This window comes from Amblyomma maculatum, chromosome 3, assembly GCF_055883805.1.
Source record: "Amblyomma maculatum isolate TAMU_Amacu chromosome 3, ASM5588380v1, whole genome shotgun sequence".
Classification (NCBI taxonomy): Eukaryota; Metazoa; Arthropoda; class Arachnida; order Ixodida; family Ixodidae; genus Amblyomma; species Amblyomma maculatum.
In genome coordinates this window covers 88862834-88934922 of record NC_139346.1, presented here as the reverse complement: position 1 = coordinate 88934922, position 72089 = coordinate 88862834, and the positions used below count along the sequence as shown (strand labels likewise).

The window sequence follows — 72089 nt, the reverse complement described above, 5'->3', positions numbered from 1 at the left end:
TAAATTAGAAGCCGGCACCACGGAGCGGTTCAGAAGTCCACCGACGACTGTGACAGATAATATGTTCTTGCCTTCCGATAAACAAATCTACAGAAACATTACATTTCACGGAAGAGACAGCGTTAGGAGAAAGTCAAAGCTTTAGCGCTGTGAGGCGTTTTTGCAATTTTTAGTATTTTTACTTTGTATTGTTCGTTTTATAATATGTATAGACTTAATTAATTACATTTATTTTTTACTTGTTTTGTTTTAGTCATGTTATTTTACGGAATTACTTATTCTATATATTTTACCTATTTATTAATTACGTTACTCATTTACTCCAATCAATATTACCATCACCTTTATTATTATTTTGTAATTAATATTAATTGAAATCACCACCACTAGTGTTCGTGTTTGTGGTTTCTTTCCTCTCTCCTCGCCCTTATTGGGCTATTTGTTATTCCACAAATGTCTCAGCAGCTAGCCCAGCAACTAGTTTTATTGAATTACTGCTAATTACTAATTTCATTAGTAACTGGTTAACAAGGAAGTTATGGCGCTGTATCTGGCACACGTTTTCTGTGTAAAGGAAGGTTGTACTAGGCCACCTTATGGCTTTACATCGCAGTTCAGGTATTCACATACATATAAAAGTGTGACCGATGCCATGTCTTATCTTTCCTGTAAAAACCAATTTACATCCCTAATCGACCTCGCATTCTTCGTCGACGTTTTGCGTCCGCGTTTCACCGACAAAGCCTATGAAGCGTTGGTTTGTTGGTAGGTGTTATCATGCCAAAGCTACTCAAGCTATGGGAGATACCACCGTTGAAGCCTCCGTAAATTTCGACTAACTTAGGTTCCTTAACGTGCACGGAGATCGCAAAGCACAGGAAAGGCATAAGTAGTGTAGGAGTCCAACGAAAAGCGCGACATATATCCATTCATGCCCTCAAAAATCTATGGAAATGAAATGGTGAAATGAATATCTGGCCGCTTGACTTTAAAAAGGATGCTGTTATCTTGAGCTGATTAGTGTAGGTCTGCGCATAACGTGGTGTCCATCCAAAAGTAGAATGCGCCTTTCTTTGTCAAAACGTAACCTAAAGATAAAACAAGAAAATGTCTGCAGATTAACTATGTTTATCGTGGTTATGCAAGCGAATGCTTTCATAGCAATGAACTGCTGGAACGCTCCACAGGGAACGCTCACTACTTTCGTTTCGTCTCTTTCTAATGTCGAACCCCAAAGCGGGCAAAAGCAGCAGAAGCTGCTTCTATACCGCTTAGCTGTCGCAGTTTGACAGTATTCAACTGTCGGTGAGCCAGTAGACGCCTGTGTTGTTTAACTTCCTCGGCCGCTAGCTTGGCCACTTGGTAATTGGCTACATTATGTCGATACCTGGAATCATCCGGCCACCTACGAAACCGTCCCGACCACGTAAACGGCTCTGGCCAACTAGCTTCGCCCATAGCGGAAGCTACCAGAGAGTGCATAGCGCCTCCTCCCCTTTATCAAACTAACGGCGAACCATGAGGTTAGCCGCGTGGCTACAGCTGGTGAGGCAGCGCCCGCACAGAAGTCGCTCGTCCTGCTGCTGTGGCAGTGGCTGCAGCTGGGGCGATTCTCGTGGTGTCACGCGATGACACACGCGCACCACTTCTGAAGGTACAAAATTTGGTGCGAAGATCTTGGCTCCTGCTAGTCTAGTAAAGCTTTCGGTTTAAAATCGCATTGAAAAGGTGGTGTTATAGATGCTGTAGCGGTTACTATACAGGCGAGCCTTGAGCCGCTTCCTGATTCAAACCATGCATTAGGGTGTTACCGCAGCTTTCGCTCGCATCTCTATATTCAAGCCTTGTTTAACCTCCCCCCCGCCCCGTCTCAATTCTTTATATTAGCATCTATTTATCTATACACAAGTTGGCAGTCAAGATCTCACCTGAACTTTCTGTGAGCGCTTGTGAGACGCTAGTCGGCCATGATGCCTTCTCACGGTTCCAGTTGAACTCCCGCATGAATGCCACATAGAAGAAACCATACGTAGAGTGCACAGCACTTAAGATGAATGTAGCGGCGCATGCAATCAAAGCTTGGCCCCAGCTTGCGTCGACTTCGGCCATGGTTTCGTGCAAGTCTCGCACCACACGCACGTTTTCGGCACAGCGTCGTTGTGTGGCTTGACTCAGTCCACGGTAGCCAAATGGAGTCTGCTGCGGCAACACGTGCAAGCGACGCACGATGCAAGAATAAATTCGGAGGCTTACCTCTTCTAAAGTAGGTACAGAGATAGAGCTTGGAGCGGCATACTTGGATCAAGGGCAAAGCTCAAATGTTGTAGGGGTACTTAGTGAATGCAATGTTAAACAGCGTATGTTAAATAGAACTGAACGTTGCAGGCTTCAAGGTCAAGTTATCCTTCCCGTTGACTCAGCTAAACCGTACCTAATACTCTTTGTGTAATATGTGCCTTTTAATTTAATGCCACTTCATCCAAAGACCACAAACGTTTCTGAAGCACAATATTTTGTGTATCTGTGTCTCATCCTCCCAAATTACCATTCAGCGGAGTATTTAACATATCGCGATATAACGCTTCAGCCGACGCTCAGATCGAAGCCTCCAGAGTCATACCTGCATCCAGCTCGACACGCGCCTTATATTTGTAAACTTTCGCCGTTGCCATCTTGCTCTCCAGCCACATCATCCTCTTCTGCCACCTATTATGCTCCGTTATTAGTGTGTATATCGGTGCTATTGCCGCTGCCTTCTACTTTGGTAGTAGCCACCCTTCTGCTTGTTTCCGTTGCAACCACAGTAGTTGCAACAACCTAAGGTGGCGGATTCTTCACTTATCGTCATAACTTTATGCTTCAACTGTAGTCGTCTGCGGGTTCTTCCCCGGAAGCCCTTTCCTTGGGCGCATTCGTCGCTTCCAGGCATCAGGCAGAGCAATCACGTTTACTCAACTCTGATTCTGCTAATCGCGACCGGTGGTGAGTCGCATTACTACTACCTGCATCTGTTAACAGACGGAGTGTTACGCCGACTGGGCCAGCCCCAACAAAGAAAACGCGCTGTTCAGGAACAGGCATTTAAGATATGTGCTCAGCAAGCAGTGTTAAAATCAAATCTTAAAAGTAATTGTATTTTTTATGTTCACATCTACCCACTCGCGTTCATTATATCGTCTATTTGAAACCTACGAAGCAGGAGAACGAATGAGCGATGTTTACGTAAAGTTTAAAGGAACATATGACTTAAGCTGCGGTTTGTATAAGGGTAGGATTTTATAACAGCCGGTAGCCCTCTGGGTTGCTTCGACGTTGAGAAAAGACGTAGACGCGCCGTATACACTGCAGAACGCAGAGCAGCCATCTGTGTTGGCAACTACGTTTCAAGTCTTGAACAAGGTTATTGGCAGCCGAAGGACAGTGCCACAGAATGTCTCCGTCATGTTATTCTCATTTATGGACCACTGCGGTCGCGAGGCTTTTTTTGTACCTACCTACATAGCTGCCTACGCTAGATGTGAAATAATTTATTCAATGGAAGTCGATAGTTATAAAGGGGAAAAAGCAAGACAAATATTAGCTAATGTCACCACTTTCGCCCATATTCATCTATCTGGTTTTATTAAGAGCTTAGCACCTCGATATTATTGACATTAGCTTTAGGAATTATTACAATTTCTTTCCAGGACTCCCGCTAAACACTCGTTCCCCTGTCTGCATTCCTTTCAATAAGCGCTTACTTTGCGCACATTGCAGCCCACACCAGAGAGCCTAATTCCATAGCCAGGGGTGATCGTCTCTATTCTGATAGCACTGCATTGTTCAAAGCTGTTCAATACTTCAGACTAGATGGAAGAGAAGAGGCCACGTGGCCGAAGCACCAGGGTGTCACGTTTAGTGCTAAGCGTTACAACGCTCTTTACAATAACGTGCTAATATCGGAAGGAAGGCTCTATTGGTAATCAAGTGTTTATGCGGAGAAGCACAAACCTTTGCAGCCGCATTCATCTCCACAAATACCGGCCCTTAATCCTCTTCATCACAAATAAGGTTATACTCAAGACTGCCCCGAATGCCTTTCACTATTTTTCTGTTCCTTTCTAGATTAGATTTCTGAGACAAAATTAGCCGCTTGGATAACTAGTGTTAAAAAAAAATGTCTGCCTGTGCAGTACCAATTATGAACTGTAATTTAGAGTTTAAAAAACGCATTCCTAGCAACACTCATTCTTTTCTTGGGCTGGTTTGATTTGTTTTGGTAAACCGTATTTTACGCCTGAAAAACACTTCGGCTATGAAGGATACTCTTGTAGAGGGGTCTTGATACTCTCTATTGCCAACTCTTCGACATACTGACATTGCACAGCGTAGACGGCTGCATTCCGTTTCGCATCCATCGTAACGAGGACAAGTGGTAAGATATCTCTTCAGCGAAGGCTTCGCAAGGAAAACTCAGCGGAGAACTACTGGCTAAAAGCAAGCACGTGCATTTTCTTCTTACAAAAGCAAACTCAGTAACTTTTAGAAAAAAACTAATTGTTTTCGTTTTGCAGCAAAAACAAAGGAAGATTCTGAAGTTATTTTCACTAAGCAAAGAAGATCATAACTTATGTAATACGCTTCTGCGTCATAAATACGCTCTATTCTTAATGATCGATGGCTAGCGACGGCTTCGGATCGCATTTGCCAAACATGACCGGTGCGCTCGTGTCTCCTCATACGTGAGGTAAATGGCCTCCTCATAAACCATATCTGGGCAAATGCTTTTATTCTTGCACAGTTTAGGCAAATACAATATGAGAGCAGTGATTTGGAGACATGCGCGTTTATTGAAAATACAGGCGGTGTTATGGCCATGCCACTCCTCCAATTAGAGTTCTCGGCCAAGAATCTTGTTTCTTTCGCTTTATACAAAGTTTTTCCGGACAGCATCAGCAGGATTTGTGTGGGCGCTAGCTAGGGATATGCTCTGCAATATCGTAACACGTGCATTTAGAAGACCGAGCCCATGTCGTTGACGAAACACTCTTTGGTGACGCGTAAACAGCTGCGCTCAATTGCGGTTTGCCATCTTTTGCGGAGAAACGATGACGGAGCCCGCTCGCTGCACACTTGCTTCGGAGAGCAGAGAACAAGCTTGCACTTGAAGGTACGTGCGACCATCCTCTGGGAAGCGTATGTTATTTCACATTTCCGAGCAGGGGCACCGCATATGCTTCGCTGCCAAGGTTGCGGTGCAACTAGGGATGCGCTGATGCAATACAACGCCCCTGTCACCGCCAGACGTTTTTGGTTCACTCCGCAGCTTCCAGGTAAGAACGGCCGGAGGGAGCGCAGCTAGAGAAATAAGAAAATTCGTAATAAACTGCAGCAAATGCATGTAGCAGGCTTTCCATTGCGATAGTTGTGGTTACAGTAGGCATAAAAGCATAATCACACCATTAGGAAAACCATTAGTTGTGGTTTAAGTCTGACTAACCCGAGTTGAATTGCAATACCAAAGGCAGATGCTTGGTTTGCCTGCTACATTAGTCCCTTATCACGCCCTATCTGTGTAAGGTGCTACGTTATTGGAGACACTTAAGCTCATCCTTTACGAGTATGACGCGAGAGTGTAAGCTACCAGCCCACATATAAATGAGGAGGGTTCAATGCTGCTGAATTTGGCCAAATGTGAAGCGAAAGCATTAGGGGCAGGTGACCTAGCGTTCTTCGTCGTCTTCTACGTCTTCTTTTTCTTCTTCTCAATCTTCTTAGTCTTCTCCCTATTCGTCCTAGTCTTCTTCGCGGCTGTTCAAACTCGAACGTGGCCCTTCCCGGGACTACGCGACTGCCTGAACCTGGCGTATAGCTATTGCAATAAAACAATTCATTGTCGTGCGTCTGCGTCCCCTCACTAAGCTGCAAGCTAGCAATCTGTCACATAAGATGTTGAAATGAATTCCGGGGATGCGCTTCTGCAGTATTCTGAGAATCACATGTCTCATGTAGCTTCTTAGCCCCTGAACTCCTGTCTTGTCCGTCAGGCCGCATGCATTGTTTGTCTAAAAAAAAAGGCATGTTTTTATTTTAGGCAAAAGAGCACAGCTCTGTACCATCGTCTCCAAATGAGCAGTTTCGTATTATGTGCGGGGTTTATTTAGTGACGGGCTGCAAAGAGTTTTGATTTGAGCATTCTTCCTCACTTTTCAGGGATCAAAGCTGGTTACATTGATGCATCTTGCATTACTTTCACGGGAAGGCATATCACGGTAATTGATAGTATTTGGTCTGGCGTCACCTCTGATACATTTTTATATCATTGAACAATCAATACATACTTTCATTTTAAGTCGCATTTGCTTGTAGCATGGCGTTCTCAGCGTCACTGCTGTAATTCAAAGATCGCGGGCATGGCTATGCCAGGTGATGGTATGTTGGTGACATGACTGGATAGTAACCGAGAAGTATACTTTATGACGTCACGAGGGTACATCCCGTGGTGTAAGACAAGTTGGGCTTCCTATATGAGATAGGGGGGTTAAATTGGAATTAATACTTCTGATGGTCTTAGGCCTTGGATTATAACGCGCTTTCTAACCTCAAAAACAGTTTTTTTCGTTTCTTTAGAGCGTAGATTTATAAGTTTATATGTCGGGCGGTCTTTCACAAAACTCAATAGCTTGCAACGGCATACTAATGATTTGATAACACATAATAGTGGTATGTGTAAAGTAGTCGTTAGTGTTACGTCCACGGTTGGCTTGAAGAAACAAGGAAGAAACTCGACTCGAGCGGTGCGCGCTGGCGGCCGCTGATTGGCGCGGTCCGAAGTCATCTCCCCCTCCAGACACGGCTGGCCGGTGCAGACAGAAGAGGGCTGGAGGAAAGGAGGAATGGAACGTCGAGAGAGTCGTTGGTCCTTCAGTTTCACGCGCAATCATTGGGAACACAACATCGCGGCGGGAATCGCGCACTGGTTGAGCGGTTCATTGTTCCCCCATCTACGCGTCTACGCACAATACACAACACTTCCTTCCCCTTTTAAAAAGGGGCCTGGTAGCGGTTCCTTCTGGTGGATGTGCGCTGTAGTACGGCCGTGGCATCAGAGCAGGCGCTTGCCGTCTCTGTATGAGGCGTACACCTTGCGTACTGGAGCGATGCGTCATCCGCCTCGATATTGCAAGCCACTGTACCAGGGATCGAAGGAGTGCTTGTTTGGATCGGTGTCGTTAACGGCGGTGCCTTCAGAAGACGAAGCTGGTTGAGGTGTCGGTGGGCCACGCCCCCCTCCATATGTACTAGCCAGGATCTCATCCCATTGCGTCTGTCTATTACAGCTGCGCCCACGCCTGCTGTCCGTGGAATTTCCGAGCGAGAATGCTCTAGCCTTTTTTTATTCTCTTAGCGCGGGAGAAATCGTCTTCCTTGGGCCCGGTTTCAGAAGCTGCCTCCGGAAGGATGGCGCTCAGGTGGGGTCGCAGCTTGCGGGCGAACATGAGCTGCGCTGGGGCGCGGCCGGTTGTGTTTTGCGCCGTGCTGTGCTGTTTGAAGAGAAAGTGGGTGATGCGTAGGTGCAATGACCCAGATTGTTCCTTCAATAGAGCTCGCTTGAGTCTGCCACGTATTGTTCAACCTGGCCGGTTGTAGCCGGGTGTCAGGGAGCCGATTTAACGCCTGCGTTACCGTTTTGCTTGAAAAACTGTCTGGTCTCCGCTGACACAAAGGCGCTGCCGTTATCAGAGACAATTTTTCTTTGCAATCCAAACGTGGCAAACAAGGTTCTCAACGCATCAATGACCGCAGCTGACGTTGTTTTGGTCGTCTGTTTGACCTCGACCCATTTAGTGTAGGCGTCGACAATAGTAAGAGACGTGCTTTCCTCGCCCGGTCCGGCAAAATCTATATGAATAGTGTGCCAGGGCTCACTTGCCTTCTCCCACTGTGGGGCAGAGGCCTTTGGTGGTGCCTTTTGGCTGTTTTGGAATATCCGGCTATTCTCAGCACTTGCTTCGATGTCGCTGTCGATTCGAGGCCACCACATGAAGCTTCGGGTGCACTTCTTCATAGCAACTATGCCTCGATGGCCTGCACGATGCAGTGACATAGTTTGTGCGCATAATGCCGACGGGATAACAACCCGCGACCCACAGGTGATGGTGATGCAACCGCAGTGCGTACTTAATTCTGTAGCTCTCTTGCGGTATCCGTTGAAGTTTTCTCCCTTTAGTTGGCTCACGTTTTCTTCTTGAATGGCGTTGAAAAGTTCCCATAGGGATGGGTCCTCTTGCGTCGATGTAGCAACTGTATCTGATGTTAGCGGCGGCTCTGGCAGGGCCTCGAGCATTAACAGGTCTCCCGGGTTAGCCGGTTCTTTGTGGGTCTTGTTCAGCGGTAGGCGGCTCATTGCGTCTGCATTCTGGTGCTTCTTCTCCGATCGGTGTACAAGGTCGTAGTCATATGCTGACATTTTGATGTACCAGCGTGTTATGCGTGGCGACAACATCTGCGGTATTAACTTCTGGGGCCCCAAAATGCCTAGCAATGGCGTGTCATCTGTTATGAACGTTACTTTTAGCCCAGCAATGTACTGGCGAAAGTGTTCGGCTGCGTAGACCACAGCAAGTCCCTCGCGATCGAGCTGAGAGTAGTTTCACTCTGCAGCTGGTAGAGTGCGTGACGCAAAAGCAATTGGTGCCTCTCTTCCTTGACTGTCAGCTTGTGAAAGAACCGCACCTACGCTGTAGGGTGATGCGTCGCAGGCTATGATAAAGGATTTGCTCTCATCGTAATGTTTGAGGGTTGTGCATTGCAAAAGAAGCCGTTTCAGGGCTACGAATGACTCCTGATAGCCTGGCGACCAAGTCCATGGGACCTCTTTTTGTAATAGTTTGTACAGTTTGTTGGCGACAGTTGCTCGCTGTTCTAGAAACCGGTCATAGAACGTAAGGAGTCCAAGAAAGGATTATAGTTCCTGCTTGTTAGTTGTTGTTAGTACGTCTGTTATTGCTCGCACCTTGTGACCAGTTGGATAGATGCCTTCGGCGCCAATTACGTCACCAAGGAATTTCACCTTGGCTACGGCAAAACAGCATTGTGTGTTGCTTATACGCAAGTTGGCGGTGGCTAGACTTTCGAACACTTGTTAAAACCTTGCAGCATGTTCCTTGTCTGATGCTCCTCTGAAGATTACATCATCGCGATAAACGCATGTTCCAGGAATTCCACGAAGTATTGTCTTCATATACATCTGGAAGATTGCTGGGGCTGCCACTATGCCAAATGGCAATCATTTGACTTTGTAGAGGCTCTTCAGCGTATTGATGGTAAGCAACTGAGATGTTGATTCGCTCACCTTCAGCTGCTGGTATGCTTGCGTAAGGTCCACGATGGTGAACCTTTTCCCTCCACGCAGTGTACCGATGGCCTCATCTGGTGTTGGCAGTGGGTAGGACAGCGGCTTGGGAAACCTGTTCACTGTGCTCCGGTAGTTTCCGCATAGTCGTAGGGTGCCAATATTCTTCCGAACTACGACGACTGGTGTTTTCCATTCGGAGGGCTGTGTTGGTTCAATGATGCCTTGTTCATGCAATTTATCTAGTTCCACTTCTAATGCAGATCTTAAGGCAAAAGGTACTGACCTTGCTTTGACGAATTTAGCGCTGGCATCTTTGACCCACTCCAGGTGACAGGAGTTCCCTCGTGTCCTGGGATGTCATCGGAGAAGACTGCCTTGTACTTCTCTTGAAAGCATTTCACTACTGACTTTATTCCAGTCTTGTGGACGCCGCCGATGGTGATACCAGGTGCGTCAAACCAGTTCCTTCTCAGGAGGCTGGATCCACTGCTTTTAACAATCAAGAGTGGCAGCATGCATTTCTTCCCGTTGTACACAACGTCAAAGTCGGCACTACTCAGTAGTGGCATGCTCTGGCCTGACCACGTCCTGAGGTGCATGTCGTCCTCTTTTAGTCTGGGTGTGGGCTCGGGCCATGTTATTCGAAAGGTGTCCTCGCTGATAAGTGTGTATGTAGCTCTGGAGACAACTTCGCACTAGATCAGGTTATTGTGGATGGTCGAGCAGACCATTGTTTTTTGACGCGTGCCAATGTTGGCAACGGTGTTTAGGTCGTACAGTGCTGACGGAGGTGGTTCAAACCCTTGCTTCTCAACTTGGGGTGCGACTTCATAAGCCTCTACGTAATGATTGCGTGACTTCTTTTTCGTTATAGAAGCTTTCTCAATCTGCCCACGATGTGGCAAAAGTTGTATGTAGTTGCCTGGAAGTGGCACGTCTGCAGGTTATGCTGTTTGTCACAGCGCCAACAGCGTTGGACCTTTGGAAGCTTTTCGAACTTGCCTTTTGTTGTGGCTCTGGTGGTTCGAATGGCTTGCCTGGTGCACTGACTCGATATATCGCCGAAATTCGTCACTCTGCTGTCCCGCACTTTTCGTTCGCAAAAATAGGCTTTCGTGAACGTCAGGTCCTTCTCCGCAAACAGGCGCGGTTGCAAGGACTCGTTACGCAGTCCACACACAAATCGATCATGCAGCATTATGTCCAAGGGGAGCATTGAGGGGTTAGCTGGCGACAAGGATGACGTTGCTCCGGCTGACTGTTCTGTTGCTGCTGTGCTCGCAGTCAGCGTTCCAAAGTTGCAGTCGGCAGCCAGTCTCTTTATTGCCGCAACGTACGCACTAGCAGTTTCTCCCTCCAACTGGTCACATCGTTGGAACCGAGCCCGGTCGCAAAGTTCGGATGGCCGCGGGTCGAAGTGCTTCTGCAGGGCAGCTACGATATCGTTGTAGGCCACGGCAGCTGGATTACTTGGCTGTACTACAGCGCAAACGGTGTCGAACGTCTCTTCGCCGCACAGCGTAAGCAGGTGGGTCCACTTCTGGGTGTTCTCCGTGATGTTGTTTGCCTCAAAATAGTATTGAAGGCGTCCAAACCACAATGTTCATGAGGAATCGTTGGACTCTTGTATCCGTCCAGGAAGCGTGAGCCTAGCCATGATTGTTGTACGGCGTAGCCTAACGCTGGGCTCGGATCTGCTACCTCGTCGCCACTGTTACGTCCACGGTTGGCTTGATGAAACAAGGCGTTCGCGAACACAATAACTATTTATTAGAACTCGACTCGAGCAGTGCGCGCTGGCGGCCGCTCATCGGCGCAGTCCGAACTCATCTCCCAGTCCAGACACATCTGGCTGGTGCAGACAGGAGAAGGCTAGGGAAAAGGAATAATGTAACGTCGAGAGGGTCATTGGTCCTTCATTCCCACGCGCAATCATTGCGAACACAACACTGCGCCGGGAATCGCGCACTGGTTGAGCGGTTCATTCTTCCCCCGTCTACGCGTCTGCGCGCGATACACAACAATTCGTTAAGACAGGAGCAGTGTGCATGTGTGCGAAGGAGGAGCTACAAAATGAGCCCCAGAGCAGCCTTATTAATGTTATCGCGTCAAACCACTGGCAGGGAGCTGAAGAGCCCTTAAAGTTCTGAAGCAAAATTTTTACTTGGGTCATGCGTGCTGTGGATTGGAAACGTCCACGCTAAGCGACTGAGAAATCCCGCCATGTCTCGCCGGTTGCCATAGCGGCAAGACACCGAAGTTGAGTGAGGGATGATAAACTACACAAACGATACCCCTACGGCAGTGCGATGTCTGACGAGGAGTGGTGAGGACGCCATTAGAGGGGCAGGCGTACAGCGGGTGTCATTTTACAGGTCGCCTACTAGCGCGTGACACATAAGGCCGCTTTGGAATCGGGCATCGTACGCTGAGCACTGGGCTAGTGAGCCATCGCATCCATACATGTAGGCTGTACTTCTGTTTCTGCTGGCTGTCTCAGCTGGTTTCGTTAGTAACTTTTGACCTGAAGGGAAAATGTTGCCATGCCAAGGTGATAGTATTAAATATAAAATCAGAGCTCCGCCTTGAAATACTTTTAATCGGTATGCTGCCAAAGGTACTGAATGTCAAATATATGCATTTTTTAGGCCTGGTTCAGCTGGTTTATGATGCTGTGTATCTGAAATTTCGTCTATTTCGACTGGTAGACCACATTTTTGTTAATATTGTAAACTTAGAAACTTTGTCGATATTACCACTTATGCATCATATGCAATTACACCATGCGGGAAAGCCCGCCAAGCGAGATATATTATGCGCATTTGTGACATTCGCTATTACTGAGCGCACTGCCCAACCACAAATTTTAAACACGCGGTTGATCTTTCACGCATATGGCCTTTAATTTATTTTATTTATTTCAGAAATACTGCCAGCTTTCACAGAAGGCCTTAGGAGGAGTGCGGTTACATGCATTATTAAAGAATAAAAAACACAGCAGAAAACAAAACCAGGTTAACAAGAGGAAAACCTAAGAAATAAAAAACCATCCCGGTGTCGACCTGCCACCACAAAATGGATTAAAACACTCACACATCAGCACGCTGTTCGTACAGTGAAATCGGAAAAAAAGATAACAAAAAAAAGATACTATAAACGCCGACATATGAAACCACATGCGCAAGGAAATGGTAAGAGCAACACAGAAGCAAAATACCCGAACAGATAAATAACGGCAAACCACATGTACGAGAAAAGCCAACAGTAATAAAGAAGCACTACACGTGAATATATCCAGAACAATTTTTCAATTTTGACAGCGGAGACTCGGCGGTCGGGCATTCTGCAATATCAGCAGGAAGTGCGTTCCACTCGCTGACTGTTCTAGGGAAGAAAGAATTTTTAAACACGTTGGTTGTGCAGGTGTATTCTTTCAATTTTTTTTTAGAATGATTTGCACGCGTATTGCGCCGAATAACAGGTTCGATATATAGCTTCTGGTTTATTCCTAGCTTAGAGTGGTAGAGAGAATGCATGTACTTCAGTCGTTCATGAAAGTGACGTAACTGCAGAGGATCTAAATTAGCTTTTTGCACTAGAGCAGTTGCTGAAGTGTGCCAACTGTACGAACTATAAACAAACCTTGCTGATTTTTTTTTATGTTTTCAAGTTTGTTAATATTCATCTTAGTATAAGGATCTCATACTGCTGAAGCGTATTCAAGAAGGGGCCTGAGAAATGTTTTGTAAGCTAGAAGTTTTATTTCTTGATTAGACTGGTGTAGGGTTCTTCGCATAACACTGTCCCTAAATACACATACAAATAGATATTGATTGTAACTTTTGGGAAAGTAGTCGCTTAATCTTCAAGCATTATCTCGTTAAAAAAAACGCCTTTTAAAAAAAATTGACTTCCACAGAGCGCACAGAGTTAGCCACAGCAGGTTCGAAATACATCCTTGTACAGTTCACAATTTCGCCGATTATTCCGATAATTTTAATGGGTAATTCACGCGGAGTTCACGAGGTGCAAGTGTTCGGAAATGAAGGAAATATTTGATTAATTAATTAATGATTGAATGAAGGGATGGCCCTCGGCCGCTGTTCGGGTAATTATGGAGTTAGAAGGAATGGCATTGTAGCTTCTTCACGGTTATTCAAGCTGTTTCTCGTTGCTTGCCATGCTGCCGATCTGCGCGCTGTAAGTCTCCCTCTACCCCGCCGGAGTGGCGCAGTGGTTACGGCGCTCGACTACTGTTCCCAAGGACGCAGGGATCGAATCCCGGCCTCGGCGGCCGCTTTTCGAGGGAAGCGAAAAGCAAGGCGCCCGTGTGCTGTGTGATGTCAGTGCACGTTAAAGAACCCCAGGTGGTCGAAATTTCCGGAGTCCTCCACTACAGTGTATCTCATAGCCTGAGTTTCTTTGGGACGTTAAACCCCACAAACCACCACAACCACATAAATCTACCTCTTTCACACTACTCCAAGCAGGCCGCTCTCACTGCCATAGGTGGCGATGGAATGTTGTATTGCGGTGCTTGATAGAATCTGATCTGCTAAATGAGCTAAATAGCTTGAGAGGCCTATTTCGTACGTTGTAATTGAACCGTGCTTTATTGCTCCGCACAACTACTCGCAAAAGGACTTCATTCTTTCGCACGTATTGATTGCTTTAAAGGATGCACTTTTGGAATTGAAGCCAGTCTGCGTCGCTTTGTATATCGACGATTTCATCTCTATAGCGGCACGCAGGTATATGCGCATGCGCTTCTATTGTGCGGAAACTGTTTCATCGCAGATAATATGTCCATTTGTTACGCGCTGTATTTAGGGCTCTATTCGACAGTGTTAATGGTTTGTTTGGTTTGGTTTATCAGGTATAACGTTCCAAAGCGAGTCCGGATATACTATATGCTGTAGTGGAGGCCTCTGGAAAGTTCGTCCACCTGTGGTTCTTTAACATGCATTGACATCGCACAGCACACAGGTACCTCGCCTTTCGCCATCATTGAAAACCGTCTGCCACTGCCAGGTTCGACTTGGCATCACTGGGCACAGTAGTCAGCACTCTAGCCACTTCACTACTATGGCTTTACTCAGACCGCATTAACAGCTACGAACCAAGGCTCCCTTCCAAATTTCGTTCCCGTTCACGCAATACACTACTCGATACATTCTACCTCTAATAATTCGTGCTTAGAAAATTGGACGCATCAAACACAATCTCTCTACGAACTCTACAATTAGAAATTATAGAGGTTTTCGAGAATAAAGTTTAACGGGTGTGAATTATCGGCGGCAACCTACGTTGCTGCTAAAGTAACAATCTTCGTTCGCTTCCGCACTTGGTAAGCTTCTTGGCAATGAGCTTGTCTTACTTCTGGCTGTTGGATTGTCTCACAAGCCTGTCTAGCAGGGCTGTTCTCTCTATCTTGAGTGGAATTACACATGGGTAGGATATATATACCTATATTTGAATGGCGCGGCGTAGATTGAACTTCGTGACGATAACGAAGTTCGTGCAACACACAACTCGAGAGCGTGTTGCAGCCGGTACTTGATGTAGGCGATGAAGTATGCTGTCCAGCGCTAGAGCGTGCTTGTTTTAATAAAGGCGTGGTTGGCTGCGGCGATAACTTATAATGCTCAACTGCATGCACGCCATTGAAGGTGACAATTCGTGCTGTACAACATGCGTCAAAGATGAGGATACTCGCAGTGCGATATGAAACACGAGGAACCAAATGAATCCTGTAGAGCTAGCGCTCTAAAACCAAACGTCTTATCAACATGCTTCGAAAGTTGATTCCCTTTAACATTGTCTCATTTTATGAGTGTAGCCGGTAGCAGTAGGAATCAAAGTCAATATCCCTAGTAATTGTCATCGACGAAGTTGAAACGTTAACTCAAAGGTCAAATGCACCTTGCGGAAAGCTTACGGCTTAAAACCCTCCGTTTATAAGAGATGCTCATTTGAAAGTTAGACGCTCATTCACTCCAATAATTAAAATATGTATACTATACATAGCAATTCCTATATGAAAGCTCAATACCTTGCACGCCTTCAGGCGGCTGAAATGACGGCCAAATTCTTGTGACAGCTTGACGAACACACAATACATATTGGCTCTCTATCCCAGCGAGAAAACTAGACCCTATGCGGGAAATAACGTTTCTACACTACAAACATTTATGGTATGTAAATTTGAGCGTCTCTTCAAATGTCGCATTTCAACCACTTGAAATGAATAAAGTACCCTAAGCTAACGGGATACCTATAGAAAACTTTTTCTTTCTCTGGGCACAACAATACGCCCCATTATTTATGAGATATAGGCTCAGTTTCAGATGGCAGTAGTAGGAAGGACTCAAAATTCTCCTGAGCGAACACCAGTGAGACTACCCAGATGCCTGGTAATTGGAGTTACTGCACAAAGCGTCTGTTGTAAGCCAGAACATGAAATCCTAATCTTTATGCAAATCAGGAAGAAAGGGAGGGGATACACATGAATAAACTTGCACACATTGTATATAAAAACGCTACCATAGCAAACCTAATGACAAGGAGCAGCTTATAGCTGAGACTTCCTGCGCATGCTCCACAGCTGAACACGAGGGAAAAGAAACAATAATAAAATAACGTAGCAGAATCCCTTTAGCGCCAAGAATGGCACGCCAGCTACGTTGACTTCCTCCATTAGCATGTCGTATAGCTAACCTCTCATTTCGCCACTTTTGCTTGATCAATAGCATAAGATATGTCTCTACCTTTAATAGGGGACTTCTTTGAAAATGTATCAATGCATTTAAGAATTCTCTTCAATACGTGCACCTTTTTCGTCCGTCTGCCAAAACCGTAGTTCAACGGGTGAAATTCTAGGCATTGCTAGTGCTGACAAACTTCAATGTGTTGATGTACATGATAATGAGCGAAAGGCTTAATGCAGAACAATACGTAAGCACGGAAGCCCTTCCAAACGACATCTTCAGGGAAATGAACCCTATGTATTGAGACCTCTGTTCCGATGAAGGTTTATACTGGTGTATGCAGGAAAATCCAAACTACTTGTGCGTTATAATGTAGTTATAAAGTGAGCATCTCAAGATGCCCACATAAGAATACCCATTCCGTCTTCGGGCTCTATTAAACTATATTTTGCTTCTATTGTGGTATCAGGGACGATGCTAAATGCATCTTTAAACATGTCGCAAATTACCCTGGCTTCCATAGCTAACACCTCCCAGTCCCCAAATGACATCCAAGTACCTTGCGTGCACTGCTACCGCCAAAGTGTACTAATATTTCTGTGCATTCCATTGAGCCCACTTCATTCAATTTAAAACCTAAAAATCGCAGCATACAGATGAATCGACAACATAGGGCGGTATGTCCTCTGTGTGGTATGACAAGGGCGGTACATCCATGTCCTGTGTCGGCCTATGTTTTTCATTTTGAAACCTGAAATCAACAGGCCTACCTATCTACCTTCCTAAGTTATCAATTCGTAAGTTGAAGTTCATCCTGTTTCTTTAGGGCGCAAAAGCAAACTAATAAACAATTTTCTCTCTAAAACCTGCAAAGCCCTTGTCATATATATTTGGACTCTTATGATTATGTAGAAGTTTTGTAATTATTGACCTCAATATAAATTCTGAGCCCGTTCGTTTCATACATTGCTTCCTTTCATACGCGTTGAATCTGCCAAGCTAGAACAGAATTCTTATGTTATGATTTGGGGACACAAAGACAGAATCAGGCGAGCAAGTGTAGCTATGTTGTCTGTAGAGCGTAACAGGCTGTGCATAGCAGCTTAGGTGGAGCACTCTAAGATAAAGGGGAACCGACGACCGCAACAGAAGAGGATGTAAAGACCCGTCGTGTAATTGATCATACCATTCGACTGTATGAAAGTACAAATCATTTGTGATGACCAATATCTCTTTATTTCTAATCAATATAAACTCAACATGCCGAAAACAGAGGAAAGTAGCTCTCGCTACGTGTATCCTGGCGTAGCTTAGCTAAGCCACTGTTAATTTTTTGGCCATCTGCTCTTTGGCGCGCGCTTCGGATGTCTCGTCAGCTGTAGTCAATCGACACCCTGCATCACCGTTAGGGCTTTTGGCAGTTGCACGTCGGCGTTACATTTTTGTAAGTATTGTGTGCTGCATTCCGCAGAAAGAAGCAGATAATATCAGTGAAGTTGACAAATTATCCACTCACACAACCTATGCATCCGCTCGTGCTTCTTTAACGCAAGGTATTACTTCGACACAGGGCGCACTGCACGAAGCCAACAATGATCAGCTTTAATTAGCATGCACAACCTTTTGCAACCGATGTTAACATAACATAATCGCAAGGACCGCAAGTGCGATAATTTTCAGACCACTATTGCTTTTTCCCAGTGCCATTCGCGGCCTGAAGAACATAATGCGTGAAAGGTCATACGTCATATGTTAAAAAAACCCTCACTGCACTAAAAACATTATGCATGCCGTGAAACATTGACACCTGTTATCGCTGCCTAAACACGAGGAAAAAAATTCCAGTTCTATGATATATTGGGCGCGAGCGCCACCACTGGAGCGAGCGGCGCTAGTGTCGACCTAGGGGAGAAAGTGGGATCACGTGACTCCTCTTACTGCTGCTGAAGCAGACGCTCGATTGAATTTGTGCGTTTTAAAAGCTAATGGTCGCGTTTATTCTTGTCGTGTGGATTGATATAGAATGCCAGCTTTGCACTTTTTGATCTTGCATCGTTATTGAGGCTGCTGACGTTTATTTAAGCTCTTGCTACGGTCCTTTACTGCTCTTCACCCGGACGTAAGCGAGGAACCCTGCACAAGCTCCCATACCCAAAGTAAGCTCACAGAATTCTCCTTCATTGATTAAAATTGCAATGGACAAATCAGCGAGGTAGTATTCTCATGATGTGCGCTGCAGAAATTTCAGCGAGCGAGATTTTGTTGATCGAGTTGGCGCTAAATGTTTGGTGAGCGGCAGAAAAAACGGTGCGCGCGTTTTAATTGGCGCTTATCACTTGTGAAGCTAACGATGCTATTGCTGGAAGAATGGAAAAGATGCTGACTTCTTCATGAAGCAGTATCCCTCCTCAGAAAGGAGGGATCGTGCGAAGGCCAGAAGGTCTTAAATTATTATAAATGAACGCGTTGACACAGAAGTTTCACTGAAGTGAACTAGAAGATTCTGCCGCCTCGGGCAGTTGTATGCATGGTGAGTTGTCTTAGGCAGCGTCTCCAGTACTACAGTAATTTCAAATGACAGAGTCCGTGAATAAACGAAAGAGCATTGCATACATGTTGTGGTGTGCTGCTCGAGATATGCATGCATAAAAAAAGACTACTGTGCGCGGGAAAAACAAACATCCACTCTAACCAACAGTGCCAATGTCGGTAGTAAGAGCACAATAATTTGCTGGGTGGAACACACGTCTTAACCCTCGCTAAAAAATTAATCCAGGTCATCGCCGCAGTCAAATGTGTTTGCTCTACTACGTTCAAGGGAGCAGCTGGCGAACGGTGCCGCTTCCGGCGGCACTAAGCGAAGGCGCTCAACATCTGTCAGGCTCCTGACAGTCCTCTGATTTTGAACAGGAATCCCATTACCTGTGCACCCTACATCTGGCTGGTTATGTGATAGCCTCAGATTTCGTTTTTTTTTTCATAAGAGGAGAAATGCTGCAGCCGGTGCGCGTCGTCGTAGCAGTAAAGCTCGCCAACGTCGATAACTCTTATTCGATGAAGTGCTCTTTTGTCGAATGACTGGGTCTTTTACCTCAAGATAAGCTTATACAGGCCGAGACCAAGGTGTATATTAAATAAATAAATGAAAGTAATGCTAATGTGCAACTGAACTGCCTAGGAAAGTATCCTACAGCAGCCGTTCAACGTGCGTTATCCCACTTCGTCATGCGGGCACTTCCGAGAGGTGGCGCCACGGTATGTTCTCGCACCCAATACCTACGACGCATAAGGCACGAATCGCTACTGGGTGCACATACGGTGGGGTGACCAGAAATGAAGAGAGCGAAACGTTTTTAAGGAAAAACACAAAAGGACGCTTAGATTGATCGGTCAGTAAAGAAAATCGCCGTTGGAAAATACACGCATTTTATAATGGCTAGACCGCACGATAAATTAGCACGAAACGCTGCCGTGCAGCACCAACGCAAACAGTGCATAAATAACTCATTGCACGAAGTGTAAAAATACGCAGATAAACAAAAACCTGAAAATGGAATATGTAGAGCCATTTCGAGTTTTGTTTCTATTGGTGTCGTAGACTCAGTGAGCGTAGTCAGCGTTGTACGGGTGCAGGGGGAATGGGGGGTTAATTAGGATGGCCCAGAAATTACAATATTAGCAGCGAAGTAAGCTGGGCTCATGTAAATCTGGATGCACCTGCTTGAGTTTTATGGTATGTTTTAAAACTGCACTTCGCTTTTGATGGAACAGTCCATGGAAGCAGTTTTACAACGTTTCTGAGCCCAAAATCATATCAAATAAATCAAGAGCAACAGCAGCCAACTTAAGGATTGAAATGCCGATATATGAAAATCAGACCGCGGAATAGCGTCTTGTTATACTTTACTCAAACTCTCTCGACGTTGTTTCATTCAGAGGGTCAAGACCCCTCGTGCATAGCAAGCAGAGAAGTATGATGTGCTGCTTCCTCAAAGGTAATGCCCTCCTATATTTTGAGATAAAAATAAATCCATAAAATGCGCTATATTAATATCCACTAGTCATTAAAGTATATGCATCATGCTCAGGCTTTATAGGTACGACCAGACTAAAATCGCAAGAAAGTAGCAACTGCGGCTTCTTCGAGTTGCGTTATACAGATATGAAACGGAAGCGATAAGCGTTCTTGAAATGAACAGTGTCCACGCAAGGCACGAGACATAAGCCGTGTCAAACTAGGCTTACGAACAGATACCACATTTTCTGAACTTGCTTGTGTTACTTCATTAACAGGCAGTTTATGCCTTTATTATATAATCGGTAGTCCTTCAAATGGCACAGTGCTGCATTCCGCAGAAAGAAGCAAATAATATCCGTGAAGTTGACAAATTATCCACTCACACAATCTATGCATCCACTCGTGCTTCTTTAACTCAAGGTATTTCTTCGACACAGGGCGCACTGCACGAAGCCAACAATGATCAGCTTTAATTAGCATGCACAGCCTTTTGCAACCGATGTCAACTTAACATAATCGTAAGGACCGCAAGTGCGATAATTTCCAGACCACTATTGCTTTTTCACAGTGCCATTCGCGGCCTGAAGACAATAATGCGTGAAAGGTCATACGTCATTTGTTAAAAAAAACCCTCACTGCACTAAAAACATTAATCATGTCGCGAAAAATTGACACCTGTTATCGCTGCCTAAACACGATGAAAAAAATTCGAGTTCTATGATATATACCTACGACGCATGAGGCACGAATCGCTACTGGGTACACATACGGTGGGGTGACCAGAAATGAAGAGAGCGAAACGTTTTTCTGGAATAACAAAAAAGGACGCTTAGATTGATCGATCGGATAAGAGAATCGCCGTTGGAAAATACGCGCATTTTATAATGGCTAGACCGCACGATAAATTAGCACGAAACGCTGCCGAACAGCACCAACGCAAACAGTGCATAAATAACTCGCTGCACGAAGTGTAAAAATACGCCGATAAACAAAAACCTGAAAATAGAATATGTAGAGCCATTGCGCTCTCACATCTCACAGGTTGCGCTCGAGGTGGTAAGAGCTGAAATATCGGCAGTGTTTGTGCCCACACACAAATCGCGCGCCAGTCAGTGCGCGGCCATATCACTTGTCAACAACTTTTTTTTTCACAGACAAGCCTTACATTTTCTTCCTCCACGCGAACGATAACGGCGCACATTTCGCAGAACACTTTCTCTGTGCCTTCTGATTAAGTACTATTAAGAGAAGCCAAAGGCTTCATGCTCCTTGCTTACTGCGCTGTTATGTGACGCTGCTTGCAGCCTTCTTCGTTGCTAGCTGATAGCGTTGACGGATCCCTTAAGTGACGATGGTTGTAGAAGTTTGCGTCGGCGGAATTACCGACCCATTAAGGAACCTGTCGTCACAGTAACCGTTGAGCGGTGCAAGGAAGGTGGTGGGTGCCGGAGTCGGAGTGGTTCAGCATGTTGCAGGTGGTTGTATATAGCGCTTTATTCTGCAAATCCGCTGGCACAGCTGTGCATTACGTAAAGGCGTCAGATAACGGCGGTGGTTGAGATGTTTTCTGCTTCTACTTGGAAATTGCAGTGTGCACGCGTGGTGTTTCTGCGGCATGAATGGCTCTCCTCTGCTATCACACTATCAAAGTTCTTTAAATTTCTAGAGAGTGCAACCTCCACAAAGTTTCGTGATAACGTCATAATTTAGTTTCATCTGTTAAAGTTATTTGTCCTTTACTACATACTTTCAGCACGTCCAACGTTCGCGACATACATGCCACGTCGTCGAGAGCACGCCTCCCTTCAGTGTAATTTTGCTGCCAGTACTCTATTTATATTAGTATTCAAGAGACTTTTAACTGAGAATGCTTTTGCATGCTACGGTGCTCAAGTTAAATTCGCGCGCTAAAATCGAAGTAACCCAGCTATGGATAATGGAAAGTCTCGAACAACACAAAACCTCTTTTGCCCGTCTTCAGCAATTCCAGACTAATCTCGGTGCATCGCGCGCTACCAACAAAAGTTTAAAAACCCATTTTCGACACTGTGCATAAACAAAGTATACAAAGTCATTCTTGCTCAACAGTCAGGCAGTTCCATGCCTGCAGCTGTTCAAAACAACAAATAAAGATTTAAATCCTTCACTACACCTTTGTTAGTCATATCAACAGCTTGTCAAGGTCATGGTTACTCATGGTTACTTATGGTTAGTCATAGAGTGCTCACCAGTTCATGGTGTCTGCCATTAGAGGCGCATGAGAGGCATTGCATAGTAACAGCAGTGGAGCTACTGCATGCCCAAGAATGAAATGCTGTCGCATGGCCTCACGTAAGGAAGTTAAAGTGTGCCTCGGGATGTTTTTCATCGCCTCTTGCTTACCGGCCAGGCTCGACATTGGAGCAGTCAAGAAAAAATGATACTAGCTTTACGCTGCACACAATACCATTAAGCGTGGCGTGACATGGTCCATAGGGTCACGAAGAGTCGGACACGACTGAACGACTGAACTGAACTGAACTTACGCTGCACCTTTGGCATGCACCCTTCATTCTTCGTAACAGACTTAATAGCCCCTCACAGGTAAGTCACCTGTATGTCATGGCATTAGGAGGTAGATAGCACTAAATAGTGGCGCCCATATTGACGTGAATCAGATGACTGGAAAAATGTTTGAGATCACTGCGGTCACCCGCGCTGAAGAAATGCGTGAGCATTTGTCCTCAGTTGTGTAACCTTGCACTACACGAGACCACTGTGACAATGTTTTTTTGGAACGGAGTGCCTTTCCTCCCAACGCTGCCACGAATGCCGCGCCGTCAGCCCCTCACGATTTAAGTATTCCTAGGGCCGCTCCATGGCGGCGGACGGTTGCTGGGGACGCCATGACTGCGCCGGCGGCGATAAATACGGCAACGTCGCCGAGATGACATCACCACTGTGGGAAGGCATATATCATAGGCTCTCTGTGGCACTTCCCCTCCTGGCTACGCCGCGGCGGCGAGGAAGAGGCGCACGACCTCTCCTCTCCAGATCATGTGGCAGCCTCCTTCCCCCTCTCTCTTGACTGCTGTGAAGTGAGTGAGTGCGTGTGTTGTCTGTATACCGAAAGGAATGCGGACCGGACGGGCCAAGAGATCGAACGCTTCTCCAGCCAGATGCACTGCTCAGGTGAACCCAGCTATTGCTTGATCGCGCGCACGGCCGAGGAAGACCATTAAACGGTTAACCCTTTGGTCCTCGGTGTTTGTGTCGTTCATTGGGGCCACCGCTGTTGTCTGAGCTGGCGAAGCGTTGTTTGCTCTGAGAGCGGAGCCGCAGCCCCGTAGAGAATCCCACATTTTTGGCGCACCAACGTGGATCCCTGTTGCCGTTCCAGCGGGGAAAGCTAGCTCTTCATGAACAGCATGACCAGTCCGCGCTACGGGCTGTCTGATCTAGTGATGTTGGCCCACGTCTGCGACCAGGATGATGCGATGTTGAGAGGTCAATTGGACGTGTTGCATGATGCCGCAGGCGCGGCTACCGTCCGATCGTTGCGCCAGGCGTTTCCGGTAAACACTTTAAGCTGGAACAGTCCGATGTCTGTGGCTGTATAAGCTCTGTTCTTTTGAACGTGTCCCCTGGCACACCCGCCGATGCGGCTCGCGCTAGTTACGTTCGCGCTGGGAACTCCCGGTTAGCATCCGAAGTACGTGCCCAGTTGCAGTGGCTTCCAGGCCCAATCGCTCGGCCATGTGACAGGTGCGACTGCCAATGCGGCTCGCCAAACGAGTTTTAATACAGGCAATCTTGAATTAACTCGTTGAGCCATCGCCAGTCGGCGGCGGCCACCCGCTATGCACGCTGGCTGGCCCGTTGGCCAAATGGCGTCTACACCCCTTATAAAAAGGAGTTTTGAATTGCAGTTGACTAATCATTGAGGACTTGTTGAGATGACAGAAATTCAATGGAAATTCAATATGTGTTGTGCCCAAACAACACTCACTCAATGGAATTTTTGTGCACAAAAGTCAACATAATTTTCATTGATGATTGCTGATGAGATTCTGTTGCTTTCCAGTGTTGTTGTTATGATGTGTGCCACTTTGTGTCGTCATGAACTATTCAGACAAGGAAAAGGGACTTTAGCGACTAAAGTAGTGAAAGGCGAAAGCCTGAGGGCCGCATTTGTGCTACGCAGCCGGCACTAATTAGTGAATAAACTTAATCAATTATCAGCTGATTACCTAATTAAATTAAGTAGGCAATCAGTCGATTGCATAAGTAATCGATGAAACATAAATCAGTTAATGAATTGCTTAGTTAGTAATTGATTGGTAATTAAATGATAAATTCAATTAGTAATTTATCATTGATTGACGTAATTTCAAAGAAATGATCAAATAGTGAATAATTTTCTTTCCTAGAATCAAGCAATTATTGCCTCTTCATTATGAGCATTGTCCCTTTTTCTATTTTTAATTTAATGCATCGATAATTCAAGTATTAGAATGATTTCGTTAACTCGTCACCGCCTATCGCACACCAATCAATCACTAGAAACTCTAATTACTATGGTACAATTTTTTTGCGCAGACCCCGATTATTTCCGACATACGGGGCCGACTACTACGCCGACAGCATATAGTCCGACGGGTTTTAGACCGAACAAGCATGTATGCACGCATGAGAACACCATTCAATTCACATTATTATTCACCTCGACACGAGGTTCGAAACACAGATCACAGTACGCTAAAGAAAACACACTACAAAGCCTTTCCGCAGCTCGCAAGAAGAAACCCGGCATTGAAACAACTCCGAGCAAGAACACTGGCCAAAACACACTGACACTAAAAAAACTAGTTCGACAGCTACAGCAACAAAGCTTGCTGTGTCCTTTTAATCGTTCGCGATTGCAGCGCCGCCATTAGAGCGAGACGTATTTGTGTTGTTTTTTTACAAATGGACGCATAATTATTTTTTTTCTCAGAATCCCTTTTGCCAAATATCACGCATATTTTGTTTTTATTCACGAAAAATGAACGAGAAAACATATATTTATTTATTTTAAATATGCGTGCCAAAACATCTAAGCGCATGCGACTTTAGCGCCGTTGATTCACTTGCAACGGACCTGTCAATGGCACTACTGACACTCACTATTGGCTGTTCAGCGTTTTCACGGTGCCGCGAGGTGTTGCGTTGCACACACGTGCATTTATTTTTTCGTAGCTGTTGTATGGACTACGTGGCATCGTTTTATAACTGATGCAGGCAGACGCTTACTGTATAGAAGCCTCCGACATCCCTCATATTCTAGTGAAGTGGGCAGAAGAAGTGGATGTTTACCTCGTCACTGCGATCGCCGACTTGGAAATAGGCCTAGCTCCGTCTTTTGACATAACGAAATAGAATCAAGGACCTTCAAGGCACGGTTTTCAACATCTTCTGGAAAGCCGGAAGACGAGCAGCACCGGCAGAACTTCTTGAGCTGGGTCAGTATTCTTGTTTTCTTTTTTTTTTGCGTGTAGGGGCGTGCATTTGTGGGTCTGCGTTAATACTGTTGTTCACACTTGCGACTCGCGGAGCGACCTCCGCAAGCGGCGAGTGCGACCGCTTTGGTCGAAAAGCGATAGTCGCGGGCCGTTCCGACACTGCTCGATTTTCCAGCCGCGCGACTACTAATCGCAAACCGGTAACCAATCGGCGGCTCAGGAACATGGGTTAGCTTTACACTGTGGTAAACAGTCTAGATTGACAAAATGTGGAAAGCAGGTCGCATTCGCAAGTGTGAACATCGGTCGCGCTGCGCGACTCTTTGGTAGCATGCAACAGCCGATCGCACGTCCTTCGCGAGTCGCAAGTGTGAATAGACCATTCTTTTTTCCCCCGTGTTTCCTGTTATGTCCGATACTCAAAAAAAAAATGGGACAGATTTCAGTACCGTGGGAGGAAATGCTAATCGTAATTCCCGGCGTGTCATTAGAAAACGGGCATTGAAAAAAAAAAAGTTGGCAGCGCCGTGTTAGCTAGGGCAACATTCCACCTTTCAACTTGTGTTGCGTCTCCTTTGGTCAGTTTCCTCTAAGCTTTTTTTTTTATATAGCATTCGCGTTTATTATTGCTGGCTTGAACGCTTGTAACACGGAGTGGTACACAAGAAATGAGTGAATTCCGTGGTTTCATCAGTGATATTGCCTTGTGCTCTAGTGCATTCGTCGTGACAACCCTTTGTGTGCCGTATAGTGGCCGTAGATGAATCTCATGCAATGGTAAATGTTTAGTAATGTCGTACGCATTATTATAAAGCAGGAATACAGCGAGAAAAATGTCATGTCTACCTTTTTTTTGCTTAAACCTCGTATGTGCCACATGAGGAAAATCTCACTTTGGTTACTGAGGCTGCCTGTTTGAACTAACTGGAAGAACTTCTGTCTCTAAAGGGAGCAGACTCCATGCAAACAAAAATAGGTATATCAGGCTTTAGTAGCCAAGTGCAGTGTGCAAGAGTGTACAAGTTGGCACAGATTGGTTGCCCCATTCCATGGTTTGGATATCTGTAAGAGGTTTTTAATGAAAAACTACAGTTCAAACGGGCAAAGGACAAACCATGAGAAGTGCGTAAAACAAGTACTGTGTGTTGTACAGGACTAGTAGGCTGTGCGGCAGCCTGTGTCCCTGAACTCTTCAAGGCTACTGCCCCACATCCCTGCTTGGATAAGCGGCACTTTCATCTACTTGTCTTTGCTGTCGGCGAAGTTCCCCCCCTTTACTATACTTTTTCATTTATTTTCAGTACGACACATGCTGTGACTGCCATGGCTGAAGAGCTGGAAGCAGAGCTTTGGGGAGTAGCAGCCTAAAAAGAACTCTTAAAATGCCTTGTGGAAGCTCAAAAAGCATCTGGTAAGCCATAGCTTGGTGCATTTGTCTTCAGTGTGGTATATGTGGGTGTACAAAGTATACATTTTACAGTGTCGTTTAAAGGGATGGCATTTTGAGCTTTCAGAAAAGAAATAAGGCAACAAGCACACTTATTCCAGTAATGTTTAGTAGCTAGTATTCTTCTTGCTGTATCATAAATTCACTTGAAACTTAAATGAAGAAATAGAAATGATTTCGTGTTTTTTTTTTCAAACTGATTGTACCCGTTCTTACTGGACAACTCTGCATGTTGCATGAACTAGTTTTTAAATTGACTGCATGATTTGGTCCCAGCGAAACAGCTAATGATAAACACATCTTTGCTATGTTACATGCCATAAACAAGCAATGAAAAGGGCCCATGAAAAAATATTTGTACACTTTGGGGGGCTTCTGATTTATCTACAGTCTGATGCAACTCGAGCAAGACAGACAAATATATTTGTTCTTCATAAAGGAGATCCAGCCATTGGCATCAACTGTTTGTTGTGAGGTTGACTTAATCTTGTTAGCCGAGAGTAATCCCTTGTCACTATCGAGTGCCTATACCGAGGGTCTCTTAACTTTGGGCCACAGCAGCCAGTAGAGCTGTGGTGTGGACTGTTGGCTCAAAAAAGTTAAGGCTTTGTTTCGAAAGCATGTGCCATTTCTGTGAGCCAGCTTTAACAGTACAATTATTTTCAAACTAAAGTCGATTAAAATGCCTCGTGCCCAGGTGGCATGTGTCCTTTTTGGGAATGAAGAGGCATATTGGCCTCTTAATCTGTGTGAACTTTAGATAGGTGTCAGCTGCATTGATAGCCCAAACATTCCCATTTTTATTGCATGTGCATTAAACATAACAGCAATGCCACTAACCATTCATTTTTTTTTTTAGGTATCGCCTAGATAGGACAATCAGCTGACTTGGACTGCCAAAATAAGATTGGCATGAGATAATTTTTTTGTCTCACTGGTGCCTGTCCCAACTGTCAGTCAGTTGTTGTCAGGTTGCTAGAAAAATTGTTAGCTAATATCTTTCAGAAATTGGCAAATGGGTGCATATTATACTACCTTCATTGAGCTCGTTACATCCTTTTTCTTGCTATATGTAATTCCCTGAAATAGACCGTCGTTCATGCATCGAGATAAAAAAAAATAAAGTATTGCAGATTACCTGAGAATGAATGGCAATAATCTCTGCTTGACGAAGCCACTCTTGGCTACAAGGTTGTGTTTCAGTGGAGTTAAAATACAAAATGTTTATGAACTGTTCATGTTCAGTGAATTTTGAAGAACTGAAGGGGATCTTAACTGTTCCAGATGCTCACCTCATAGCCTTCATATTGCTTTAGGCCATTCAGCTTAATATACCAATTTTCTTCCTTTGGAATTACTTTTACACTGAAAAACCAGGTCTGTGAATTCAATATATTTTGCCACGTACAGTCTTTTTTTTTAGTTGAGATTGTGCCATCAAAGACCACATGTTTAATGCATTGCGTATTTTCCAGTCATTTTTCTTGATGTACGTGCATACATTAATTTGAGATTACTGATTCACATTGTTTTTTATCCCTCATTGTTAATGTTCATCGATAGTGTCCCAAGTTGCCTTTAGTCTTTCAGCGAGGCGTAATCTTGCTTATTGCAGTATATTCAGTACATTGTATGTGATACCAGCTTAGTGGGGAATGAATACTGATTTAATCTTGAATTGTTATTTGCACAGCCTTTCTCTAAATCTTGACAGTGGAGGGATTTTGTTAGCCGTATAATGATACTCTTGCAGCATTCTAGGAAGTATCAAGCTTGGAAGGGAGAGGACCAGAATTCCTCCAAGCTTCAAGATATTTGGAATTGTGCTCATTCAGATAGGTTACATGGCTTGTGTTGCACTTTGTGTAAACGAGTGAAAGCATTATTTTTGGCCTTTGTTGAGCTTTGTGTCATTTAGCCAGTAGTAATACATGCCAGATAGATAATTGTCACTGTTTTCTATACTGATTCCGCTTATTTCTGAATTGCTGTTCTTGCAGGTAGACATTGGAGGTGGGCCCCTCCTGGACAAGGCACTCTTAGAGCACCTTGGGCACCCTTGCGGCCATACAAGTGCTGGAAGATTTACCAGACCCCTGTTGCACCTTGTTTGCTGCAGAACTGAAGACCAAATCCTTGTATGGGATGTGGAGCAACATCCAAAAGGATCGCATTGGGAAAGAGGTGCTCGACTTGGTGTGCCTGGAAGCCGCCATACGTAAGTTACTGCATGCGTATAAATCAAACAAATGTAAAAATATGGATAAAGAGGGAAATGATGCCAACTAACTGTTGATTTTTTGTATAATCTGCTTATGCACCTTTGATGCGGTACAGTTATCCAACAACACACTTCATAGCAGTTACATTGCACTTCACTCTGTTGCATAAAGTGGATGTGATGATGTGCATGTGGGTTGTTGCAGTAATAGAGAAAGTTGGTTATGGATATTGTTTGAACCGCATAAGGAAATAGATTTCACCTTGCTTAAAGTAAGAGCTTCGTGCACCGACATTATTGGCCTTGTTATACTAGAGGCTGTGCTCACAGCTGATTGGGTGGCAGCAATCCCCCAAATGACCACTTCATCTATTCGCAGCTGCAGATCATCGGACTGTTGTGGGTTCTATCATTATCACATATGGAAAACACTTGATGTTCTGAGAAGCAGTTCTTTATCTCTTCTGCTGCCAAATTTTCACTGTATAACACAATAACTAAGTTAGTTTTTGCAGGAAGTAGGACTGCAATTCAAATCTACATGCAACTTCTTGGAATTCTGCAGAGGGAATAATTTAGCAGGCAAAGAGAAAAGTGTTCTCCTTTGGTAATCCAAGAAAGTATTTGAATGCTTATTTGGGACAATGCATCTGTCTGTTCTTAAAACATTTTAACCTAGTCATTATGCTGCCAGTTTCGTGGGCAGGGTCTGTAGTGCAGTTAAATTTGACCACTTGGGCCAGATTATTTGACAGTTAAGGTTTCTCTGGTATTCAGTATGAGAGGCACTGTGTTTTAGCAATTTTCTGTGTCTGAGAGAAGTTTTACTAGTTGAAAACATGCACATAGTGCTATCTATAGTTGATACAACTCAAGAAGTGGCAAATACCCATCAAAGGAGGCTCTCCATTCAGTACGGCTGACCTGTTCATGTGACGTGACGTGGTGGTTAACCACATAGTGTGAAAGAGTAGTGAATACTGTATTCCATCCCTCCAACTCTCCTTACACCACCGCATCCCTACTCTAAATAATATGTCCAATGGCACAGTAAAAAAGTGCCTCCTCCCCTTTTACGCCTAGCTTCCGCTGTAGCACCACGAAGTAAGCTGCCCGCAAGATTAGCCGCAACAATTGCAGGCAACCCCTACTGAAAATAACTCTATATAGGACCTATTCATATAGGGTTATTGGACATGGGAGTTGTGGGAAATAGGAGTTGTGGGAAACAGGAGTTGTGGGAAACAGGAGTTGCGGGATAGGAGTTGAGTTGTAGGATAGGAGTTGCGGGATAAAGGACATATGGGACAAGCAAGCAATGCTGCCGAAACATTGTGCCTATATATATATATCCTAACATGGTTTAAATTTCCAGGTGCACTGTTTCTGCAGCACTAACTGCTTTGCATGAAACGGATAAGCAGCTTTTACTTCTCATGGATGAAAATTGTCACACGTGCTCCAGCTACAGCGAGCTCTAGTGTAGAGGAATTAAAGTGTACATACAACTTAGGAGTGACGTGCCCGTGTGTTTATTTCCAAAATCACTTGTTGAAATCGTTTAACATCTCTCCGATGTATCTGTTCATTTTTTATGCGGGCATTTCCTGGGAGCTCTGATGGGTTTGCAGCGACATACGCTTGAAAGGCATCTGAAAAAGATTAAGCACAAAATGGTTGTAACATACTGATGGGTTTCAGAACGCTCATTTACATATCTGAATTCCTCGCTTGCATCAATCCTAAACAATGTTTCAATATGCAACAAATATTATATTTCTTGTTATTGTAAGTTGGGTTTCAAAACTTTCCTCACGTACTGTACACCTCTGAAATCTCCCGTGCATCAGTGCTAAACAATGCTGCAATACACAGAAAACAATCTACTTCCTATAATTAGTTTTTGCCAAACCTTGAGAAAGTGGCGGTTATTGATCCTCTCTCTCTGGAAACCAATATGTTAAATAGCTAAGATTACAGGGGCGAGCATGCAAAAATCAGGCAGCCCTGTATTAATGTGCCGTGAACATAGATGAAGTGTGGCAAGATTGGCTTAGTTCTCTGGCAAGCACTAACAAACAGTGAATTAAGGTACATTTACAGTGGCATGTGCTATTCGCAACTTTTTGCAATCCTGGCCCCTCCCTATCTTTAGAACAAAATTTAGCTGGTGAGAAACTGATTGCAACTTCTTTTGGAACTGCTATTCCACACTAGTCGAACCCAGATATATGGAACTGAAAGGGGATCGCAAAACAGTTCGATATATTGATAATTCGATACAGAAATCGGCTTGAGACGCCACTAGTGATCGTGAAAAATTATACTGTATTTGTTGCGAAATCAACACACTCGCATAATGAACCCACCCCCCAATTTTGCCCCCCAGAATTTGAAAACCAAAAAAACAAGCGTTCGGAGGCACGACCTTCCGTTTCAGCCCTTGCATCCACTGCTCATTATTGGCAACGCACCAAGATGTATGCAGCGATAACAACACGCAGTGTTTATCTTTTGACTATACTTTTGATAGACACTGCAGTAGCAGGGAGCGAACTTGGCGATAGAGCGAAGTGCAAGAGTGTGCCCACTCTTCCGCCGAGCTTTATCTCTCCCCTTCCTCTCCCTTTCCCAGTCTGTGTTCGCAGCAGCCTGCACTACGCATGCGCGGACAAGCCAGCTCAGCCCGTGGCAGACGCTTTCTCCAGTTCTCCAGTATGTTGTGAACGCTCTCCGTGCGGCGACTGACGTGCGTCTCGTGTCCTCGTGCTGCACGTGCGTAATCTACGGCGGCTGCGGATGCAAAAAGCAGCAGTGTTTTTTTTTTTGCGGGAGCTGATCAGTGCCATCGTGCTGAACATGCGGTGCAGCGTAAGCCATGGCGGCTGCAGACGTTAAGGAGTGGCAGGCGTTTCTTTTATTTTGCGACAGACGTCCATTCTTACATCTATGAATCAACAAAAGCACGCGGTCAGCTGCGATCATGACACCGACTTTTAACATTGTTCGTTTCAAACGGCATTTGCAGCTATCACGCTTTCCAATGATTTTGTGGCAGTTTACTGCACCCACCCCAAGCGCAGCGTGATAAATCGAACCAGGCTTATTCAATCAAGCCATCATGAGCACTCTGCAAGTTCGCTCCCTGCAACCGCAGGATCTATCATAAGTATAGTCAAAAGATAAACACGCCGTGACATTTAGCACCTTGGAGCGCTGCCAATAAATGAGCTGTGGATGCATGGAGGGACGTGATGGTCGAAACGAAGGGACACTCCTCCGAACACTTTTTTTTTTAATTCTCAGGGCTAAAGTGGAGGGTGGGTTCATTATGCGAGTGGGTTGATTACGCGACAAATACAGTACAGTCGAACCCGGATATATCGAACTCGACGGGAATCGCGAAATAGTTCGATATATCAATAATTCGATATACAGAAATCGGCTTGTGATGGCACTTACGATGCGAAAAAATGATACCGTATTCGTCGCGTAATCAACCCACTCGCATAATGAACCCACCCCCACTTTTGCACCCGAGAATTTGAAAAACAAAAATGCGTAAAAGCCAGCTCGCTCACATGCAAGCGATTGAGCGATCTCAGCGACGAGCGGCAGCGACAGAAAGAAAAATTTAAAACTCGTTGGAACTGCGCCCCTCTCGCCGCTCGAGCCACCGCGGCAGCTCAAAACAAGGTTTCTGTGTCGCCGCGGCAGAAATCGCTAGCGTTTTCGCTTGCATGTCGATAGCGCGCTCACTCCGTTTCGGTCGTTTCATCCACAGCTCATTTCTTGGCAGCGTGCCAAGATGCTGCACAGCGATAACGTCGGTGCGCGTTTATCTTTTGATAGCTCCTGCGGTGGCGGGGAGCGAACTTGGCAGAGTGCCCGTGATGACTTGATTGCACAAGCCACGCCGCGCTTGGGGCGGGTCTCATGATCGCAGCAGCTGACCGCGTGCTTTCTTTGATTCATACATGCAGGATAAACGACTCCAGCAAGAAAAAAAAATACCACCGCTAAACGTTCGAACAGCTCAACGATAAGAAAGGATGACTCAAAAAAAAAGACAAAGAGAAAGCTGCCGCTTCTTAACGTCCGTAGGCGCCATAGCCAGGTCAGCCGCCGCGCGCAGAGGGTTCGCAACACACGCTGGGGAAAGCGTCCGACGTCTGTCTGAAAACGGGCTTAGCTGGCTTGGCGCATGTGTAGCGCGTGCTGGGGAGAAATAGCTCGGCAAAAGAATGGTCACACCCACGCACATGGCTCGCAAACGTCATGTGATGGCGCGCGAGAAACGATAACTGCAGATGCGCGCGCCTTTGGGGAATGGGCGCGGCGCTGCCCAGACCAGCTGTCGCCGAACTGTTCCTTCTCATTCCTTCCGCGCATGGCTTGAAAACGTCACGCGGCAAACGGCCAAGGGTAATGCGATCGTCTTTGAGGAAGGCACACTTTCCAGTGCGTGGTGCGGAGTTCAATATATCGAACGACCGCTGAAATTCAGTTCGATATATGACGCAGCTTTCCTATACTTTTACATGGGATTTTCAAGGGGATATTCCGTGAGTTCGATATAGCCAAAATTCGGTATATCCGGGTTCGATATAACCGGGTTCGACTGTATCATATTTTACGATCTCAAGCGGTGTCTGAAGCCGATTTCTGTATATCGAATTATTGATATATCCAGGTTCGACTGTATTTTACTGCGCCGTTCAGTGCCTCTATGAAAAATTCCGATGAAGACAGAATGCCTGAAGTAAAAGTTACACTGGATATAGCCATAGATTGCACTCACAGTGGGCGGCTGCCACACACCATTTTGTGCGTTACACGATATGTTTCAAGATATAATTCAGTAAGCGATTGTCCCAAACAAGGTAACTGGCAGCTTGCTCGAAGCTGTGCCCCCCCCCCCCTTGCCCCTATTAAAGGTGATTTGACAGTTACTAATAGCTCTACCCTCACATGCAATTGCTTGATCAATTATTTGGACAACTTTGAAGCAATAAAACCATTCACTTTGCGATTTTACTTCTTGATGCTTCATTTTTTGTCACTGATACGTACTGATATAAGAATTTTCTCTCAAGCTACCCAGTTATGCCACATTTCTGTTGTCTTCCCCATTTTTGACATGTTTCCTAATTAGTGGCACAGTAAATGCCATTAACCACACAGTGCATGATGACTTCACTCTTAGAAATTGGACCTTATGAGCCAAGATGAAGCACCACAGTTGTGCATACTCACTTGCAACAGCTTCAAGTTTCACTGGAGTCAAGGCCTTTCTTCCTTGCGTAGCTGGCCCGTCTTTGTTGGAAAACCACCGGCTGGGCTTCCCTGACACACTACGATTCTTGAGGGCTGGCACGCCCCAAAGAACCTTTGTAGCCTCCTTGCAAAACAGCGAATCTCTTGTTCTTCTCAAGAGCCAACTCCACTGCTTTGAGGTCACGAAAACTCCTTTTCCGAGATGGATCTGCATCAAAGAAGCATTTTGCAGATATGAGCAAAAGATAATATATAACTGTCATTAGGGTACAGTGATTACCACTTGATTTAGAAAAACAGGATGCATTAGAAGAATTCAACAGGTCTCAACTTTTTGCCTCAATTACATGGGGCAAGATGCACTAGCACAGGAACAGTGATTCAAATTAGTATTTTCTTCGTCTAGTTTCAAATTATGAAAATAAAGATGTTATAGGTTTAGGACGTAAAATACACCGTGGAAATAGATAAAATCAAGTGATGGAGTCCTGAGAAAAACTACTGGGAACCAAACATTCAAGGTGTGGTTGTTTTAGTATTGCTCAGCATGTTCACACATCTCCCATTCTGATACAATCGAACATCAATATTGGGGTTGTGTGGCAGCTTTTTTTTTCATAACAGCAGCAATGATGCAGCCAGACTGCGTCGTCGTGTGTAAAGCTCGCCAGCTTCAATAACACTGATTTGGTGACGTGCTTTCTTGCCGAATGACTGGGTCTAATGCATCAAATTGAGCTTATAAAGGCCCAGATCAAGGCCTATATTAAATAAATGAATAAAATGCTAACGCGCACCTGAACTGCCTAGGAAACCACCCTACAGCAGCAATTTAGCTTGCGTTATCCCACTTAGTTCTTTATGCTGGCTCTTACAAGAGGTGGGTGGCCCCACGGTATGGCCTTGCACCAAATAACGAACCACAATGTAATGAAATTCGCGATGTAACGCCATCAGCCCTAACGCAATAGTTCTAACGGCTTCCCCTGCAGATCCTCATTACTTTACAACTTGCTGAATCACCAATTCCTGAATTCGCGACACTATCATCTCACACCTACTCATTAGCCTATACTCGTGAGCTACCACATTCATCTTTTTTTATTTCTGAATCTCTGCCCTATTGAAAACCACGTGTTTTTTTCGCGATTTAACGAAGTAATTTTATGCCGCACTTTCAAAGTCCTCGCACATAACATGCATGTATCAGCAGCCACGTTAAGACCCTAACATGAGAACTTTAGCCGAGACACAGCGCAATTTGCATTTCTACGACATCGACGCAAGTTTGAGGGGAAGGTTCAATAGGCGAGAGACTTTTTTTTCATGACAGTTGTCCATCCTTCCACCCTTCAATCGTCAAAGAAAGCATGCGGTCAGCCACGATCATAATGCGGGCTTTTAGCATCATTTGCTTCAAAAGGCGTTTACTGATACAGACATTCCAATGATTTTATGGCAGCAGACAGCGCTCACCCCAATCACTGTGTGGTAAAGAGAAATCAAGGACCATCCTTTGGATGGCGCTGAGCAACCGAACCAGCTGAGCAAGCCACTACCCCGCACTCCTGTCTAAGCCACTGGCACTCAGCCAAGTCCCCCCCCCCCCTCACTGGAGCTGACGCCCACAGAATGCACCAGTGAAGTTATCACTGCACGTAATCCTGGCACCCTGCAAGAAATACACTGGACTATGACGGCGCGCAAGGAAGGGACACGCTAACTACGAGCGTTGTTTTTTTATTTGTTGGCGGGAACAGTGGGAGGCAAGTTCATTAGCATGTAAATAGAGTATATGTACGTGAGGCCTGAACAATTGCCACGCACAGGTAGCCACAGATAGCCCAGAAAAAAAATGATGCATTTGCGTCCGTTTGCTATCACCCATTATCCTCTTGATGTACAAAACATCTGGTACCCTTGTTAGTGCTATTATTGCCAGAATTTCTTGATCATTTCCTGAATTCATAATTTACAAATTCCCACTTACTAGAAGTGTTCCACTAACCTTTTACCTTGTTTGGGCAGCTAGAACATGGGAACCTTGCCGTAACGAAATTCGTGGTTTAACAAAATTTTCACCTGCAAGTAGGACTTTGTTATATCGAGTTTCGATTGTATCGGACACCCCACCCAAGGGAAGCGTACAAGCCAGTCAAGATGTGAACTGAGCGAACGCACTAAAGGTGTACTCAAGTGCTTTTTGAAAAACATCATTCTCATTTTAATTTTGCCCATTGGGTTGTGAAAAATGAAATGTTAGTCACAGTCAATATAGCCAGAAATTAAGCCTACAGATATAACACTGTGCCCATACTTATGTTTTCAAGACTAAACCTCATCACTCTGCAGTGGCCAATGAAAAACAGCTACAGTCAAATCTCGATATAAAACATCAAATTTCGATAGACACCATCTCAGAGTTCCCTGAAGTTTTAAAAACTTGTCTCGGTCTTTCAAAATGATCAAGGCAGTCGATGGGGCAATACTTGCAGTGTGCAGAGGCCGAATTTGCTTTTTCTCTGCATCGATTTCTTGCAGTGAAAATTTCTTTCGTATTTTCTTGGCGCCATCGCTGTCTGCAGTCATTGCCGGACCTCGCAAAAACTTCGCAGTAAGATAAGATAATCCGTTACAAAAAAAAATACACCTTCCCATACGCATGAATGGCACGACCCACTCACCAGCGAGCGACATACAAAACAGAAAATAAAGGAGGCTAGATCTGCTGGCTACCGCCCATTAACCGTAGCTTTGTGGTGGCCCTAGGAGCTGGCACCAGTTTTAGTGATGATGGAAGCTACAGCCCACGGACCATACACTGAAACGTCAGTTTCTGTTGTGTCACGCAAATGTTGCGGCGCGGTTAATTTAGCCGAATTCTTAATACTGATGTTCCTATATTACAGAAAAAAAAAATTTTAAAACGTACATTATTCGGAAACATACGCTACATTGAAATTCACAATTCTGAAATATTTTTACATTAAAAACATAGGAAATCTGTTGGCGATTTCTAAAAAGTTCGTTAACTAGACTAAAGACTAAACCACCCTAAAAACAAGCACACATGGTTTGGCCATTCCTGGAGTCCGAAAAAAATTTGAGTCTTCTCAGCGGATCATGTGAAAGCACTCCATCAGGCTGACCATTGGAATTTGCATAAGCAAAGCATTATGCTGCTGAAAGTTCACATGAAAACATACCAATCACGCAAACTAGCACCTTTGGAATTTCAGCCAGTGGTTATGAGACTACAAAAACGTTCTTACCTGGCCATTTACGTTGGCAAAGAGGGCTGGTGCAGACTGTGGTCCATAGGCTGCAATTAAACAAAAAAGAGCACCAGGTAACTTATCAGCACAAAACTGTCTTGCATATCATGACTAAAAAAGCTGCCGCGTCTGTACAATATACATTAGGGGCCAAAAATGTGTACAACCAAGAAAGCCTTGAATAATGAAGCACCTGACTTAGCGACTCTAATGTTTGCATCTCTGCAAGAAGCTGATGCAATCGTGAAATGAGACTCGCATGTACACTGACAAAGAATGCTGAAAGCCCTACAGGCTGTAGCACTCGCCACCAATCCACCGCAGCCATGAGTGAAATAGTCAATTTATGAACCTCAGTGGGAATGGTTGCTAAATTTTACTATTTACTTGAATCAGTGACATAGCAAGCATAATTTCAGGCTTAACTAATAAAGCTATAGTATGCGACACAAGTATGCTCTGCAGCTACCATACCTGGTAGGGTGACTCTTTGGCAGCCTCTGCTGTAGTGTCATCAGTAGCCTGAACCAAGAATAGAAGAGTGATGCTGTGATAAGTTCCCAGGTAAACTGTCAGGGATTAAAATACACCACTGACACAGAACAATTATCTATTTCATAATTAAGTCCAGCTGAGTACCACATAAGCCCCACAACTGTAACTAAAATTACTACTACTGTCTTCATCACATGCTTTTGGTCTTTTCACCTGGCTTAGCAGAACGGCAGGCCCTCGATCACACACAATGTTCATTTCATGGCCTTGAGCCTCTTCCACAAGCTAAAAAGAAAAAACATAAAACTGCACTCAATTGAGCATCTAGGACACTAATACACCACAGAAGCTAAAATCACTACACAGTTTCCTGCTTTACATAAGAATTTGTATGCATGCAGTAGCAAATGACTAATACAGCAGCAGCTAAACACCAATCATGTTACTGTAATATGCACATGTGCAGCGAACTGGCAAAAACTCGACATTAGACATCCAGTGGGAAAAAAACGCAGTCCTGTAGGTAGCACAGCCCTCCAAAAACAATGCTGGTATGCCACACACTGAGCTATTAATCTAGACGTAAATGACAGCCAGAATTTACTTATTACACTGTGCACATTTTTAGGCTGTGGCAAATGACATGCTGCAGGCACGATTCCAGTTTCTCTTTTCATACCTGGCCGGACGGCTCCTGAAAAGCTTCATACTCGATTTGTGCCACAACCTGATGACAGAGCAAAATAAAACATCAGGCCAAAATTAGTGAATGAAGCTACAAATAAATTGTAAGAGGCAAAATTCCTGCACACAGGGGTGCTACAGCTGAAATAGGATATGTAGAAATTTTTGGAGCAGCAAAATTTTAATTTTGGAGCAGTAAAATTTATATTTGGAACAGCTCAGAGGAAAAAATACTGCACCTTGCAGCACTAATTCAAATTCAGGAGCCGTTAAACATTGAATAAAGCTTAAAAACTTCAGTAAAACGGCAAGCTGCGCGAGCTCGTGCATAATCAGGCAAAAAACTGCGCAACAACGGAGACAAGAGAGCAGAAAGAAGACTGGACCAGCGCTGACTAGCAACTGAAGATTTTATTGAAAAGAGCACAAATATATACTCCATTCACAACCAAGAGCATGCATGGGCAGAACTAACAGCACTGATACCTGAAACCGTGAACAGGATCGTTGTGCTCACATATGCGGGTATTCACGCACCTGCCTGTCTGGCCTATATATCTTTCCACAGGTAAAGGGAACATCATACCCTGTGCCATGGTATGATTTTCTTTGGATGGGGCCCTTTCCTCTAATTTGGCCTTACAATCAGATCTCCGTTCTAACTCAGTTCCAACTCAGATCCATGTAGTCTGCTCTTTAATGATACAGGATTCTTTACAAGCCACGCGATAAATTAACCAGGGAAATCAGCGAGGCATTTCACATTCACAAAAATCACGACACGTGTTAGCACCCCATCTATTCTTATTCATGATTGTGAACTGCGGTATCTTGACTGTTAATTTTCACGTTTTCAGGTATCAGTGCTGTTAGTTCTGCCCATGCGTGCGCTTGGCTGTGAATGGAGTATATATTTTTGTTCTTTTCAATGAAATCTTCAGTTGCTAGTCAGCGCTGGTCCCGTCTTCTTTCTGCCCTCTTGTCTCCGTTGTTGCGCTGTTTTTTGCCTGATTAAGAAACCTTACTTTCGGCACAAAAAATGAAGAGGTGTGAACATCGAACCGTATGAACGTGATCCAAAGGAAATCTAGCAAGGGCCGCCTATCAGCGGTTCTGCGTGTACCTATTTTTGCAAATAATTGGTTTGTACTGCAAGGCATGCATAAGACTGAAAAAAAAAGTGAGCCATAAAAATTAGGAGGCTCATTTTTCAAACTTTGGAAATCGAAAAAAAAATTGAAAAAAACTAGAGAATATGCTTTTTTTGCATCTAGCACAGTTTGACAACCTTAATCCCAGGATCTAATCTTGCTTGCGAGACTCATAAAACAATGTTTTACTATCTCCTAAATCCACAGCTTGTGTCGTGCAAGGGCAGCTCCAGAAAAGCTCAATTTGAAGCCTTGACTGCAAGCTTCCTATAGGCTGGCGATGACTCTGTGGTTATTTCGGGATGGCATGATGCTGTTCTAATGCCCATTCATACTTTTATCTCTTGCATTCACATGCCTCTTCCACTCTTGCAATACAATGAACCGTTGCACTTTGAGGATGCTACATCACAGGGGTCACAAGCCGTGCGGTGAATTACCACCGTAACACAAAGGTGTTATTTGTAACAAGTGCTACTGGGTCTTGCTGCAAAAAGGGCCAGGGTGTTACTTTTGATTTTGGAGCAATTCTTCATCAGTCCCATGAAGTTTGCGAAGTTTGCTCACTTTGGCATAATACTTCTGCATGCACCATGTCACTACAAACTGTGTATGCTAGACTGCATCTTTATTTTTGATGAGAACATTAACTATAGCAACTATATTAACTATAGCATTAGCTATGCCTCCATCACTGCTGTTATTCATTCTGAGTTCTCTTGAAAGACACGTCAGCCAACTTAATAGCAGACAGAATTTTGTCTTTTTTGTTCTTTACTCCATAAAAAACTGGACTCTCTAGCTTACAGGAAATTACCACGATCAAAAGCAAGTGCAAGTATACATAAGCTGGCCTCAGATGACAGTCATTCATAACAGTGTCATAGTGAGTCAATCGCGGAAGCACGTCCAGGTTGTGAAAACTGTCATTGTAGCAAAAAAATATTCAACTGCAAAATATCAAAACGCCACTAAACATGCAATAAAGCTTCCATCCTCACTGTATTTACCTGGTTGGGGAGGGCAGGTGGCACAGCAGCTGGTATAGCAACTGCTTGCCAGGTGGCTGGCACCTGAATGCCATGAGAGAACAGGAGAAAACCACGAATTGGACATCTCAGATCAAAACTGCAGTTCACTGACTTTGCCTAACAAACTATGGTCAGCATGAAAGATGAGCACTTGACATTAAAAAAACCACAGCAACACGAACAAACAGGATGCACTACCTTACGCGGGAGAAACTTCGTGCTTGTTGAACAGCAGTCGCTGTCACTGTTATTTGCTGTGCCAAATGCCGAGCTTTGTCTATCCGATTTGAACCAAGCCTCTGCAGAAAAGTAAGTGAACAAATAATAATCATTTTCAGCTTCAACACTGACATAATTTCAAGTACAAAAGAACACTTGCTTGTGTAAGCGCACAGCATTACCTGAATGCATTGCCCATTAAACCTGCAAAGTCTAAATCACCCAGCTTATTCTCCAGGAGATCTTGGAGGTTGGTGTACCGCTCTTGGAACTTTTCCATGAGCACCTGTAGTCGTTCGGAGCGGTCATTGGCAGCTTCCAATTTGTCCTCTGCGTGGCGGAGCCTTTTCTTCAGTGATCTTCAGCGCTCTTGTTCTTCCTTGAGTTGTTTTTTTGAAACCAAGTCGTCATCTGATTCTTCTTTATCGCTAAAAAACAGCTCTTGTTTTCTTTTCATCGATGTGGCCACCTTCCTTTTTTTTTTCCTTTCAGACAGACGGACTATAAAAATAAAAAATCACTGACATATCAGTAACTAGAAGCTAAAAAGCTGCAGCTGTCTAATATATAATGTGTGAAATACACAGTGCCACTTGCATGTACCAACACAGTAATTTTGGCTTCATTGTGAACATGAAACCATTGCCTAGAATGAAGTAAACACTCCTGAACAGATGAGAATACTTCACCAGAATATTGTGATACATCAGTAAGAGCAAGATGCATTCTAGCTTCCAGATTTTTTTTCTTTACAGCATGCAAATATCAAACCCAACCTCAATGGAAGTGTGGGGTAATGCAATGACAATGTGTTAAATACCAATATAGAAAGCCTGCCGCCTTATTAGCTGCTTTCCTTTCCTACCATAATTACTCACAATGATTTATCCATGATTTTTCTCAACCTAATAACAAGCAGAAACTTTGCTGTCTGCAATCAAAATTACGAGCTTGTTTGTGCAGTTGTCAATGCTGATAGAATGACAAATGAGGTAGTTTATATACCATGCTATATGCTGGTGTTCATGCATGCAGCCAGACCCCAAGGAAAAGCACCCATTAAATTACAGGTACATGACAGCCGTCTGCCACCAATGCACTTTAGCAATCAAGTTTCATAACTTTAGCCTTGCCATAGAAGTTGTGCACTAAGACAATCTTTCCCTAAAGTTCTCTACATGTGTATACATGTAAACGCATGGAAGTGCCACCCCCTGGTTTCCTTGTAAGGGCGGCATCTGAACTTTTCACAGCTCACAAAGCAGCCTACCAAAAAACAAAAGTGTATAGGAAATTCAAAGTGCCGCCCATAGATGACACTCAATGCCACGGGTCATAATCTGCATCAACCTTTTTCTCTCTCACGAGCACCTGCTGTCCATAATCCGCATCAGTATCACCAGCTCGTTTTTTGCAGCTATTATAAGTGTGAGTTGTGGTGGCATGGTATTTCACTACAGTTGTGGCTTTTGTGACCTGTTTTTTTTTTGTTAAGAACTGCAAGAATTGCAATTTTAGCATGATGTGCAAGCACCTTCACAGCTACACAGCTGGCTTGTGCCTTGTCTATTGTGAACATGTAGTTACTGATCTGCGCTTTAGTATCACTTAACAGGGAAACTGTTCTAGTTTGGGAAACTTGTCCAGCCACTTTGGGATGTTAGACCCTATAAACTGAACCAAACCAAACTTGTCTGGATGGACATAAAGATGGGCTGTAAGATAAAACATGAATCAACCCTTGAGAAAAATGCTGAGCTCTCAGGTTGATGTTAAAAATCTGAATACAGGACATATAGTTCAAGCACTGTACATCATCATCCAGATTCAAAGTTAAGGTGATGGAACCACAGCTGGCCAAGAGTCTCGAGTGGTCATAAATTGCAGTGTAAGAGGGGGTGCAGAGCTACAACACTGCTTGCTCTAGGCCAACAACTGACAAATGAGCATATGAAGCAACAGCTACGCACGAGTCAGGACTCTCGGCCAAATTTTCATCTGCTCAAAGGGCCACTGTCCAGGAAAGGACCTTCTAAGCAAAGGAGCCCACTGTTTCGATCAAGTACCGGAGATAGTCTGTGCAAAATGTTACAGTGACAAGCGCGCTGCAAAGCAACGAAAATACAAATCAAAACTCTCTCATGCTCTCCTTCAGGAAGCCAGCTTCCCCGTTTCCTGCGCTGGCTCGTCGAGCTAGTTATGACGTACTTGCCGAGAACGACGTCCATTGGTCCTTCTCGCTGACTGACGGGAGAAGCTAGGATGGGCGTACACCACTAATTGTGTCCACTGATCGCTTCTGCACTCTTTTCCCTCGCCCGTTTCGTTTCGCGCAGCAGAGAGTGCCACCATCACCACCCCCCTGCTCCAAGTGCGTTCTGTGTGCTGCGCCATTTCTACAGCCTTCCCTTCTTTCGCGCAACCTGAAGCTTTCACTCCGACGTGACTTCTCGTTTTGTCTTTCTTTTAGGAGAGAGGTTCGGCGACTCGGCCCAACGTCAACGACACAGCAAAAGCGAAGAAAAAGAAAAGTCTCAAAGGCGGGGCTATGACGTACGCGAGTGACGTTCTCCACAAGACACCCCACCTCCCGTCAAACGCGGAGGAGGAAGGGGAATTTGGCTTACAGAGGCTAGGCGACCGAACAGGAGAGTGAAAAACCTCTGAGAAGGGACGGAAGGAGAGAATGCGCAAAATCGGTTGATTGCGGTGGCTGTAACTCTCGTTATTAATTACTCTTTTCAAAAACTTCTGGTGGCCTTGCGTTGTGGGGACGAAGCCTCACAGCCACCGAGGAAAAAAAAGTTTTACCGGAGGGTGGACAGTGGGCCTTTAAGAATTAAATGACGTTGATCACATGCGAGATTTGAACCACTGCTGAAATAATGATTTCCCTTTATGGCCTTTTTGGAGAGAACTGCTTTTGAGCGGTTGAAGAGCGTAGCGCAGGGAAGGCTACAGGCTCATAAATGGCTAGCAACATTTGCGAACAGTCACAAGAGAATGGGACACTTCCATTTTTTTTTGCACCCCGCCGACTGCCAACTGAACTCAGAACCGTGTGTCTCTCTACCACAAGCACGGCTGATGGATGCGGCCTTTTAGCGCATTTTTGTTATTTTATTGCTGTTCATTGGGATTACTGAGTCTAGCTCTTCTATGGGAGGAGCTTTAACGGCTTCATGGAATACATGCTGTGATCGCGAGTAAACACTCTTGAGCACGGTGTTTCTGCACACGCTTCGACGCTCCCAAAGAAAACGAGCGTTGCCGGGGCACCACCCAGTAGCACCATACGGTATGTGCAACAAAAAGGGCATCTGTTCCCCTTCTCCACCGCGATTCTTTCCGGTCGTCTCCGCCGGCCGCGCATGCCAGGAATTGCGCCTCCAAAACCCTTCTATCTCCGTGACCCCTAAATTGGAGTTATGGCAATAATACGAAGAATCCAAACAATCTATGAACCTGCTAAGCTGACTGTGAACAAGCTCTGCACCATGGGAGGAAAATACGACATCATCACCAAGTAGATAACTAATCATATTGATAAATGGTGGTGTTAATGGAAAAGTTTGGCAAAATTCACAGACACAAATAAACCACAAATGCAGCAAAGAAAACAATAGTAGTGCACGCTTTCATGTTCACAGCTCAAACCGAGACGATGTGCACTAGTAGCCCTTTTATAGTGCTTGTGTACTGCTCAGACAAATGCCAAAGGCAAGCCAGTGACAAGCGCAATGGGCATACACATGTACAAGCTGAAGATGAGGTCGAAACAGAGCACAATTGCAAAAAAGCAGGTAGGTGTTGCTGCACTTTGGTTTAGTTTAGGGGGTTCTTCACCCTGAAACAACTCAAGCTATGGAGACATCGTAGTGGACGGCCCCATATATTTTTGACTATCTGGGGTTCTTCAATGGCCACTGAATCACACAGTACACAGGCCTTAGGATGGCGCCAAACCTGTGCCTTTCAGGTCAGGAGCTCAGCCCTGCTTTGTTGCGTATTTGTGATACATGCATTACTGCCTTTATAATACCAAAAAAGTTCAAAGGCAGAATAGGTAAATACAGCACTTTTTTCTGAACAAAATGCAGCCTATTCCAGTTAATTTCATAAGTATGATGCCACAATACTGTTTTCATCTTTGTCAAGCTATATTCATCTTACATGCGACGTCATGCCGCATCTTCGAGAAATAAATGATGTAAAATCAATTACCTTTTGCGAAAGTGTGTCTTTTTCGGCAGTTTCCATTCGGCATTCCCCAAATATATTGTCAGGCACAGCAATGTGCTTCTTCATAGTTTTGATAAGGTCCTGCAGGTTTGCTGAAAAAAATGAGACCACTTGCGAACAAAGAGAAAAAAAAAGTGACAGCAGAGGCAAAGAATTTTTTACTACCACGGCCAACTACTCCTGTGGGCTTTTGTTTCAGTCCCCTTCCCCTAGCGTAGCCGAATGGATGTGCACATCCCGGGACACTGCGGGGCTCTGCCAAAGTTTTGCTATTTTGCTACGGCGAAGACTGAAACAAGTAAGTTTTGCACGAGGAGTCTGCCTTCAGTCTGTTGATTGCTTATGTGGGAGTAACCACCGTCAAGTGAAAATAGCGCACTGCTTCGGACAGCCGGCAGAACCTACGCGCAAAGCTGGGAATGACAGCAATTTGCGATAGAGATCGACTGATTAAGTAGCTCGTTAGCGCTCACTCGCTCGCCCAGACAGCCGGCCACCGCAGAAGCAAAGTGTAGTCTCTGACTGCTTCTACATAAATTCGACGGACATGCGTGCACGAACAGAAAAGCGTGTTAATGAAGGTGCACAGCAAATGTCTCAAATGGGACGGGAATTTATTACTGCAGCGTACACAGCGACTGCGCGGCAAAAATTACTGGATCAACTTACCTCCGAGAAGTACCACTTCGCCCGGGTAATGGCCCTCCAGGACCTTTCCATCCTCCACTGACCGCCAATATATTTCTTTGAACTTGCCGAGACATTCACTTCCAAGCTCGTAGTCCTTGATCAGGCTTAGGTTCACAATTGCTCGCCAGCCGTCCTCGTAAACTACATATGCGAAGGTATGCCCTGACATATTTCGAATAAAAAAAAAGCTGGCCAAACATGCAAACACGCACAAGTCGAGTGCTTCTGATTGATTTGTCTGACTAAAGCCAGAACCTGGAAACCATACGCGTGTTTACAGTAGCGTGGTTAACAGTACCATGCTTGTCACATGTATGACAAGCAGACTGCCGGATAGAAGTTCGGATAGCTTTGGATACTTCCTTTCTGGAAAACTACAGATTTAAAATTTTGATTCCAAATAAACTCTATGATTGGCTCTAGTGTTATTGTTTTGGTTAGTTCTGTACTTGTAAAATATATATTGGGTATGAAATATTTTTTATATCTTGAGCACGGTGATCCTGAGGCCATGAGGCATGTTTACAGCAGTTACGGCACTGCGGTGTGTCCTACTCAGCCACTGCATTCTTGCACTTTCTTTTGTTGCTTTCTAGTGCGGTCTGCATGGCGGTCTGCTTCTTTCGCGCTTATCTCTGCTTGCGACTTGCTGAGACACCAAGGATATAAAATACTTGCGTTTTTACGGTGTCTCCGGTCGTCGTCATGAGTGACGGCGTCGAAAAGAAGAGAAGAAAGTTGTATTTGGACCCGGGTCAGCCTTTATTCGTGCCTCGGTCGACTTACTACTATAACAAGCTCCGTAGAGCAGAAAGTTTTGTGGCTGTTGACGAATCGTCAGCGCCAAGCTTGGACTACTCCAGTAGTGAGCATGACGATTCCATCGACAGCAATAACGGATCACTCGCACGTGATGTGGAAAACGACAGCGAAGCAAAAGAAATCGATAGTGTGTGCGATCAAGGGAGTGACGAGGAAGACGACCTGCTCCATGAAGCCACTGCTGTTCCGGATTTTGATCAGTCAGAGCTTCTGGCAAAGTGTATTGGTGACTTCGGTTCGAAAACTTTACCTGGCTCGAAGACGACAGTGGCAGTGGCAATAGTCCATATTATGTCCTTTATTGTAGCTCATGGCCTTTCCTGGTCTGCGACAGACGACCTCTTGAAGCTTGTGGATGCACTCTTTGGATGTCAGAAAAGCGGTCTGCCTCGGACAAAGTACCTCCTGAGGAAGCTGTGGTCGCACAAATGTGCGTCTGTGGTAAATTACCATTACTTTTGCGAGGTATGCACATCATTGCTCAAACCCATGACAGACAGAGTGCATCTTTTTTGTGACATGTGTCAAGTCAGTTCAACTGTTCAAGTTGTGAAAAGTGCTGGCGATTTTTTTGTCATTCTCGACCTCAAAAAGCAAATTTCGGAATTAATTGGTAAACTGAAGGGCATCCTCTATGAAAACCTTTGCCATCTGAGGCAGCAAATTCAAGAAGATTCACAAGAGCTGCAGGACATACCAAGCGGATTTGTTCATCGATCCCTCCATCGCAAAGGTGCGCTGAACTGGTGTGATCTCACAGTTACTGTGAAAACTGATGGCAGCCCACTATACAAGTCATCGAACGCATCGCTTTGGCCAATTCAGCTGATAGTGAACGAACTGCCTCTGCCCCTGAGGCACCAAAACACGATATTGGCTGGATTGTGGTTTGGCCATAAACATCCAGACATGTTGCTGTTCTTGGCCAAGTTTGTTGATGCTTTGGGACATGTCGGACAACTTGTTTGGGAGTACGGGTCAATTTCAATCCGCACCAGAGTGTATGCTACGTGCATCTGTGTCGATGCTCCTGCGAGGGCATCTGTGGGCAACCATGTCCAGTTTACGGATACTTCGGCTGCCCATGGCGCCTTTCATGCGGAACAAGAAAGGAAGGTAGGCCAACTGCTAAATATACAACATAGAAGGCAGCTCATTGCTTTGTTTAACCATTGAGAACATAATCAGAGAAAGACAGGAATTTTCACCACAGCATAAATCCAAGATAAAACCAAAACAAAGACATACCAGGGTAAATGGCTAAAGCCTGGAATCCAAATTTCTGCCTTCTTTTTCTGACAAATCAATATTTTTTTTTGTGTCTACTTTATGGTACGGCTTTTGCTTTGCCTACAATGTATTTCTCGCTCTCATCTGTTTCATTAATAAAGGTTCTCATCTGTATATTTTTTTTCTTCGTTAAACTGCCTTCCAATTTTGGTTCACAGCATTATAAGTAGCTGATTTATTGCTATTGTCCTTTTTATCATTCTGTCTACATAGCATACATGCTTCAATACTCCCCCTTCAATATCAGTAATGCTGCCTTTCATAAGCAGTGTTCACATGGACTCGACAGGAGGGGGTTGAGTTGAGTTATCGGGTCGAAAATCGGTTACAGGGCTCGTGTAAATGCTGTCGGTTTGGGTAGAGGAGTTGAGTCAACTCCGGCGCAGGAAGTGGGTTGACTGGACTTGGCTCCGGTTCAGGAAGCATGTAAACGCTGTCATGTTGAGTCTGGGCACAGTGGGAGAGAAGAATAGTACAGGAAACACTGGAGATGCACAGGGGAAAAACCAGAATCATGTGCCATCTGCTATGTCTTTGCCTCGACGCGAAGTGCCGCTGTACTTGCCGCTCGTCCAGAGTCGGTTCAGCGCTCATCTGATTGGGTTCATGTAAACTCGGTAGTGTCGAGACCACTCAAATTCAACTTCTCAACTTGACCCCTCGCCATCAGTTCTATGTAAACAGGATTATATATTCGTGTGTGTTTTGGTTTTTATTGTTCACAACTAAGGCTATCCTGTACCAAAGATTGAGTTGAAAAAATTACGGCAGTTGTGATGAATTACTATATTTACAATGTAACACTTGCTTATTTCTACTGTTGCATCTCCCTAAAAGCAAGTTTGGGTCGAAAAGAATATTTTACTTGTAAAATACTGTAAAATGCTTTCTTTCGTTTCTCAAGTCTTTTGTTCGCAGAAATCAAAATAGCCAAATGCTCTTCTTTATTGGCGGCTTTTACAATAACTACTTTTCTCTTTACTTCCCTCCGATATCACAGGGAGATGGTTATACCTGGCACCGAAAGAACCACTGCAGGTGTCTGTAGAGACATGAAGCTAGCATTGAAATATGCGACTACAGTGAATGGACTCAAAGGGCCATCGCCATTAGTCAGACTCCCTCAGCTCGACCTTGTCTGGTGCTACACAGTAGAATATATGCACTGTGTACTTTTGGGTGTCACCAGACAATTCACGGACTATTGGCTAGATGCATCAAACAGCCATGAGCCTTACTACATTGGTAAGTGCGTAAGTGTATGCAGTGCTAATTGTGAACAAACCTCAGGAGACTTAAAACTTTACTGTCTGAAATCAGGCGCCACAGTAGAAACCGCCAGAATGAGGATATGTCAAAGCATGGTAGATCACTTCAAATGTGCCTATTATTTTTTGACTATGGTGTTGAGTGAACCTTCGATGAAAGTTGCGTGGCCACTTTTCTTCCCCTTTACATATGACATGAAAAGTATGAAAGCAAACACATACACTGAAATTGAAGCGCTAACACCACACCGGTGTCGTCTAAAAAACACTGAATGGTGCAGTCTAGTATTCATTGCTCTTCAGCCCAATTTGGAGTAATTGTATCATCAGATGCCCGTAAAGGGCCTTTAGGGTATGTGAAAAAAAAAGCAAACCTTTATATGCAGGACGCCCAAGCTTGCTCGAGGACCTCAACAAGCGCCTACTGAATATAAGTCCACCTCATCACATCTCTCGCCTGCCCCGCAACCTTAGGGAGAGGTGTTATTGGAAGGCTCATGAATGGAGAAACTGGCTCCTCTTTTACTGTATTCCTTGCTGTCGCCTTGTTCTCCCAGAGAGGTACCTTCGACACTTCGGGTTGCTTTCAGAAGCAATTTTCATTTTGCTACAAGAAAGCTTCTCACTGGAGCAAACTCATCGTGCAGGTGAGAGCTTTTTATCTGTTCTTAGCTTCTTATGCACAAGTATATGACTAACACAGATCTTGAGCTGCTAACTTTGATATACTATGTAATGTGCTGCACCACAACTCTTGAATCATGTGCAAAGAGAACTGCGGCGTTAAAAAAGTGTTGATGACACTTTAATCTCTTCCTTGGGTACTGTTTCTTTGATGACTTAATCTCTTAACTATCCATTTTGGATGAACTGCATATAACCATCTTTTGTGTTGTATGTATTAACAGTATTATGGTCCTGTTGGGCTAGTGCATCACTTAATGTGCTCATTCACACTGCATGGAATCTCATTTCAGAACAACTTCTTGGAAGATTTGTTCAGCGTGCTGCTGGCCTTCATGGGGAACGCTGCATGACCTTCAATTTGCATCAAATCTTACACTTGGCACAAGCAGCGCGTAACTTTGGCCCTCTTTGGGCGCATTCTGCCTTTACATTCGAGAGCGGCAATGGCCAGATTGTAAAGCTTGTGAATGCGGCTAAAGGCGTTCCAGAGAAAATTCTCGAAAGAGTAATTCTTTCACAAGAACTCAGCCTGTTGATTACAGTGATGCCTATGCCAACAAATGCGAAAGATATGTGCATGGGGTTTCTCGGCCACTTAGATACACAAAATGCTCGGCATGTCAGTGGTACATGTGTATTTGGTGTGCCAAAATGAGTGCCCTCCCTTTCCCCACAAGAGGCTGCCTGCCTGGAGTCGTTGCTCGGTGGTGTCCCTCATCTACAGGAGCATTTCAGGTTTTCTTTCCTTGGAACCATTTTTCATAGTGAAAAATATCGACCCAGCAAAAAGAACTGTGCAGTGTTTGAATCCAGAGATGGTAAATTTTACTTGATAAAAAGATTATTTGAAGTCACAGACACCTATTCTCCAGCACATGGAAAACTTTTCTTGATGTGTTCTGAGATAGTGGCTGAAGGCAGTGTTGCAGAATTCCCACAGCATATTTCAGAATGTTTTTTTTCTTTGGTGTATTCTTTGCTTGCACTCAGTGTTTCTGACATTGCTAAACCTTGTGTTTTCATTTCATTCAGCAGCAGAGAGCAGTACATCTGCTCTATTCCAAACTTGGTTGAACGAGACTGAGCCGTTTTGTGGATTTCAAAGATGCAGTTGCCTATCTGCGATAAGAATTAAAGGTTTTGTTTGAATGGCTAAAGCTTAGTTAAGATCAACAAAAATGTGGCTTTTTCCCATCAAGGCACTCACTTCCGACCAATGGCTGTCCAAGATACAAGCCAGTGTCCTCAATCTCCTCAACTCACCCCACTCCTAGCCTTAACAATGAAAAAGTGTGGGAAGTTGTTCACTTGTCTTGGATATTTTTTTGTATGGCTGCCATTTGCTGAAATGGAGTGCTTGGAAAGGAAAAGTTGCAATTTTCGGCCAAGGAGACTTATTCATATTTTGTTTTTATCCAACATGCTGTTAGTACTGACTTGAATGATAGTTTACTATACTAGAATATTTGCATCTGATTGTAGAGTAATGCTGAATGCATGAGGTGCATATATATGATGTGGCAACGAATTGATACTATGGGAACACAATGTTTTGTTTCCCTTTCAACTTATTTCTGCACTTTCAGATTCGTTGATTACATGTATGGTTTGATGGATGTTTAAAAATAAAATCAAATGTGTAAATACTAAATTACTATTTCCTCTGTTTTGTATCTAATAGCCAGCTTTATGGCTACCTGTATGTCACAAGCTGCCTCACAATAGAGCAGAAGTTACAGAATCTCCTCGCTCCTCTGAGCATGCTTCGACATGACTCTCTGGGGCAGCGACTGGCCAGCGCGCATACCTGACGATGGGCCACAGTACAGCCAGCCAACAGTATAAAAAGGCAGACTGCAGCACGCCCGCGGCAGTACGCTCTGGGGAGATGTGGTCTCTCGGCCCACTCTCGTGGCCGCTCGCTTTGGGAAAGTGTCTGTTTTTTCACTGAGCCTGCGATCAACTCGTTTCTCTTTATCTTCTACGGCCGCCACTACTGATCAACTCTGCGACTACGATGGAACATGAAGGCTGTCGGAATTCCTTTTTTTAACAGACTGTCGGTTAACTGCTTATTGTTTTTGTCTCTGTTTAAACCTCGATCTGGGTTAGTATTTTGCGCTCTGTGTAACTCTTGCCCTTACTTACTTTATCTGGAATACTTGCTTTCTTTTCTTAGTCTTCTTTTATCGCAATGTTTGTTCATTATCAGTTTCTCCTCTTGTCATTTACCGAGTCATCTTTTATCACTATCATGACCTGGCATTTTCTTTTTATTATTATGCAGTGTAATTTGGACTACTAGTTATAAATATCCAATTATTTGTAAACAAAAAGTGACTTTCTAGAACATGCTCCTCAATCACAAACGACAAACATTCTTCACGGGTTGACCAGCCTAACCTTTAACTGTGTCCTTAAGCCTGATAAAGGTATCGCGGGTAACTATGAAGGGGATCCCGCGCCTCTGTTGACCGAAAAGGCGGGGCTTTGTGACACTCACAGCCATCATATTATTGCGTTATTTTCATGTCAATAAAAAAAATGTGGGGACTATTTTTTTCTTTGCATTTGTTATTCTTCATCATCTTCCTCATATTCATTATCCTTATGCAAGTTTTATGCTGCCTAGATATATAGGTACAGTTTGCATACGTATCTTTAATGGTGATACTATATACGCAAATGTGGCAGTTATTAGTAGTGCTGCATGTATAAGATGTTTATTATTTTAAACAATGTAGCCTATAGACTTTTTTATTGGACGAGGAGGAGGTCAGAACGCCTCCTCTCTGGGCTGTTGCAAACAGATTCCACTGCCGCTTCCATTGTACTGACGTCAAGCGCTCGCAACAGCACAGTGAGCATTGCGGAGACTCCTAGGGGGCCCTCGTTGCAAATATCTGTAGACTAGTGGTTTTGTGTCGCTCACAACAGCACAGTGAGCATTGCGGAGACTTCTAGGGGGCCCTCGTTGCAAAGGTCTATAGACTAGTGGTTTTGTGTCTGCCAACATTTTGTCATTGCCCATAGTTTTAGCATTGTGTGACATTGTTTGAAATAGAATTTTTTCTTTGGATACATATTTATCAGTTTTTTCCAGTGTACATTGTATGCAATAAAGAAACATGAAATTTTGTATGAAACAAAACATTTTTCTTATGCCATATTTCTCAATCACCAAGTATATTTACTTGCAGCCCTGTCACTAGTGCATATTGGATATCACATTCTCTGACTTCGCTGCAGGTAACGCAGGTGGTTAGCATTTTTGCATATTGAAAAATGAAGAAATAAGTTTGCAAAGAACCATACATGCTTTTTCGGCCTTGGGCCATGTGTCTCGAGTCGCTGGCATCTAGTTTTTATTATGCCACTCCTGCTTGGGCCAAAATGGGTTGCATTATTTGTAATTAAAAAAAAGTTGCACGGCATTTGCACGCTGCCCTAAAATTAAATAGCACTGGAAGTGAAAACTACGGCATTCTTAGTCCAATTTTAAGTCAAGTGAATATTTCGGGGAGTTCCGTGAGATACATCACGACTATAGTAATTTTTTGCCGCAAGTTAATTACTATTATTTGACATCAATATGGATATAATATGCAGGAGTAGCAAAGTTGTTCAGCACGACATTAAAATGTCGACCCCACCGAGATACTTCCGATGGAGTTGTCTTAGCTTATCCCCTATTTATTCGGTAGAAATGAAATGCCAAAAAAAAATTGTAAACAAGCTGGCAGCTGTTCCGGTCGTGCGCCCGTGAAGCTCCGCAAGATCAGGGTCGATCGTCCTATTTTTATGGCGCTCGATGGCAACAACTATATTTCACGGCAATAAGCATAGATTGATTAATTATTAATGCCATGCATATACTGAAAGCTATATGTGCCTCAACTCTCGAGTTTAGGTTCGTGCAGGAGATAAAGTACAAGTTTGTTCCGGACAAATAGGCGCGTCTATCGACTCGCTTAATTGAGATATATACGTACGTATCTCGACCGAAGCGCGCTGCCTTCAATGCAGGGCAGTCGGCGCTCCCACGGCGCGAGGCCATGTAGCAGGGAGCAGTCGATCGCTACACGGATTGGGCCGTCGCAACCGCGTAGCATATGTACACGGCCTCCACCGGCCGGCAATGTACGCGCCGCAGCGAGTTGACATTTCCAATCGCCGCGCGGTCCGCATGCAGCTGCTTGATCCATGCTTATAAATTCGTCACGGCGATCCATCAGATATACTATACCCGCGCGACATGGTGGTGCACCGCAAGCATGCGCCGTCGACTGTATACATACCTAGCACTCGATCGATCGGACAATTAAGGAAGATGAACGAAGTGCGCGCGTGCGTGAAAGCTATAGGTGCACGTACGTATGTATGATATACAGCAACGTACGCGATCACGTGGAATTTTCAGTGTTTTCCGGCCGCATATTTTTGTACGATTGTGGTGCGCGCGCGCGCCTATAATATACACAATTCTGCGAATGTATTCGCGGACTTAATTCATATCTCGATCGAGACGATATCCACTAGAGTCGATTGCAGAACAGTTTTGTTTGCAGTCATTTTTTTTAAATCATGATCCAATTGAGCTGCGACACCGTGTATATAAAGATTTGCCTGCGGACGTACGTCGTGCGAACATGTACATAATATCCTGCATGCGGTGATATAGGAGCACATCCAGCTCCTGTAATCTAGTACTCAGGACCTGCATGTGTGGGACAGGACCTACTCAACCTCCTTTACCTGCATGCAATATGAAGGAGTTATAGGAGCCTCTAATGGGAGTGAGTGCACAGGACCTCTTCCATGTCCTGTACTTTCTCCCACCAGTCCTGTATGCTTATTTGCGGGTCCTTTATGCCCCATATCGGCTCCTGCATACTCCCATATCGTTTTATAAAGGACCTATTCAAATCGCAAATAGGTTTTTTCAATAGGGACACCATTGGATGGAGCAATTGGACAATTCAAAATGGAGCAGCAAATACCCATTAAAGAATGGGTATTTGCTGCTCCATTTTGAATTGTATCCAACTATAATATAGATGGCCAGCCTCATGTATGTGGCACGATGCATGTGGGGTGCTACATTAATATCTTCAACCCTGCAACTCATACCTACCTTGTCTGTGTACTGCACTGCTTATGAGCTGAAATGTGTTCTTCATATTGCCTTTTGCTAAAAAAATTGACATCTTCATTATACAATTTTTGCAGCTTACAGGTGCACCAAGTACCTGGCCGCTTCTGTGGGCCACAAGATCAGCCTGGCCTCCCTGCGAGCCTGGAGAACCCATTAATTCACAAAATAAAATAAACTGATCATTCTGAAAAGGTTTGCTTCACTTGTACAAATATTTCGGAAAGTACGCAGCGTACTAGACGGAATGCGAGCATGCGCAACTGAAAGCCAACACATTAATCGCATGTTACTTTTAAGTTCATATTCAGTGTATAATCAACAGAATTTCAACAGAGCACATAAACCACATGTTGATTTTAAGTTTGTATTCAGTGTACAGCCAACAGAATTTCAACACAACACATTACCAAAAGTTGCTTTTAATTTGAAATTCCGTGTATAATCATCGTGATCATAATCATAATCATCATAATCGTGAAAATGACTGATAAACACTTGGGATTACAAGAACATATCAACACTGAATTGTTACACCCATTCAAGAAAATTTCGTTCTGCAGCCTACAGGTTCTACAGGTTCATTCAGATTAATAATAAAACTGCATAGTGAACAAACGAAGTGATCCAAACATCGTATTAATATTGTGCAAATGATGACTAGATGTATCTCGTTGGTATCTCAGGCGGCCAGCGCATGCATATTCATAAAAATGCATGGTACACATAAAGGTCTTCTTCGAAGGATGCTATAAGGTATTGTTCAGCGCTGTCAGAAAGCATATAATACCTGTAATACATTTTTATTGATCGGCAGCAACAGCACAGAATTCCTGAATGAATGCAAACCTGCAGTCTACGTATTTTAATGCCAAACATTAAACATATTTGGAGGTAAAACGCTCAGTTCTGCTATCATAATGAGGGCTCTTTTCTTTATGCTCAATAATCCAACCTTTCTCTCGTTTCAGTGTTGAGCACCTCAATAGGAGAAACATAACACCCATGACAAAGTGCACACTTGCAAGTAGGTGGTACAGGTGGTTATATGAGCCATGCTTGTCTCTGAAGAAACCTGCAAACAAGGCATGAGGACAGGATTAGGACAGTAATGAAAAATGAGCTCCTTCTTCTACTTGGACAAATGCACCTGCTTGTGTGAACCATTACGGAACAAGTATGAACAAGTTAAGAGAGGGTGCACTACAGTGCAGGTGCCGTTTGTTGAACGTTTTAGCCGTTTACTTTATTGCATTATGTTTACAGCAATGGTATTGCTGCCTAAATAACCTCGTTAAGATTCCGTAGTTTGGCGTTATGGTGCGTCAAAAATAAAGTAATCGGAAAGCAGAATTGGTGGGAGACATTCGGGAAATTCCTACGCGGCGCCAGCACTCGGCAAACCGAATGAGGTGACGGTGACTGCGCGGTGAGTGCTTGCATGTATCAATCATGTCCATGTTCCTTTTGCAAGAGTTGCTTAAGGTTGAGTGACCTTACGCAGCCAGAATATAAGGGTGGGCCGAATTTTTTACTCTCCTTCAAAGCAGTCGCTCATACAGGCAGAACTGGCAGAATAATGAGTGGTTATTAAAAGCGCTGCACGCCCATTCATCTACACTATTGCGCAACTCATTCCAAATAAAGAATGACGCTTTGAAAGCAGATTGCGTTTTCCGGTGCATACGCACCCCTATATCAGCTCGCGAATTCGCCGTCATTATGGAGCAGTGGAAGCAACAATGCAGAGTATAACGCGCAGCTGATATTGCACCTGCGCCACTGACAACCGGGAAGACAATATGTGCCCTGGTAACTTTTTTGTTAGCCTCACTACGCCCATAGCCTGAAAAAGGTATTCTGCCGTGTTTGTCTAACTACAAAATCCACTAGTGAGGTAATACGTTAGGCTCAGAAACTATATATTGTCATCTTCCGTAAACATTCTGCACTGCTTTTACTCTTAGAATGCAGTGTGTTGCTCCTGGCTGGCATCGGTTACATTACTTTCGAATTCCTTTTCAGAAGTTAAAGAACCATGTCTCCTCAGAATGCCTTAAGGGACACTGAAATAACTTTCTATTTGATAAGAAAAACGTCATTTCAAAATTTTTGAAATTCCTTACTGGGAACAGCATAAATCGCGACTTGCTTCGTTTGTAAATCCAAAGGGAATACGGGAAATGTGCAAGGCCAGCGCCACTTATAGATGGTAGTATTTAAAACGACATGCCTATACTGTTTGCAAAGCATATACGAAATTCTACGTATCTTAGTCCTCTGCGGATCAGAAAACTACTGAATTCCCAAATTTTGCAATTGCAATACAATAAGGTTTTAGATGATGCTGTAAAATGAAAAAAAATGAGTATAAATGCACCTGTTCTACTAAAATGGTACACAATGGCCCTTTATGTAACGTTTTTTCAAGTAAAAAAAAACGCTGTTTTCTCCGAGACTCGAGTATGCGACTCACCTAAAATGGCAGGATTACTGATGAGCATTGGTAGCACAATAACACCTGTTGATGCCCATGCGGCAGAAACGACGTCGACACCGAAATGGTCAGCAGCGACCACGTGCTTCACGGTTGTCAGGCAGCCAAGAGATACCCAAGCCACTGCTTCACAAGGGGCATAAGAACTGAAGGCTCGTGTCACGCCTAGCAATGCGATACTTCCCGAAAAGAGTAAATAGCAAGCGCTGGCCAGTGCTGTTCGATTTGCACCGAACATGTCCGCCAAAAACGGCAGAGCCGCGCGGCCGAAAAGCTGCGATGGCGCAGAGCACATAATGGACATGCCGGCCTGGTTGATTGTTGCTCCATGGTCCATCGCTGAGTCCACGATGGTCGCCAAAAAGACTTCTTCGGAGTAGTCAGTCAAGGCTGACCCAAGGACAACAAGCCAAAAGGCCGGCCTGAGAAGAAACGCTGGGCTTGGAGTTTCCACCTGTTCTTCCGTTGAGGCATTGTCTGGAGACTCGGAGTTGGCATCTGCCATAATTGTGCTACTTCGTGGTTCCTGGTTGGTTTCAGCAGATGCCGAAGAATTTATTTCCTCTGACCGCAGGCTCTCAGTTTCTATGGGTTTGAGTACAGGAATTGGGGCTGAAGTAACAGCTTTTATGCTTCTGTTTGAGGTACTGCCTTTTTCAAGCGGACTCTCCTCTTTGCTTGATACGAGTGTTGGAGTCGGCGTATTTTTCCTCAACGTGTGTCCCAGTTTCGCTGCGTCTGAACTTGCCATCTGCTTTGAGATTTCGCACATGCCTCTCTTCAAGCAGCGGGAGTCTCTTTTCAAGGCATCCTCTCTAAGCGTGTATACAAGAGGAGTTGTGTTCAGGCTTATTCCACCCAAAAGTAAACACATTTGGCGAAAGGAAAAGGCCGCTCTGAGCTGGGACAAGATAGGCGGGTAAATGAGGGCCGAAAGCGAGAAACCGGCGTAACGAATGCCTATAGCAGTTGCCCTGTACTTGTCGAAGCGCTTCATCAGCAGTATGGTGACGGCCAGGCTAACAATTCCAGATCCAGCACCTGCAATGAGCGAGTACAAACAAATGTATCTTGTGAACCTTTATTTATTACTTTCAAAAACTGCCAGCATGCGGCTCTGTCGCTGTGTTTGTGGCACATAAACTAATCTTGAACTTTTTTACAAGCTCACCTCAAAAGCCGCCTTTATCGCATTCTTTGTAGCCAAGAGTGTGCCGAGATTAGTCAAGAACAATCGCACGCGTATGCAACAGTTTCCTTATTATTCCGGACGTTTCCAGTGACTGGTTTTAGATGTTCGTGCGTCTACTTTAAATTGAGGTTCGCAGAATGCAACGGACATTCTTAGTTCGACCACCAGCGATCACGTTTTCGGCTGTCGCTGCCCCCAAGCTGCTTAAACCGTTCTATTGCAAAAGCAATACTACGACAGGTCTAACCGCTCGTCTCTGTTTGCCGTGTCCGTGGCCGTCTCTGTGGTCCACGAGCCGGCACTGTGCCTAACAGAAGAAGCAGAAGAAATAGAAAAAAAGAAGAACGCTCGGTCACCCACAGCTCATGCTAGCGCTCCTTATTCGGTTCAGCAGTATTCAACCCTTTTAATTTTTTGTGTAGCGAATCAGCCCAGTAAAGTGTTGATTGCAGTGCGACACCCGCCAGCGAAACCTTCAAAACTGTATTTGTTGTTTTTTAACAGCCGCCTACACGCGGCCTTATCACTCTGATTCTGGATTGCGTATCAGTTCTGTATTCTTTGTTTGTTAATGCTCGATGTCGCAGAACGCACCTTTATCAGTTTCCTTGTAGCGCAAGATGCACCGAGATCTGTCTCGAAGATGCCGCCCACTCGTGTGTCTTTCTACAATGTTCCAGCTTGTACTTGTAGCAGTTACGTTATCTAGATTGTTCTGATCAGCCTTTAAATTGAGCGTTGTGTGCGGCGGGCATTCTTTGTTCGACGAGCACGTTTGTTGCGATCGCCGCCACCGAGTTGCATAGTTCTTTTGCGGGCGCAAGTCAGCCCAATAAAGAGTTTCTTCAGTGCAATCATCGACTCTTCATTTGAGTCATCGACCTTGTCACCACCACGTGACATCCGTCCGTTTTCCGCCTGTAGTATTGTTCCCACCATGTGACAATATGACCATAAATTAAAACTCGCCGGCATTTTGTCAGAAAATATATAAAATGTCTCTTAATAAATATTAGAGGGGTTCAATGCTGCTGAATCGACTGCGGAGCAAGAGGGGCTGCGGAACAAGAGTACCCGGCAGCGAAGTCGACTTCAGGCAGGGGCGTTTTGATGGAGGCTAAATAGACGCCGATTGTGCTGTTCGACATCATTCCACGTTAAATATCCGCAGGTGATTGAATTTAGATTGCTGTAGACGGGATCCAATTCTATGCCCTGCACAAGCGATGCCGGCAGACTCTTTCCTGCTCTTTGCGGTCCGCTCTCTGCGCCACGCGCATCTGCAGGGATGCCGTTACCTTCGTCCAGCTCTCTTACGCGAGGTAGCGGAACACTTGTGGAACGGCGCAACCGGCTTGCATGGTTACGGTGCATGTGCATTACCGGCTAATGTAACGTCAGGCGCCACACGGCGGAGGAGTTTGCGATCGGGCTACCATCGCGCTCGTCTCCGGCTGAACCGGTTTTCATGGTAAAGGCGCATGGGCATTAGCGGTATGTTGGAGGCGCCGGCAAAATGTGCTCGCCTATCACAGTATAGCTCAGCTTCTAGCTATCCTTAGCTTTCACTACAAAATAGCCCCACACAATCAATGTCGATAGCACGGCCAGTGCTGGCTTTTTCTTGGCTTTCACCTTTGGTTTCTATTTCTTCTCTGACGATAGAAAAGAACACTCTTTGTCGCCGATATGCAGCTGTTTCTAGCTATAATGCTGGCTGGGTAGGATGATGGCGGTATAACTGTTTTATTCGTAGTAAACTGCCAAAATGGAAGGGGCGTTATGGCAATGTTGGTCGTGTCCTTAGTCCTGTATTCCATTGTGCAGGGCCGAGGTCATAATTCTTTCTACAAGGGCTTGCTGGTAGTCATGATGAGAGCTAGACAGTGTTCACTCCAATGCTTCACATGTTCTTCGTTATACGTGCTTAATGCAATATTCACCTGGCTGGAAAAGTGAGAACTTTAAATTTTTTCTACGACATGCTGGTAAGAAATATATTTACTGGCTGTTCATTTTCTGACATACCTGACTCCTGAAGTAGATAGACAGCTATCAAACATCAAAGCTGCAGCTAGTAAGAAAAATCTGGTTCAAGAAGATTCTCTCAACATTTCTTTTCCAACTCACAATGCTCCTTACTTTCAGTCCCACCGTCATCATGCTACCAACATTTGCCCCGTCCTCTGGGCAGGACGAAAATTATCCAACAATTGGCAAGATTTCGGCCACACAAGTTCTTGAGTGAAATGCTCCCATTTCATGGGGCACCGAAGGGGAAGAGCGCAATGTGGTGAACCATGCTGGTAATCATCTCAGCAATTTCACGAGAACTAGCGCAGATCGCCAGCACTTTTTTGGAGAAAACGTAACAGTGCCCCTTTCGCATAAATGCCGCATAAAAATGTAAATCAAGGCACAAAACGCATGGACACTCCTATCTGCTAAGTTTTGGTCTATAGGTAAAAGGTACTGCAATAATTTTCTGACGGGTTCTGTTTGTCCCGAGGTCGCATGGTATGACTTAAGTGCACAGCGTAAACATAGGGAGCACATTTCAGATGGAAGTTGAGTCCACTGGGAGGACCCTTGACCTCCAGACAGACATCCTACTCCTATATATATATATATATATATATATATATATATATATATATATATATATATATATATATATATATATATTGTTACGAAGCGGCAAGCCGATGAAGCCATGAGACAGAACGTGACCGATGACGATGGTCGATGACGTTTAATGAATGTTCGCGGGCCTAGCGCGAGCGCTCCTGCCCGCGTCACTGCCCGCTTCTTCTTTCTTGTCGTCCGTAACATGACCCGGGGCCACCGAGCGATCGTCCCGATCGTGGACGAGGAAGTTTAGCGATGTTAATGATTTTATGGCATGATGATTGGCGTGTCTGGATGCTTGAAGAACAAGAGGAAGGAAGAATGGAGCGGCTTGCCGGTACGATGTCTGATGCGTGGTTGATCCGCCTCCCTTGGAGCTGTCAACCATTTGTCACCACAGTCCATGGGACCGATGGTTCGAGGTCACGTCGGGCAGCCTGGGCGGGGGTTGCGTGTTCGTGTCCATCGGTTCCTTCGGGTCACTCGGGTCTTTCGGGTCCTTCATCTCAGTTCTGATCGGTATGTCTGTTCTCCTTGTCTTCAGGTCCGGGCTGGGGGCTGGGCGGTGGTAGTTGTTCAGGTCTGGGCTTGAAGGGCTGGGGCGAAGCCGCTCGGCGATGTCCCTGGGCCCTCGGTGATGGTCCCGGCTTGAAGGTGGCGTCGATGCTCTAAGGCGAGGATGGGGATGCCGTACCCCGCACCTCCACTAAATGTTACGAAGCGGCAAGCCGATGAATGAATGAATGAAAACTTTATTTCCACCGAAAAGGAGCCCCTCATCTCCCGCCCCCGGCACGCAGGCCGGGGAGCGGGTCAGGAGGGCCCCGCAGGCTGAGGTCAGGTGAGGTTACAAGCACTCTTCACGGCCTCAGCCGCCAGGCGGGTCGCGTGCCGCTGAACGGTGAGATCTCCGCTCCGCAGCCAAACCTCCCAGGCTTCTCTACTATCAATGTTAATGCGGGCGCCTGGGGAATCGGCGCATTGCCATATTATATGATCTAGCGTGCCTTTTTGTCCGCAATTTTTACATTTAGAATCTTCTTCCTCCCCGGTTTGTGTTAAGAAAACCCAGACAGGGCAGATGTAGTTATCGGCTTGTAATCGCCTCCAGATGCGTGCTTCATTGTTAGTGAGAGACCGACATGGGGGAGGGTATACTTTTCGATCTAATTTGTAAGATTCTGTGATCTCATTGTATGTGATAGCGCAATCTTTAATTACCTTGCATTCGGGCTGTTCTACCGCTGCCCGGTGGTAGAGATCTCGGGCCAGCAGGTGCGCAGCTTCGTTGCCAGGGACAGACTCGTGTGCTGGTATCCATATGATGGATATGGTTCTAGTAATGGGATTTGTGAGAAGAATCTTTTTGGCCTCCTCTGAGATCCATCCTTTTGCAAAATTCCAGACAGCCGTTTTGCTGTCGCTGATTATAGTTTTGGCCTGTGTACCAGTGCATGCGAGCGCTATTGCGACCTCTTCAGCTGTACTAATGTCACGGGTGCGTGTTGAGGCCGCAATTTTAGGTGCACCTTCTCTATTTACTACTGCCGAGACAGCTGCTCCGTGTCGTCCGCATGATGCGTCCACATAAGCAACTTCATCGACTGCTTTGCGTTTCATTCTTTTAGCGATGGCTTTGGCCCTGTGTTCTCTGCGTTCTTTGTTGTAGTCTGGGTGCATGTTTCGAGGTAAAGGTGGTACCAGTCTGTGTTCCCTTATGTTGGGTGGGATAGATGTTTTCGTCTGTGGGCCTCTGTCTGATTGGAGTTAGACCCAGTCTAGGATGGCTCTGCCTGTCTCCGTCTGACTTAGTCTTTCCAGTTGAGAGATTCTGACAGCTTCAGTGAGCTCTTGGCATGTATTATGAATCCCCATTTTCTCCAGCTTCTCTGTTGATGTGGAGACAGGGAAGCCTAGTGCGCGTTTTACGCATTTTCGAATTATGACGTCAATTTTTTCACGTTCTGTCTTTTTGAGATTGGGAAAAGGTGTGGCATAACATATGCGACTGATGATGTAGGCCTGCGTCATTTTGAGTAGACTACGTTCCTTGAGACCGTGTCCTCTAAGCGCTACTCTTCTGAATATGCCCGTAACTTGGGCTGCGTAGTTCTCTAATTTTTTTATGGTGTTTGTGTTCTGCCCTCTTGCTTGGAGGATCATTCCTAAGATTCTAATTTCTTCTACTTGTGGAACCGGGTAGTTTTCAACATTAATATTTATGTCTGCTTTATTTTTCTTATATTTGGGGTTGTAGATGAATAGTTCTGACTTTTGCGGCGAGCAGGATAGACCGCGTTCCGCAGCGTACACAACCACCTTATTTGCGGCAGCCTGGAGTTTGTTCTCTATTTCTGCGTCGCTACTTTTATTTATCCAGATATTTATGTCGTCTGCGTACATGCTAAATTTTAAATCCGGTATTTGCTTTAGTTGTGCTGGTAGCCCCCTCATAGCAATGTTAAATAGAAAGGGAGAGAAGACAGAGCCTTGTGGCGTTCCCTTGCTACCAAAGGTGATTGTGGGTGATTTGGCGCTTTGAAAACTCATGATGACTTCTCTGTTAGTGAGAAAATCTTTGATATAGTTATAGGTTCTGATTCCAACCCCAACTTCTTGGAGACCTTCGAGCACTGCCTTATGCTTGACATTGTCGAAGGCTTTGGTTAGGTCAAGTCCGAGAATAGTCTTTGTATCTGAAGGTTCATGTGTTATGATATCGTATCTAAGTCTGAGCATCACGTCCTGTGTGCTAAGCCCCGGCCTGAAGCCCACCATTTCGTGTAGCCAGAGGTTCTCTTGCTCCATGTATTTGGTAAGTCTCGTTCTGAATAACGCGTTCCATTAGCTTTCCCACGCACGAGGTCAGTGATATGGGTCTTAGGTTTTCTTGTTTTGGCGGCTTCCCCGGTTTGGGTATGAGGACTATACTGGCATTTTTCCATGCCTGCGGTAGTTGTCCAGTCTCCCATACCTTATTCATGTATTCTGTCAGGGCTGTGATTGACTCGTCGTCTAGATTTCTGATAATAGTGTTCGTGATACCGTCAGGTCCTGGGGCTGATCTTGTCTTTAATCCAATAATCTCAGCTCGGACTTCAGCCCTAGTGATGGGGGCGTCTAAGTCTAGGTTAGGTTTTCCCTGGTAACGTTTCGGTTTTCCTTTGTCCGATGTAGATTTCGATTAATTTGCTCATCAATTGTTCGTCCGAGCCTTCGAAGGCATGCTTAACATTAGTTTGATTTACGTTGGCTTGTGCTTTAGATTTTTCCGGATCGAGCATGTGTCGTAGAATGTTTCATGTTTTCGTGAGGTTCATGCCTTGTTCCATTTCATCACATCTGCTGCACCAGTTTTGTTCATTTAGTTTGAGGGCGTATGTGTCCATCTCTTTATTATGTCGAGCTAGTGCTCTCCTAATATTACGGTTCCATCTTTGTGTTTTTAGGCTTTTCTCTAGGTCCTGTTTCTTGTTCCACATGTTTAGGAGTTTGCTATCGATACTCGGCGGTGCATCTTCGTCTTCTAGAGTGACTGTTGCTTCCTCTATGTGTTTCTTTAGCGCTTGTGACCACTTATCGATATCGTCGATTTTCTCAATTCTCTCGGTCTGTCGTATTTGCCTAAATCTTTCCCACTCCGTGATTTTGGGTTGTTTGGGTTTTCTAATTTTGATTCCTTTTCCTAATATGAGTGCAATAATGAAGTGGTCACTACCTAGGTTTTGCTCGGTGTTTTTCCAGTCCGCTGTACTTACATTCTTGCTTAAAGTCAGGTCGGGGGTGGTGTCCCTGCTGATGCTATTATCCGTGCGTGTGGGTGCATTTGGATCTGTGTGCAGGGTAAGTCCTAGTGTTTGCATGTCTTCCCATAATTGCCTGCCCTTAGGATCCTGCCGATCGTACCCCCATTCCTGATGGGCTGCATTAAAGCCACCAGCTATGATAAACGGGTTATTTCCTGCGATCTTTAGGGCTTTTCGGAATAGGACTTGAAACCTAACTTTCCTTTGCTTCGGAGTACTATATATGTTCAAGAGAAAGATACTCTTTCGGTCTTTTTTTCCAGGGGTGATTTCGGTTAAAACTGCTTCTATATACCGAGAGGTGATCTCGTGATTAGTAGCGGCTATGTTTCTCTGGATAAAAGTCGTGACTTTGGATTTTTCGCCCCTATCGCTGCTGTGGCTTTGATATCCAAAAAATTTGGTTGGGTTTTTCCCAGTCTCCTGTATCATGATAGCTATGGGTTTGTCGGCAGTTTGTTCCATGTATTGTTGCAATAGCGCTCGCTTTCCCTGGTGCCCTCGGCAGTTCCACTGCCAGATCGTGGAGTTGTCTTTCTGATTATGGCTTTTGTCCATGATTGTTACCCATTGTTTCTTCTAATTTTGCGACTCTGTTACTGGATTCAGAGAAAGCCAGTGATGCTTCCTGCATTTGCTTAGTGAGATTTTGAATCTGCACTTGCATCTGTCCCTGAGCCCCTAGAAGTTGCTGGATTAGCGTGTTAATATTCTCGAGTTGCTTATCAAATTTGTCATTACGTTGTTCAAATTTTCTGTTAAGGGTTATAAACGGATCGGTCGCTCCCCCTCTATGCTTCTGGGGTGGCGGCCGGGTGAATTCCAAGTTCATACAGTTTGATTCCTCTGAAGTAGAATTAGTAGTAATTGAATTTGTGGTTTTTGGTACCTCATTTGATTGATTTGCAGGCGGGCTCTTAGCCGCGGGCTTTTCGGTGAATTTAGATTTAAGTTCCTGAATTTCGCGACTCATTTGTTTGATCATCTCTCTAAGTTCTGCGTTTTCCCCTCTGAGTTTTTCCATCTCTCTATTTTCAGCCTGGGAGGTTTTGCTAACGAAGCTTACCGTCTTGTTGTCTGCTTGCTTGAGTTGGCGCCATGGATTCTTGGGATCTCTGGGAGGCAGGCCAGGTCCTCGTCCCTGGCTCGTGTCCCGGGATTTCGAGGTCTCTCTGGTTCTTGAGCTTGATCTTGATCTCGATCGGGTACCGGTCTCCGACCGTGGGTCCGCGTTTGCCCGGTTCCTTCCTCGGGGTTCTCGTCCCCGGTGCTCTTGTTCCGAAGAGTAGAGGATGGGTCCCTGGCTTCCTGAAGTTGATTGCAGTTGTTGTTTTTCTAACCTTTTCTCCCACATTTTCTTCTTTGAGAGCTAGGGCATCCTGTATATTTCGCGGCATTTGTTGTCTCCTAGGACATGGTCTTTACCGCAGAGTTGACACTTAGGTTCACATGTGTGTCCAGCGCCTGGATGTTCCAAGCCACAGCCGCGACACTTCACGTTGGTCGGATCTGGGCATACATCGGCTCTGTGTCCCAGCTTGCCGCATGTTGTGCAGACTTCGTACTTCTTCTTATACAAGTAGCACCTCATGTTTATTCCCTGGAAATTGAGCCATTTCGGAACAAAGCAGTCTTCGAAAAGTATCAGAATGGTTTTGGATCCCGCTCCCAGTCTTCTAACACCGGAGATTTGCGGATTAGTCCCACTCCATTCTGTCATTTCTTTAAGTTCCTCCGCTGAATATTCGAGTGGTACGTCGTGAACGACGCCTTTGCCTCCGTCTTCGGGCATGGCGATGTAGGACTTGGCTTCAATTATATTGGGTCCAATCTTCAGAGCTTGAATAGCTGCGTACTTGTAAGTTCTCTCGGTATCTGTGGTAGCGACCAGTATTGATTGCTGAGTAGAGTTTGGGGAGATGATGTCACCCTTCGTAGTCGTCACATCCAGACCGGCGGCTTGGATAACTCGAGACAAGTTCAGTCTTCCTACAATGTTGATAATGCTATTAATTCAGCCTCTGGGGCGAATGATGATATTGTTAGCGGTGCTGGGAATTCGCTCCTGCTGTCGCTCAATCGATTTTTCGGCCAGCTTCCTCCCTTGAGGGGGCTAGGGCTTGGGTGGGTTCAGCGTTCCAACGTGGTCGGCTTGGGCGTTGTTGACGGCCACGTTTCGGTTCCTCTTTCCGACGATCCATTGTCCGTTCAAAATATCGCTGGCCGAAGCGTCTCTTCCCTCCACGGTTTCCATCATCTTGATCTTCTCAGGTCGCGACGCTCTGGGGCCGCTCCCAGCCTCTTCGGGTAACGCCTAGCGCCCAGTGAGGCTTCGGAGTCGAGCTAGGCTTAGGCCTCGGTCAGAAAGTGTTAAAGACTCATAAAATCCAGAAAAGTGGGCCTAACGTCGAAAGTCCGGTGTCCCCGTGGTGTTTCGAGGTTCAGGTATCCGTTGGTAACACAGGATAGGAGGTGAGAAGTCAAATAGCGCATTCGCAGATTGAACTTTTGCGAAGCGAAACAAAGTGCGTCCGTCTCAGAAAGAGAACGCCAGTGATCGTGCTTTTGATTTTAATCCTGGCAAGCCGATGAAGACAGGAGACAGAACATGAGCGACGACGATGGTAGATGACGTTTAATGAATGTTCGCGGGCCTAGCGCGAGCGCTCCTGCTCGCGCCACTGCCCGCTTCTTCTTCCTTGTCGTCGGTAACATTGCTACGGACGTCAAAGAAGAAGAAGCGGGCAGTGGCGCGGGCAGGAGCGCTCGCGCTAGGCCCGCGAACATTCATTAAACGTCATCTACCATCGTCGTCGGTCATGTTCTGTCTCCTGTCTTCATCGGCTTGCCGCTTCGTAACAATATATATATATATGTATATATACATAGCAGACTACCACTTGAACGACCATCATTTAAACGGTGTACTCAGTTGTACCCCCAAGCAAAGCTTTACAAATGGCCTTCATTTTAACGAATTTCAGTTTGTGCTCACTGCAGTTCAACTAACATTTTCAGCGGCGTCATCCTGTGTCTCCTATGTCATTCTGAGCATTTTAACAAGCACAACCCGCCCTTTATGTTTAATATTTGCGCGTTGGGAACCCCCCTTCTTTACCGAGTGACGCAGACGGGCCGTCGTTTACCTTTCAAACAAATTGGCTATATAAAGAAGCTATATTTGCATGTGTAATTGGCTCCACTGTCTCATTCAGTCGAAACTACAGCTTCAGCTTTACTAATCCTTTCAGTTGCAAAAAAGGCGTAAATATGCATGGTGGTTAACTGTGACCTGCGCAAGCAATAATCTGCTTGGAGGACATGGAGGCCTCTACTGCCCGGCAGTCCGTTGTGCCTGACTGCGTTCACAGAAGCTTGCACAGAGTGGCTAGGTTCAAGAAAACTGCCGCTCAAAGTGCTAACGTGCTGCAAAAGTTAATGTACTCTTCGCTTGAAATCATTAGATATCATTTGAACACACCATTTCGTTGTAGCTAATGTGACAAATTTTTCACACGCTTCTATCAGTGCAGCGAAATTTCACTTGAACGAACTTTCTCCTAAGGTATGCTGAAGTTCGCTATAATGATGTTCCCCAGCATATATATATATATATATATATATATATATATATATATATATATATATATATATATATATATATATATATATATAGAGAGAGAGAGAGAGAGAGAGAGAGAGAGAGAGAGAAAGATAAAATGAAGGGGAAATAAGAATGCTTGTTATAATAGTTGAAGGAAAGCAGCCAACAGTCGGCGAGGCCAAGGAAAGTATTAGGGAATGTACTTTGTCTTTTTTTAACATTTACTTTGTTAATACCCTCAAATTACTAATGTAATTTGTTTAGGAGAAAGATAAATGAACACAAAGTAGAAAGAAAAACGACGTGTCGATGCTGGAAACCGAACCCACGACATCCGAATATCGCTTCCGGTGCTCTTCCAACTGAGCTACATAGGCCGCTGTCCCCCTGCTACTTTCTTGGGTATTAATGTTGTCTGTACGCCAACCTTGAGAGTGTTTACCATCGCCGCCATCAACCATTGCGGTGGACGTGGAACGTCGTGTGTTACCGCCAGCATCACGTAGAACGTGACCAAGAGCGAGGGCGAAAGTTGTGCTAGAACCCTCTTACGCTATCTATGGCTTCAAGACTGCCAGAACCGAGACCCCCGTAAGCTGCAAGCAGATAAAATGAAGGGTAAATGAGGGTGCTCGTTATAATACATGAAGGAAAGAAGGCAACACTCGGCGAGGCCAAGGAAAACGTTGGGGATTGTACTTTATATCATTTTTTTTAATTTTTACTTATGTAATACATAAATTAGTAATGTAATCTGTTTAGGAGAAAGAAAAATAAACACAAAGTATAGGGAAAAACAATGTGCCGATGGTGGGATCCGAACTCACGACCTCCAAATATCGCGTCCGGTGCTCTTCCAAATGAGCTACATGCATCGGCCGCAGTCCCCCCTGCTATTTTCTTGGGTATAATGCTGTCTGTATACCAACCTTGAGAGTGTTTACCATCGCGCCCTCAACCATTGCGGTGGACGTGGAACGTCGTGTGTTACCGCCAGCATCACGTAGAACGTGACCAAGAGATACCATCAAAATACCATCTGTTCTCCACTTAAAATTTGACGCTGTGCTTGTTGCGCAGCTTGATGTCTGCATGTGCCTGCACACCTGGCATCTACTTTTTCCGCAAGGCCGGCACCACAACCGCGGGTTATTACCTATTTTTCAGTGGACTAGGTTGTTGCGGATGTTTTTCGGTCGTCTGTAGACAACCTGGGGAGGAGTCGTGAAAATATTGGAGAGACGTTCGCTCTGTTCTAGAATGTTGAAATGTTTCTTTAGGATTTTGTTCACGTTGGGGGGGTTACTCGTGTATGTGAGTACCAGGCTTAATCGACGGTCTATGTTTTCCCTTTGTGGACGTCCCTCCAGTATTTCCTCTCGGTTGAGCTCATATGCCTTTTTTATGGCGTCGTCAATAATATCTGGCGGGTATCGTTGTTTAGTCAGGACTTCCCGCATACGTTTTGCGTTTCGTGCGAAGTCCCGATCTTCCAAGATCTTCCAAGTTCAGGACCTGGAAAAATAGGTAATAACCCGCAGTTGGGGTGCCGGCCTTGCGGAAAGAGTAGATGCCAGGTGTGCAGGCACATGCAGACATCAAGCTGCGCAACAAGCACAGCGTCAAATGTTAGGTGGAGAATAGATGGTAAATTTGATTGCGATGCCTCAAACGTTATATATCTCCTAGAATGCGCTGTATGCCGCATGCAGTATATTGTCCAGACAGCTACCCCTCTACGAATGCGGTTTAATAACCACCGTGCTCATGTCCGCCCTCTGCCCAAACTTCTTTTTTCAAAACATATCAACCAGAAACAGCACTCATTTGACTCAGTCAAACTAACAGTTCTTCAGGGGCGATTCAATAATACACAGGAACTGGAGCAGCGTCAGTTATACTTCATTTATAAATTTAGGACAATTAATACAGGGATAAATGAAAACATTGGGGCAATGTCGCCTTTATGAGCCCTGCAAGTTTAATGCTAAGCACATATATCAATCATTAACCCTTGACAGTTTTCCTCGGGTTTTTTCTTCCCCCCCTCCCCCCTTTTTTTCCCCGCTTCTTTGATACCCACCACATAACACTTCTGGCAAAAACCTTCTTCATGCTTGGCGCTCACATCTTTTCGCGAAAACCTCAAAGTATTTCCCCATTCTACTGTCCCCCATATTTTTTTCTCTTCGTTTCTTTCTTTGAGGTTCTTCTCTCCTCGCGAGTTGCTTACCGTTCTAAGCAGGCTTGAACATCACTCGCAGCTGTCAGGTTCTTCTAACTAGCAATGTGCACCTGGTTGTCATGTTTTGTTTTTTCATCCTATTGGGCCGCGGGTCGGAGAAAGGGTGGGGAGGATAACAGGTACAGCAGAGAAAAAGAACAAATCTTCAAAGCCAAGGCCTTCACCATTGATAGTTGACCACTTCTCCCAAAAACCTCCTTCACGCTTGGCGCTCCCATCGTTTAGTGAGAACGGAAAAAAAATTTTCACCATCTGCAGCAAACACGTTCCGCCACCTGTTTTTTTATCATTGTTTTTATTTTCCCGAGGTTGTTCCGCGGCTGCCTGTATTGTATACAGATGACTCCCGGCTGCCGGTGTCTTGAGTGGACGACCCTTTGAGCCTTGCCTGCTCTCCGCACCTGTGTGTGTATGTGTGTGTTGTGCGTGCCCAGCTTGTTCACATTCATGGGCCCATAATCGGTGTGTATCACCTCTTGCCAACACTATAAGAAGACGAACAAGAATAATGTACCCTCAGTCTTGAGAAAAGCAGGGCTACTACCTAAACGTCGACTCCAAATAAACTTGGAAACAGTATGAAGCAATTTTTCACTTATATGTAACCTCTAGCAACCAAGTACG

General features: G+C 44.8%; 2 protein-coding genes, 2 long non-coding RNA genes and 1 pseudogene across 6 annotated transcripts; 3 read left to right on the top strand and 2 right to left on the bottom strand.

Annotated features, from left to right (window-relative positions):
- The first annotated feature begins 17992 nt into the window (after positions 1–17992).
- Positions 17993–55677, top strand: LOC146195222 (uncharacterized). 2 transcript variants are annotated; one of them, XR_014705988.1, is made up of 5 exons: positions 17993–18200; positions 25322–25542; positions 26844–26953; positions 28990–29207; positions 55571–55677. It is a non-coding gene; the product is annotated as an uncharacterized LOC146195222 (long non-coding RNA). The 2 variants fall into 2 exon arrangements; XR_014705987.1 differs by lacking the exon at positions 17993–18200 and having other exon boundaries at positions 25242–25542.
- On the bottom strand, positions 38244–38986 carry LOC146195225 (uncharacterized). The gene is made up of 3 exons (XR_014705542.1): positions 38937–38986; positions 38471–38542; positions 38244–38284 (listed from the first exon to the last, which is right to left on the bottom strand). It is a non-coding gene; the product is annotated as an uncharacterized LOC146195225 (long non-coding RNA).
- LOC146195224 (uncharacterized) lies at positions 46980–48272 on the top strand. The gene has a single exon (XM_084595957.1). It carries the CDS (start codon positions 46980–46982, stop codon positions 48270–48272), a length of 1293 nt encoding a protein of 430 aa, XP_084452083.1.
- LOC146195223 (uncharacterized) lies at positions 49388–51549 on the top strand (annotated as a pseudogene). Its single transcript, XR_014705986.1, has 3 exons — positions 49388–49631; positions 50041–50301; positions 50632–51549. The product of XR_014705986.1 is annotated as an uncharacterized LOC146195223 (transcript).
- Positions 55678–55699: 22 nt separating the features above from the next.
- On the bottom strand, positions 55700–59632 carry LOC146195221 (uncharacterized). Its single transcript, XM_084597732.1, has 3 exons — positions 59162–59632; positions 57970–59031; positions 55700–56568 (listed from the first exon to the last, which is right to left on the bottom strand). Exons 2-3 carry the CDS (start codon positions 58985–58987, stop codon positions 56372–56374), a joined length of 1215 nt encoding a protein of 404 aa, XP_084453858.1. The 5' UTR covers positions 58988–59031; positions 59162–59632; the 3' UTR covers positions 55700–56371.
- Positions 59633–72089: the final 12457 nt, after the last annotated feature.

What these genes read in the sequence shown, in the direction of transcription:
- LOC146195224 (XM_084595957.1), top strand. Translation starts at nt 46,980, where the DNA reads ATGAGTGACGGCGTCGAAAAGAAGAGAAGAAAGTTGTATTTGGACCCG.
- LOC146195221 (XM_084597732.1), bottom strand. Translation starts at nt 58,987, where the DNA reads ATGAAGCGCTTCGACAAGTACAGGGCAACTGCTATAGGCATTCGTTAC. An exon ending in CAGTAATCCTGCCATTTTAG is followed by an intron (nt 56,569 to 57,969) that starts GTGAGTCGCATA and finishes CCTTGTTTGCAG; the next exon opens with GTTTCTTCAGAGACAAGCAT.